We start from the raw sequence: 52,572 nt of genomic DNA on the forward strand, positions 1-52,572 counted from the left end.
TTTCATATGTGTCTGCATGGTATATTAGGATGATATTGATGTGATGACAGAGCAGAAATGTAACAGGTTTGATAAGCGAGAGTGTCAGAACAGGGTCACATTAGGGCTTTGTCAGTCAGCGCCTTCCAGTTTATTGGCCTCATTCTTTCAAAACAATTATTTCAATATATCCGAAGAACAAGCTTTTCTTCCTCCATTCACTCGCAGCCTTGTTAAGTCCATCCTGACCCCTCTCTCTCTCCACTTCTCTTTCAGATTAAGGTCACTTGGACAGTAACATAGAATTAATGATTTAAACATTCATAAAGCCTCGGTTAAATTTAATTGAAATACACCTTTTCTCAAACTATTTTGAGTAAGTAGTACAAATCTGATTTACAGGACAGAATGAATTTAGCTTTGCATAAATGAATTGCTGGAATGATTACTGAATTACATTAAATTGCAAGGAGGAGATGCTTTACATTACAATGTGTTGTTTGCAGTTCTGGGAGGTGATCAGTGATGAACATGGGATCGACCCAACAGGAACCTACCATGGAGATAGTGACCTGCAGCTGGACAGAATCAGCGTCTACTATAATGAAGCTACAGGTACTTTGAGACACACATATAAGAAAAGATTGGAAAGATGTCCCTTTAAGAACAGTGAGCATATACTGCTAAATTGGAACACTAGAGATGCTTTTAGCACATACAGGATGATGATACATCAACTATTATTAAAGTCAACAAGAAATCAAAAGTTTGTATTATTTAATGGGATGCTGCAATGTTTATCATAAATTATTTATATATGAACATCATAAAAATAAAATTGCACTGTAATCTTTATTCAGAAACACTGCTTCCCCCTCCCCCACGACATCTCTTTATTTTTGTAAAATATGTTATCCTTTTAAAGTAATGGTTTTGAAAAAGTTGTCATTAATATATTATGTCAATAATACATAATAGACATTGAATGTTCCATGAAAATGTATGCATGTTGACTATTTAGTTATAGAACAGAATATAGTTATATTTAATAATTAATTAAATTATTAAATATTAACTCTGTGGATATTTTGGAACACCAGCAGCAACATTCCACTGAGGATGTTTTAGTTCAATAATAAAAAAAAAAACAATAGATTTGGCTCTACATATCTAAATACTGTATGGCTGTTATTAAGTCAACACTAAAGCATAACTATTAAAAAAATGTGTTGAGATGAGACTTGGTGACTAGAGGTCAAGAGAAAAGTGAAACATGCAGAGGACATCTTACCCATATTACTGTACTTTTTTTTTTCAAAGCCTTAAACCTGCATGCAGGTATTAAAATACCTTCTTTATATATTTAATTTCTTACATGTACTGAGTTGGTCTGCTTCTTTCCCTTGTCCCTGTCTCTCTCTCTCGTGGAGGAGGTAAATATGTGCCAAGAGCTATTCTAGTTGATCTGGAGCCTGGCACCATGGACTCTGTGCGTTCAGGACCCTTCGGACAGATCTTCAGACCTGACAACTTTGTATTTGGTGAGTGACCTAGAACATTCCTGCATCTCACTCAATCCTATTCCATTATCATTTATAGCACAATTGTTTATACACTTATTTATTTGCCAATTTGTAAAAAATTTTTTTTTTTGTCTGTGTGTTGTTGCCTCTGTGTACTGGAAGCTTATGTCACTAAAACAAATTCCTTGTATGCGTAAGCATACTTGGCAATAAAGCTCTTTCTGATTCTGATTCTTCTGACTTGCAAAAAAGGAATATGTAAAAAATACACAAAATATGTTAAACGTATCACATTATAGCTATAAATGCCTCATCTTGCACAGTCTGAAGTGTGTGCTTCCTCCTTGTGACCTTACAGGACAGAGCGGCGCTGGTAACAACTGGGCCAAGGGCCACTACACAGAAGGGGCGGAGCTTGTAGATTCTGTTCTGGATGTGGTCCGTAAGGAGTCTGAGAGCTGCGACTGCCTGCAGGGCTTCCAGCTCACTCACTCCCTGGGCGGTGGTACCGGGTCTGGAATGGGTACCCTGCTGATCAGCAAAATCCGTGAAGAGTACCCAGACCGCATCATGAACACCTTCAGCGTGGTGCCTTCCCCAAAAGTCTCTGACACCGTAGTGGAGCCTTACAATGCTACACTGTCTGTCCATCAGCTGGTGGAGAACACAGACGAAACCTACTGCATAGACAATGAAGCCTTATACGATATCTGCTTCCGCACCCTCAAGCTCACCACTCCCACATACGGCGACCTCAACCATCTGGTCTCGGCCACCATGAGTGGCGTCACCACCTGCCTGCGCTTCCCCGGCCAGCTAAATGCTGACCTCCGCAAATTAGCGGTTAACATGGTGCCCTTCCCCCGCCTGCACTTTTTCATGCCCGGTTTCGCCCCTCTAACCAGCCGAGGCAGCCAGCAATACCGCGCCCTCACCGTGCCTGAGCTCACACAGCAAGTGTTCGACGCCAAGAACATGATGGCGGCTTGCGATCCAAGACACGGACGCTACCTGACCGTCGCCGCCGTGTTCCGTGGCCGCATGTCTATGAAGGAAGTCGACGAGCAGATGCTGAACGTCCAGAACAAGAATAGCAGCTACTTCGTGGAGTGGATCCCTAACAACGTCAAAACTGCCGTCTGTGACATTCCGCCTAGAGGTCTCAAAATGGCAGTAACCTTCATCGGCAACAGCACTGCTATCCAAGAACTGTTCAAGCGTATCTCCGAGCAGTTCACAGCCATGTTTAGGCGCAAGGCTTTCCTCCACTGGTACACAGGAGAAGGGATGGACGAGATGGAGTTTACCGAGGCAGAGAGCAACATGAATGATCTGGTGTCTGAGTACCAACAGTACCAGGACGCCACCGCCGAGGAGGAGGGCGAGTTTGACGAAGAGGCTGAGGATGATGCTTAAGGAGGAAAGGTGTTTGGGGAGGTGGTAGTGTGTCCAAGTTTGAGTAACATGTAGCAAAACGTATATGGAACAATTTTAGTGTCTCAAACAAAATAGAAATTAGCAACTATGACAAACGGGGCCAAAATAACCAGAGGAAGGCAGAAAGAATGTTCTTAAAACACGGAATGGGTGGATACAGCGTTACGATTATAATCAATCACTTTTTGTGTATTTCTTACCGTTCTGATGGTCAGTTCCTCTCTGTAGAGAACAGGGAAGAATAAAGAGCAAATATCCAATGGAATAAAAGTTACAAATGGAAAATGTCCCACAAAAAACTCAAACAAAATGATTATTATAGTTTTAATGTTTGCCTTTTGTTATTATTGCACTAGAACGAGGAACTCTGTGAGATAATGGCACTTCACAATGTGACCTCAGCAGGTCTAATTGCAGTATTTATAGAAGGTTTAGAAAAGTTGTTGTGTGAAAGATGAAGGAAAAGAAAAGTACTGTAAGAAAGACAAGATTCAGAATAACAAGGGTAACTGAATCTTAACCTCGCTTGGGGCGCCAACCAACGTCTACAGGAGGATGAAGTATGATTAACGACATGGACAAAATGGGAAAGTATTTTAGATTTTGCAGATGGAAAGATGAAAGTTGAATGGATTTGAATGGATTGTTGGTGCGCAAAGTTTTAATTCATGGACTCTCATATATGTGTATATGTTCTCAGCCCCGTACTTTTAAGTGTTACTGCATACTCTTACACATACATACTTTAAATGTTTTTATGTTCCTTGATTGTCCTATGGAAAAAAAAACTGAGCCTCTGGGAAGAAAACCAAAATAAAAAATGAAAACAATGTTTCATTTTGAGTGTTTTGTTGCTTCATTACAGCATATACATAACTAAAGAAGCTCAGGGTCATACCCACAAAAAAGTCCACTTTAGGTTTGCCACTTTCAAAACTATGCCTTAATGAAAAGCATTTAACGCATAATATGGTAAAGAATATAATATAGTCATAAAGTGGAAGTACAATATACATGGGGGGGGGGGGGGTGTAATGGAAAACAAAGATTTAATTGTATTATAATCACCATTAACGTTAACTGTTTATATTATGTTACTGTCTACTTCTCACACATCAGGAAGCAGGTAAGTGAAGATAGGTTTATGGTTATAGTTATGGGATTTGGGCAGACGCTTTGTGACATACAAATAAAACGTTTTATTAATCCTGTCGGCATTAGTTGAGAATAGGTCTTCCCACGCTGCTTGATCCACGCCCGGCATTTCTCCCCTTGGGTTTTAGGTTTCGGGACCCCATCCACACACTTAGGGTACCAGGTATCAGATTTGCACAACGCTTCGGCATGTTTCCCCTCGCTCGAAAGTTTGCCAGACCTCCTGCACCTAGTTACGGTTGCTTAGCCACACGATTAGCTTGTGGGGGTTTTCGGGCGTGGCTTAGCGAAGGATCAATTCCTAAAGGTTAAAAAACACTTTCAAACACGCCTCCTCTGCAGAAAGAGCGGAAAATTTGGGGCAAAGCCCTACGCCCATCATATTTGATGTCTGTGCCTACGCCTGCTGTTTCTCAGATGACCAATCAATCCGCAGTGGACGCATTATCAGCCAATCAGTGCAGATTCAGTTTCTGATTGACAGCTTGACCAGCGAACCAGTAGTGTTGGTTTTAAGGGCGGGTTTTAGTGTTTAAGAAATGGTTTCCACGTTTTCTGCACGATAAGGTAGGCGCACATCTTGTATTTCCTTAATAAAATGAAGTAGATTGCGTACGATATATCAGTACAAACGTAAAAAAAATTTCCTTTGCATTTTGGTGGGAAGCATTATTTCTGATTAAGCTGTCAGTGTGGCAATGATTCGATTACGAGATGATTAGAAAGTCTTAGCAATGCCCTTATATCAGACAAAATGTGTTAAAGTAAACTTTGTCACACATGCATCACCATTCATCAGAGAATGTTGATGATACTATTGTATAATATGTTTCTTATGTGCATAGAGCTAAAAACTTATCTTATTTATCTTGTATTCACGATAACCTTATTTGTGTTGTAACAACACTTTTGATTCTTCAGCTAGAGAGGAGGATGGATGCCACTCAGCAGATTGACGATCCCTTCTCTGAAGAAGAAGAAGAACAGGAAGAGGAGGAGAAGGAAGGACCAGAAAGAGAACAGCTAGCAACATTAAAGGTGTTCAAAAACAACCACATACCAGAGGCAGGTGAGTGTTCCTTGTATATGAACTAATATTTAAAACTAATATTACTTGTGTGTTATTGAAATCATGACATTTTTTCTCTTTTTCTCTCTACAGAATTCCCTCTCTACATCGGAGAGAATGTCATCGGTCGTAATCCTGCTCTCTGTTCTGTTCTGCTTCCGGCCCAATCTGTATCCAGTCGGCATGCTGTCCTCTCCATCTCAGTGTTCTGCTCTAGGAAAGACCGTTTTGGTAACGGTGATGACATAGAAGCACTTTTATGGGACATGGGCAGTTTGAATGGAACCAGAAAAGGCAGATTCAAACTAACGCCTCAGGTACGATATGCTTTGACCGATGGAGAAAGTGTGGTGTTCGCTGATGTGCCATGTCAGTACATTGGCTTAAACATCTCAAAGAAAGATACATGCATAACTCCAGAAAATGGAGGAGTGTCCAAAAAGGAGAAAAATTCAAGTTCGGCACTATCAAGCAGTGACTCGGAGTCAGAGTTGAGTAAAGGCGTGCGGAAAAGGTTAAATGTGAAAGAGAGGAGCGTTCTGCCTCCTGTGCCTTTATGGAGCCCTGAGGATGAACAACCCAAAACGAGTTCACCACAGCCAGCTCACAAACATCCTGAGATCACCCTGGTGCCTGAATCTGAATCAGATGGAGAGAATGCCACGGATGAGAGGAAAGATTTTGGTAGGTAAATTGACAAAGAATATTACTGAATAGGTTTTAATAACAATATTTTCATGCTTGCTTTCTTTTTTCTTTATTACTATAGTTTCAGACTCGGCGTCGTCTTCTCATCTGTGTAGTTCCACTAATTCATCATTTCTGACCCCTGCAAAAAAGTCATTCCAGAGAGGTAAGTTAAATGCTTCATGAATGTTTTTTTAATGTTCCCTTCTAATTTTCCATGAGCTAGTCAAAATTGTATGTGTTATATAATGTTGAAGATTTACTACATAATACAACTGATATAACTCCATTGAAATTAGATTTTGTTTGAATATATGTCAAGGGATAGAACACCAAATGTGAAATTCTGTCATTGTTTACTCACCCTCAAACTTCTATGACTTAATTTTTTCTGTGAAACACAAAAGAAGATGTTTGTTTGTCAGTTGTTTTTGTCTATATTATAAAGGTCAATAATAAAAAAATGCCCATAAAATGTGATACTGATTGCCAAATTAATAGACAATCAGTTTTGTAATATTTTTATGCGGATCACTCCTAGTCCCCTAGGCCTATTTAAAATGTATAGCCATTATTAAAGGAAACGCTCAATGTGATAAAGCATAAATGGCTTAATGTTAGTATGAAAGTTCAAGGCATGCTTGCTGTTGCATGGCTAAAGGTGCAGTCACATTTACTATTGTTCAGTGAAATTACACTGGCAAAATCCAGTCATTTCAGTAGAAATGCATGCAATTGGAAATTTTGTGTTGGGGTGAAAGTTTTCACACAGATTTTGCATTTTGTTAAGTCGGTCACAGGAATTCACCATATAGACCCACAGAAAGCTGTGTGGTTTAAAGGTGACTTCTGTGTAAACTGTGTTTCATATATTGTTAAAACTATTAACTGTACACCTTTTTGCCCATGTGTGATCCCACCTTAATGCTATAAACTGTGCAATACATTTATGGATCTCAATATATTGTCTCCCAATAAATCAGCTTCACCATTTTTTTTTTTCTTATCAGTGAGGATGAAAGTTCTATCACTCCATCTTCAGCCTCCATAGACCGGTTCAGACTGCAAAACCCAGATGAGCCCAGTTCAAATTCATTTAAGCCTGGCCCTCTTGTCCTAAATCTGGACTGTGACGTTAATTTGGAAGAAAACGACATGGAGAAAATCAAGCCTGAACCAGAGGCTCACCCTGACTTAGCTCCTAAGGTGGAACCAGTATCTTCAGCTGAATTTCATATGGACAGTGATATTGATGTTGAGGAAGAGGAACTTGAGGGAAGTAAGACTGAACCAGAGGCTCAAGAAGCAGTAACTCTAGAGAAATCTGTATCTTCAGTTGGGCTTCATATGGACAGTGATACTGATGTTGAGGAAGATGAGGAAAAGAAAAGCAAGATTGAACCACAGGTTAACACTGAAGAAGCTCCAAATGTAAAGTCAGATCTTCATATGGACAGCAATACTGATGTTGAGGAGAATAAGGCTTATGTAACGGAAAACGTCTCCAAAAAGGAAGCAGTTACTGAAAGTCCTCCATCAGCACCACAATATACAGACTTCCACTTGGACAGTGACACTGATGTTGAAGACGATAATCCCATGAAGGTTTCCATTGCAACAGAGGTTTTACATCCTGTTGGAGAGGGAAGTGATGTCAGACCTACATCAACTCCAGCGACAGAGTTGCACATGGACCGTGACACAGATGTAGATGAAGAGAATGAGGACAAAGAAAAGGTGAAGGCAAAAGACCTTCTGTCTAACAGTGAAACTGATGATGAGGATCCTTTTAAACCTTTACCAGACAAAGCTGTGAAGCCTGCATGGAGTCCGAAATTTTCTGTAGAGCAATCAGAAAAGAGAACCCATACAATACAAGACCATTATTCTCATGCAAAGACTAATCTTGAGGAACCGACCCAAGCTTTTGGCCATTTAGACGAAGACTGGGACTTGCTTCCCACACAAGCATATGGTAACCATCCCACTCACTTTCTTCTGAATCTCATTATTTTTTAATTATAAAATTCATTCATGTAGTCAATACAGTACATTAAATTCCTAAAACTTTTTATTTTCCCTATGACAGGGGTTTTCAGGCCTGGTTGCCAGAGGATGTTAGAGGGGCATAATACGTAGAAAAAAAAAAAAAAAAAAAAAGGTTACAGTGTAAACAACATATGTTGATTTAAGTATGAAAATTTTTTTTTTTTTTTTGTCCAGTAGTACTTCATATGTCCAATTTTACATATTTGTTCCTAAGACTTAAAACAATTATAAAAATGATCTTGCAATTATAGACTTCAAATATCTGCTTTTACATCCTCCATATAGTTGCCTTGTTGACTTACATAGTAGCTGTTTCACTGTAGATTCATATTCATTTTCTGGCAATCAATATTATGCCACAAATGCTGTGCGCTGAGTTTCATGTATACTGAACCCATAAAACTCCTTTAAACTAAAATTGTAGGTATTGTGGTGTATGTCACATTTAGGAACTGCTGGAGCCAGTGCTAGGCTCAAGCCAAAACAGCTTGATCTTGAGGCTACACAAGCATATGGAACAGAGACAGACATGGAGGAAGAGCAGGAGCCTCTCGACCATACCCAACCATACTCCAACCTCTCAACTGCTGAAACTCAACTCATACATGTAGCAAAGCCTGATGACGAGGAGGAGGAAGATATAGACACCGAAAATGACTCTCACCTTTCCACATCTGACACTTTGATCATAGCCAGCACCCCAAAAAGAGAGGAGCAGACGCAGCAATTTTCTCTCTTCACAGCCCAAACACAACTTATCTGGGAGGCAGAAGACAGAGAGGTTTATCAGAGTGAGCCCACCCAGCTCATGACCGACACCATCGATGAAACGCAGGAGAGTGAGGAGATCATGAAGCAAGGTAAGAGAACCCGTGGTGGAGGAACGGCACACAAAGGTAAAAACACCAGCTCTTCTCTTATAATTGCTGAAACTCAGCCCATGTGTGAGGAAGAAGAGGCAACAAATGCAGATCTGAATGGGGATGGCTTTCAGAAACCGAGTACAAGACAGCATTCTGAGAAATATGATTCTGCATATCTTGCTGAAACCAACTTCAGCTCCCGTCTCACTATTGCTGAAACGCAACCAATGTGTGATGATGGAGAAGCACCAGATCAGGACAATATGGTGAGCAGTACTCGTATGGAAATCGCTGAAACACAGCCAATGTTTGAGGTAGATGAAGCACCAGAGGATGATCAGAACAATGAGGTCAACAGAAGACAAAGCGAAGGTGAGTCCATACCTCATATTGAAAAAGCCTCTGCCTCCAGTCGTGACATCCCTGAAACACAGTCTGTTGGTGAAGATGATGAGGGGCAAGAGAAAGAGCTCAGCAGCAAGACGTCTAGCAGAAGATCACGCAGGTGTAGACCAAAGAAAAAGAAGGAAGTCTCACAACCTGCTGAGGATGTTCCCGATCACACTATAACAGAAACGCAACCAATGTATGAGGAAAAACTAATTGAGGATCTGAAAAGTGAGCTCCGTTCACTGAGTAAAAGACAACAACCACATGAATTGAAATCACCAGAACTTTCTGAAACTGACTTCAAAGCATGTGTCACTGTTGCTGAAACACAACCTATGTGTGAAGAAGAGGCAGCTAGTGAAGATCGGAATCATGCACTTGGCACCAGGCAGATAGATGAAGACCGATCCACAGAACTCCCAATACCCTCGAGCTCCCATGTCAGTATATCTGAAATACAGCCTATGCATGAGGAAGATGATGGACAGGAAAAAGACCTCAGCAAGAAGATGACAAGCATAAGTTCACGCAGGGGAAGACCAAAGAAAGACAAAAAGGTAACACAAACTGCTGAGGGTGCTATTCATCAGAATATCACAGAAACCCAACCACTTCCTGAAGAAGTAATTGAAAAGGATGAAACTCTGAACAGCGGAGTGAAATCCAGGAGATCCTGCAGAGGAAGGCCGATAAAAAAGGACAGCATTCCACAACCTGCTGAAGCTGCTGTTAGCTCCCTTTCCATTAACACAGAAACTCAGCCTGTTCATGAGGACAGAACTGAAAGGGATGAAGATCTGAGTGGTATCAGATCCAAAAGACCCCGCAGAGGAAGACAAAAAGATGAAGATGAACCTGCACAGTCTGCTGAACCTAACTCTGATCTCAGTGTTGTTGGAACACAGCCCATGGTTGAGGAGAATGCTCAAGAAGAACCTAGTGGCAGAAGACAGAGGAAAGACAAGGCAGAGGTGCAGAACGATCACACACAAGAAAAACTTATTGGCAGAAGTAGCAGAAGACAGAGGAAAGACAAGACAGAGGTGGAGGTGGAGAGTGAGACAACTGCATCTAGTAAAGCCCAAGGTAAAACTATAAAAGGGCTGGAAGGAAAAAGAAAGAGGGGGAAAGCATTGTCTGAGGATGAGGAAGAAAGTGAAGTGGACAAAAACACAAGGAGAGGAACCAGACGGACAGGCATAAAACTGAAGTGTAATGAAAAGGAAGAAGAGGAAAGATTGGTGGAGAGGGATGCCCAAGAAGTGAGAGAGAAGATGGATAAAGAGCTCCAAGAACGACAAAAGACAGAAAGGGAAGAAAATGAAAGACTGGAGTGTGAGAGAAAGAAACGAGAAGAATGTGAACAAAGGGAGCGGGCTGAAACTGAAATGAGACAAAAACTAGAACGAGAGCAGAAGGAATTAGAGGAAAAAGAAACACTGAAAAGGGAAGAAGAGGAAAAAGTGAAAAAAGAAATTGAGAGAATTCAGAGGGAAAAATATATTTTAGAAAAAGAAGATAAAGAGAGGTTGGGGAGGGAGAAGAGAGAACTAGAAGAGCAAAGACGAAAAGAAGAAGAGGAAAGAATTCAAAAGGAGAAGGAACAAATAGAGAGGGAAAGATTAGAGGCAGAAAGAGAAAGACGTGAAAATGAGGGACTTCAGATGAGAGCAAGAGAACAAAAAAAGACAAAGGATAGATACCATCAGAAAGAACAGAAGAATGATCGACTGGATGCGGCAGAACCAGAAGCTCCTCTAGTTCCTCCGGCCAGACAAACACGCCGCTGCTCAAGCTCTTCTATGAACTCTGATCAGTCTGCATCCTCACAATGGGAGGCGTCCAGTCAGAGGGGACGAGGGCGGGGCAGGGGGCGAGGCCGAGGGAAGCAGACAACTGATGAGCAACCCGTTAGTGTTAGACAGTCTGGCAGGAGAGGACCAGCTAGTGCAGTTGAAGACACAGAGCAGAACTCCAGTTTAACAACCCGTTCCCGTTCCCGCTCCAGTTCTAGAAGTTCTGAAAGATCTGCTCATAGTATCGGACCTTCGAATCAAGGGACCAGAGGAAGAGGCAGAGGCAGGAAGAGTACGAAACTACCGGAACCAGAAGTTGTTCCCCAACCTAAAACTTCTGGAAAAGGCAGGGGAAGAGGAGGAAGGCATTCTGGTGCGCAGAATGTAAATGTTGGAATGGACAATGAGCATGAACAAGATGTTCAGGTGGTGGAAGACAGCACTGCTGTGTCCCAAACCAACAGCAGAGGTCGTAAGAGAGCAGCAAACAATAGCGTATCCCCAGAAGAGGCTCCTTCACCCACACCCAAGACTTCAAGGCGCTCTGTATCTATTCGGGCACACAAGGTCACACACACCCTCAAATACAGACATTTACTCACAGGTTATATCACTGTGTGGATAACACCGATCTGTCATCTTCTATTTTAGGTGTTATTCACTGGGGTGACAGATCAGGACGGAGAAAGAGTCGTCTCCCGATTAGGTGGAAGTCTGGCTAGTGGAGTGAACGACATGACTCACCTGGTGACTGATAAAGCGAGGCGTACTGTTAAGTTTTTGTGTGCTGTTGCCAGAGGGGTGCCAATTGTGACTCCTGATTGGCTAAAAAAGGTGAGGGAGTGCATAGGAATGTTCCTGGTTCAAGCCAAACCTAAATTCCAGAATCCATATCTGACTTTATTCCTATAATATACTTGTTTGTCCAATAATGAATGTCAAGTGTGTTCTTTATTAAACTAATTTTTTTTAAGTGAAATGAATTTTATTATAATATAAATATTATAGCTCTGGGAATGGTTTCTAGCAATATTGCTAATTTGTTTATATATGTATATGTTGGAGAAACTGTTTAAGGGTTTCTATCTGTGGAAATAGTGCAAAATAGAGATTTATTTTTAAATAAATTAAGCATGAAAACATCCTCTCATTGCAACATTTCTCTCTCAGTGTGGAAAAGCTGGCCATTTCCTTTCTACTGATGAATATATATTGAAAGATGTCGAGCAGGAGAAAAAGTTTAGTTTCTGCCTACTGAAGTCAATGCACACTGCTCAAACTCAACCTCTTTTAAAGGTATTAGTCCCTCACAAGTTCATTATTGCATCAAGCCCAAATGTACTATCCACATCATGCATTTTCTCCCCTAATTTTGCTTTTGTAGGGTTATGAGATTCACGTAACCCCTTCTGTAATGCCAGAACCATCTCAAATGAAAGAAATTATCACCTGCTGTGGAGCACGCTTCCTCCCCAAAATGCCGTCTGCTCACAAGGTACCCAGAACCAATGCATATATTCTCCTATTTTAATGCACATATTACATATTCTCATATTTTATTGTGATTTCTCCCTCTGTCTATTAAGGAGCACACTGTGGTGGTCTCATGTGAGCAGGACAGGGTGCTTTGTGATAAGGCAGTGAGTATGTCATTGCCCGTGGTCAGCACAGAGTTCCTATTGACTGGCATTCTGCAGCAGAGAGTTGACCTGCAGGCCTATTCTCTCACTTCCTCTCTCAACACCTCCAATCAGCCTACAGCCCCCAAGACTGCTGCCAGGGGACCTAGGAAGTAATGACAATGACATAGGAAAGGACTTATGTGTAATACATTTCCGCCAGTCTATGACAGAATCTAATACATGTATGTTTAAGATCAGATTGCTTAAGATGAATATGTGACGCTTATTTCAGTTTTATGAAAACAGTAAAGAGTTAGATGAGATGCTGCTGCACTTGTAACCACACATCCACTGATTCCTGTGAATATGAGGGCTGGAGAGAGTGTGAGGTGGATGTCAATGAATGATGAGTGTTAGTGAAAGGAGAATGAGCTCCTCTCATTTTTTACGCATTACTTCAATAAACTCTATCAGAGCCTAAAATTAAGCAATATTTTGTGTTTTTGCCCTTTGATGTTCAAAAAACGGCATAAATAGAAAACAAAAATGCATATAAAAACGACAAAAAAGTCTAGTGCACGTTTGTATTCAGGACGTTGGTCTCAGTGCTGAATCGATCTGAAGAACACCTTAAAGACCTTCACGTCGGTTCTGCAAAGGTTGGCTGAGTGAGTTCGGATCCACTGACACGCCCATAAGGGCTTGAGGCGCCGGGCTTTACCGACCGCACTTGAGACGCTGCAAGATACCGGACGGATTCCTAAGGTGCATCTTAGTCCTTAAGTGATTTTTGAGGTAGAAAGGAACGAAAAACGTACATTTCAGTCTATTATAGATAATCAGCTGAGGAGGATTTTGCAGGTGAGCGGAGAACACGGTAAGGTTGAATGTCAATTTTGCGGCAGAGATATTATAAATGGCAGGGGCGATTCTAGGATTTTTTCAACTGGGGGGCACAAGAGGGGCCACAATTAATACAGAGGGGCCAATCTTGTGTTGTTTGAACTGTATATCCAAATCATTTCAAGAGTTCAGTAACCTTTAAAATCAGTAATAAACAGTGATACCCTATTATATTTTAATAGCAGGTATTCACTGCTCTAAATTAAAAAAAAAATCAAATACAATTTGTATTAACTTTTCACTTTACAAAAGTGAAAGAAAAACTGTAATAAATAAAATAATCCAATGTAGGAATAGTGTACAACTCACAAATAATAATAATATAATTTATTTATAATAGCCTTATATAATATATATATAATAGCCTTATTTATATAAATGCAGAATAACATTAATAATTCATAGAAATAAATACACAATTAATTAATTAATATAACTAATATAAATTTAATATAATTTCATTATATGTTTTTGTTTATTATCCACATCCCATTCAATTTGCATAGCAGCAGTTGCAGTAAATTTGCATTGATGAATAAACAAAATCAACTTATGTCAAGGCTAATTAATCTTGAGCATATTGATTTAAAAATATCATATATCCATACTTTGTTGGAAAGCTACTTGTTCAAAAAGGTAGCTTTAATTTAACATGTAAAATATGTGGATCCTATAAAACAGTTTAGAATAGCTTAATTAGTCCAGTGTTATTTTAGTATTAGTTATTTATTTTGCTATTTAATCATGCATTAAATAATTATGTATGATTTTTTTGAGAATGTTTCTGGGTGTCATCAAATGACGTTTTGTCAATAACTTCTGTGAAGGGAGGGAGAGAGAGCTAGAGAGAGAGCTTTCCATGGTGCAGGCAGCAATCGCGGAGCACCATGGTGATTTAGAACGGCAACTGAATTTATTAGGAATCTACAGACGCAAATAGACTAAAGGTGTAGAAAAATAAAGACCTATATGTGTATTTTGGACTTTTTTTCACCACAAGTCTGAAAGAAGACATTTTACTGAAGACAAACAGCCCCAAATCTCAAAATTGACCAGTAAAAAAAACGATGTTTTTGCATGTGTCTCACCCATTATAGACCCATATAGAAAAAAAGTCTCAAGTGTGGAGCGTTAGATAAAAATTACACGATTTGTTTTGTCACCTCACTTGAATGAAAAAAGTCGCTAATCGACTGCATGATTCAATAATGACTTTATTAGAATTGCTATTATAGTTTTTTTTTTAAAAACCATTGCTTTAAATTGCGTTGTTGCCTATATCGGAGCGTTCGGCCGAAAAAAAAAGTAAATCGTAACGCAGTAAACCCCTTTTACATTCAGCATCAGAGGAGCATAGTAAATATAATGATTAGCATCTTGGTCTGCTCTAGGAGATAACATCGTCATCGAACCTGGTCTGTCTAACACCGAAAGACGTTAACGTTAGTACCAAACACTTCTTGCACTGCAACAACTCGCTAATTGAAAAACATAAGCTATTTAAAATAGGTGCTTTTTTTTTCGTTGGAAAAGAGCAGCTCGCTATTCTTGGTCCTCGTTGAGAAGCATCGCGACGCAATCATGAGTTATTTACTAAACTGAAAGATTATAATTTGAATTTGTGAGTGACAGACAAGTAGAAGGGTGGGGGCACACTGGGGGGCCAATCAGTTTTCAGGAGGGGCCAGTGCCCCCATGGCCCCTCCCCTGGCTACGCCACTGATAAATGGGCAACTATGGCTTTGGCTCGCAGGAATTGAAGGGTTAAATTCTGCAGTTTCTGCTTCGTCTGGTACTTTTCCGATTGGATAAAGTTGCTGTTTGAACGCGACTAAAATAAGGTGTAATATGCTTATTTAGTGATGTAGACGAGCATTTAGGCTGGATGAAGAATAGATTTGCGCTCTTTTCTGCATAAGAAATGTTACCGAGATTAAATGACAAGAAAATTAAGGCGTGAAGAGCAAATATAATCAATGTTTATAGCTATAAGCTATAAATGTAATAATAACATTAATAATTTATATTTTTATTATTATTCTCAGGGAATTTATAGCTAATTTTGCCGGTGCTGCGGCTCAATTGGCGTATGAATTTGTCGTCCGTGCACCATAATAACCCATACATCTGTAGGCGATCTTTCTCAGCTTGTGACCGAGAGAAAATTTGTTTGACTGGCAAATAGTTTTATGATTGGGAGGAGAACAGATCATAACAGAAGCTTTGCGTCAGAAATCGAGGGGAGATGTGAGCGCGCGTAAGTCAAAGCTGCCGCCGCCCCGGCCGCTCATAACACATACGGACTGTGTCTCAAATCCCATCCAGATGCTTATCTACGCCATTTTCTCAACCGCAATGAAGCCCAGATAAGGTGCCTAGGTAGTCAGCTCACCAGGTTGTGAGGCATAGCCATGATCTCATCGCCTTTCATACATCAGACCCTTTTAACTACAGTAGCCTGTCGCCTTGAATTGATCTAATTCAAGGCTTTTAAATAGATTATGATCCAGGAGATAGAAATAAATCTGCATGATCTGGAAGTAATTTCTCTTTGGAGAAGACCTACTTCTAACATCAATTGCCACATATGAGTTTGCTACAGCACCTTTGCAAATATTGTGGTTGATTTCCCAGAGCTCCTATTCATCTTATTTTATTTCCCTGGTTTACACAGCCTGCTTATAGCATCATTTACCAATTTGTAATATTGCAGTTCATATATTTGCAGCAGGTTGTGTGGAGCTCCTATTCATCATTTGTATTGCATTTAGGAGAAGAGCATGTTATAGACTACAGTATGTTGCCCATGTTTAATGTATGCTGTGTCTTATAGGAGAGGAACTGTGGTTGCTGTAGGAGGTGTCATTCTAAGGGAAAGAGGAGTGAAAGCATGGACCAGATGGCACTTTGGCCATATGAAACTAATACTGACGCATTTACACATCAGCACATGTGTCTTATTGTCTAGAGAGATATAGGCACTATACTGTATACGTTCATTTGCTGTGTTTGTTTATTTATTTATTTTTTGGCAATAAAATGCTCATATGCAATAGCTAATTGTCCTGGAAGAAATCTGTTATGAAATCACTGAATGACCTAAATGCACGTCTGCTGTTCTGGATGCTTTTCTTGCTGTCTAATATGTGTGGCCTGGCAAAGGTTTTCTTAGGATTCTCATTGCAAGTGCCGGCTTCTTTCAGACTTTGAATTAATGTGTTTATCCTGATATTTCCACAATACAGATTACCATATATCATACCTATATTATCCTATCTATAATAAGATGTAAAATAATTATGATTTATGTATTATGATAAGTGTACGTTTAGCATTTATTATATTTGTGCTTCAAAAAACATTTTTTATATTGTCACAGAAAATCTTGAAATAGCTGGGTATTTCTCATCTCCATGTCAGTAAAAGTAATGGGAATCAATAAAATCTTTGACATGTCTGTAGTGAATATATTTTATGTTTTACTCAAATGTATAATAAGCATTATTAGTAGTATTTAGAATAGGAATCTGTTCATTCTAAAATACCTGACATACATACATATATATATATATATATATATATATATATATATATATATATATATATATATATTCCTTTTTTTCTTTTTTGTTATGAATTGTTATGAGAAGGCCCATATGAAATCTGCTCTAAAAAAGGAAAGTTCTGCATAATTGAAATGTCATCCAGTTTTAAACATCAGAGAGAGTTTTTGAAGAACAAACCGTGTTAATGGATAGATTCAGTCAGATTTCATTTTCTCTCACATTTTTAATAATCTTCAGTCATTAAATATTCTTCTGATAATTAAGATATTGATCCACGATGTAATATGCTTCCCATTCCATTTATACCAGTGGCCTCAAACTTACAGTATTGTTCAAAATAATAGCAGTACAATGTGACTAACCAGAATAATCAAGGTTTTTAGTATATTTTTTATTGCTACGTGGCAAACAAGTTACCAGTAGGTTCAGTAGATTGCCAGAAAACAAACAAGACCCAGCATTCATGATATGCACGCTCTTAAGGCTGTGCAATTGGGCAATTAGTTGAAAGGGGTGTGTTCAAAAAAATAGCAGTGTCTACCTTTGACTGTACAAACTCAAAACTATTTTGTACAAACATTTTTTTTTTCTGGGATTTAGCAATCCTGTGAATCACTAAAATAATATTTAGTTGTATGACCACAGTTTTTTAAAACTGCTTGACATCTGTGTGGCATGGAGTCAACCAACTTGTGGCACCTCTCAGCTGTTATTCCACTCCATGATTCTTTAACAACATTCCACAATTCATTCACATTTCTTGGTTTTGCTTCAGAAACAGCATTTTTGATATCACCCCACAAGTTCTCAATTGGATTAAGGTCTGGAGATTGGGCTGGCCACTCCATAACATTAATTTTGTTGGTTTGGAACCAAGACTTTGCCCGTTTACTAGTGTGTTTTGGGTCATTGTCTTGTTGAAACAACCATTTCAAGGGCATGTCCTCTTCAGCATAGGGCAACATGACCTCTTCAAGTATTTTAACATATGCAAACTGATCCATGATCCCTGGTATGCGATAAATAGGCCCAACACCATAGTAGGAGAAACATGCCCATATCATGATGCTTGCACCTCCATGCTTCACTGTCTTCACTGTGTACTGTGACTTGAATTCAGAGTTTGGGGGTCGTCTCACAAACTGCCTGTGGCCCTTGGACCCAAAAAGAACAATTTTACTCTCATCAGTCCACAAAATGTTCCTCCATTTCTCTTTAGGCCAGTTGATGTGTTCTTTGGCAAATTGTAACCTCTTCTGCACATGCCTTTTTTTTAACAGAGGGACTTTGCGGGGGATTCTTGAAAATAGATTAGCTTCACACAGACGTCTTCTAACTGTCACAGTACTTACAGGTAACTCCAGACTGTCTTTGATCATCCTGGAGGTGATCATTGGCTGAGCCTTTGCCATTCTGGTTATTCTTCTATCCATTTTGATGGTTGTCTTCCGTTTTCTTCCACGTCTCTCTGGTTTTGCTCTCCATTTTAAGGCATTGGAGATCATTTTAGCTGAACAGCCTATCATTTTTTGCACTTCTTTATAGGTTTTCCCCTCTCTAATCAACTTTTTAATCAAAGTACGCTGTTCTTCTGAACAATGTCTTGAACGACCCATTTTCCTCAGCTTTCAAATGCATGTTCAACAAGTGTTGGCTTCATCCTTAAATAGGGGCCACCTGATTCACACCTGTTTCTTCACAAAATTGATGACCTCAGTGATTGAATGCCACACTGCTATTTTTTTGAACACACCCCTTTCAACTAATTCAACTAATTGCCCAATTGCACAGCCTTAAGAGCGTGCATATCATGAATGCTGGGTCTCATTTGTTTTCTGAGAATCTACTGAACCTACTGGTAACTTGTTTGCCACGTAGCAATAAAAAATATACTAAAAACCTTGATTATTCTGGTTAGTCACATTGTACTGCTATTATTTTGAACAATACTGTAATTCCTGGAGGGCAGTGGTGGACAGTAACGGAGTAGCTTTACTCCGGAGTCCGTAATGTAACGTAGAAGGTAATGGAGCCCTTTATACATTGTCGTGTATCTTTAGAAATAAATAATGGACAAACGGAGTCTTTAAACGCCTCAGATGTAAAGTTATTCGCTGTCAAAGTGACGACAAATTGAATGGGAGTCAATGGGAATGCTAACGCAAGTGAAGTTCTGCTAAAAGATGGCAGCCCCCACCCGACTTCAAGTTCCGGTCGAGTTCCTTGCTCCCCTGTCGAAATTTTGGACTAATTGGATTAAACATTAAAATAGCACAGATTAAATACAATAAATCATGCACGTTCAAATTCCCTGCTGCCATAATGTTAACAGTTTTATTAAAATGCTACCATCCATGTCCTATGGGACGTCTGTTTTTATATTGTTTATCAACAGTAACGTCATATATATGTATATTGTTTGGATTAACTAGACGAGCAGACAGACATGAATGTTTATTCATAACCATACTGAAAATAAGTAAATATTGTTAGCTAATGCTAACTCGCTAGCTAACAAGCTTGCTGGTGCTAAGTTGAGGTATTTTTTCAACCACATATATATATATATATAGAGAGAGAGAGAGAGAGAGAGAGAGAGAGAGAGATTACATCTGGGGAGAAAAGAAAGGATGTGATGTTCAGAACATAGTTACTACAGTAATTATCAAAGTAGGAAGAGATGCACCCCATTTGGCCAGGGGTGTTTTTAAACCACAGACAAGGTTTGAGAGACGGAAAAAATCATTATGAAAATATAATGATATTTTCCTTAAAATGTTATTCCTAACTTCAGGCCTTATTTTCATGTCATATATAACTGTGATGTTCTGTAAAACAACAAACTTTAAAATACTTCTTACTAGTGAAAATCAGATGATCAACATAGTCCATCAACAACACAAATATATCTTGACTCCATATAGTGGTTATTTTGGAAAAAATCCCAGGTATTTTGAGCAAAAGGATTATAAAAGATATGTGCTAATATAAAATTAAATTAAGTAGCCTATATAAAATTGCAAACATCTATCTTTCAGTACTTTTTTACTTAAGTACATAAAAATTGAGTACTTTTGTACTTTCACTTGAAAATGGAGTACTTTTACTCTTACTGGAGACATATTTTATCATATGTATCTGTACTTTTACTCAAGTAGCCTACTTGATTTGTGTACTTCGTCCACCACTGCTGGAGGGCCACAGCTCTGCAGAGTTTAGCTCCAACCAGCTCCAAATCACACCTGCTTGGAAGTTTCTAGTAATCCTGAAGACCTTGATTAGCTGAATCAGATGTGTTTGATTAGGGTTGGAGCAAAACTGTGCAGAGCTGTGGCCCTCCAGGAATTGAGTTTGAGACCAATGATTTATACAGACAGCACTGTACCTAAAAGTTTAATTATTTATAATGAAATTTATTTCTGAGATCTCTTAACTGGGAATCTCAACAATAAAATAACCGAAAGCAGATTGCTGCTTGTTATTTATTACAAACCCCTCTGAGATACTAGATCAATGTTGAATATAAGCTATGCATAAGACAAACCAATAAACCCGCAATTACTGACACATTCGAGTAGCTCTTTAAAGAAGCTCATTTGACAACAGAGCCCATGGCTGACACATCACAGAGCCCAGAGCTGACACATCACACATAAAAGCTGGAAAATAGTTGTAGACGTCTGTCTAACATTGACATAAAGTAGATTATTTGACAGTCACAGCTCCACATCCAGGGACTCAATAGATCTGTGTCCATTTGCCAATATACCTCTCATTTTTTATCAATTGTTTTCATTATTTTTATTCCTAGCTGGAATGTGAGAAAACTTCAGCAACACACCAATGAAACTTACAATGTTAGTGCTTATCACTGAAATCTTCTCTCCATGTGTAAATGTATTCAGAGCCGATATGCAGAATCTAAGACTGCTCGTCTTAACTGTGCTGTTTTACTCAGGTAAGAAAGAATTCTTGCTAATCCGTTCAATGGTTGATCTGTCTGTATTATTATTAACACGACACAAGTGTTGTTTTTTGTGCTGAAATGTTAATGTCAGTGACATGCTAATAACTATTGTAGATCTTTAATTACAGCCCTGATGCACTATGCATCATCTCTAAGTGTTGTAATGTTCTCACAAATGGCAAGGCAGTATTGAATGTACCCGCTTACAGGGACTGCTAGTTGTATAATGAATATTTGACTCAAAAAGACTAGGGTTATTAAAAGCGCCATCTCTAATGGGTGTATATTAGCCATACTGCATTTTCTGAAACAAAGTGGGTATTTTTTTTATAATTTGTATATTGGAATATCAATCAAAAAATTAGAGTTGAAACTTGTAGTAATATTTCCAAATACATAAAAACAGTAAATTACTTAATTTGCTTTGAAAAGTTCAGAATATGTGCACTTTAACTCATGCCAAATGACATTTGTTCTCTAAATATGTTCTTTAAATCTTTGAAATATTCTAATAAACTTTTAAAATGTCTTTCCCTATGAATTATCATAAATTAAACATGTCAGACATTATGAAATGGTGTGTTATGAACAGTGGACAATTTTCACTAATTGATTCATAAATTCCTTTGTATGATAACTAATTGTCCAATCCAAAAAAAAATGTATATAAATGTAATAATAATGAATATTAAACATTTGCATAAAAGTTGAGTACATTGTCACTTCCTGGATGATTTGACTAGTCGATGTCACATTATGGTGCTAATGAATGTGTTTGTTAATATAAACATTGGTGCTTTTCTTTTTGACTTTTTAGCATTCTCTGCAACTCTCAAAGGTAAAACAAACACAATTCCCTATAAATATTTGTTTGTTTATTAATAAAAAAATAAACAGCTGCAACAATGTAAACAAGTAAAATCTAGCCCCTATAGCCTATTCATCTTTGTGTTTCTTGTAGCCCAAGAAAAGTCTCAGACTCTGTTTTTTGGGGAAGACTTCCACATCCTCGTGCCGGCAGATGGAGCTGATGTGACGTTCAGGTCTTCGGTTGTCCAAAGTCCTGAGAAGACTCTGATGAGTTCTGGGAAAGTGGTGGAGCTTCGTGCCAAACTCAACTCTGCTTCGAGGCACCTGATCTTGGAGAATGTTGGAGAAAATGATGAAGGAGTCTATACCATCACATCTCCCCAAAATCCAGAGAATGTTACACGCATCACACTCTATGTTAGAGGTACTGCATAATTAAGCATTTGTACACTAAATTGGATATCCACACATACACACTAGAATAGCTCTGAGTGACTTTCATTATCATAGGAAGTCATGTTGTGAACAGTAAGGGAGGTTTAATGGCCTGCTGCAGTAATTGTAGCTCTGTCAAGCCACACTGGTTGCCTTCCATTCTTCTCTACCTAAAGATCCTTCTTTCTCTTCTTTACCCAGCTATCTATTTCTCCTATTATCATCTGTAGTGGCTGGCACCTTTTATTAATGGTATTATTTAATGTGGCCTTTTTTCTTTCAACAATTTGACAAGGAAAGGAAGTACTTAGGAAGGTGAAACTGACATGATAATGTACAGTATTTATAGCTGTTGTATTTTCTGTTTACTTTCTATGGGGTTTGGAGTCATGCAACATGTATTTTCTTCTAATAAACATTCAAATTAAACAGATAAAATTGATGAAATAAAAAATAGTATAGCAAATAAAATGTTGGTTTGTAGTTATTGCTAAATTTATATGATGTATAATTCTTTGTCTAATAGTTTATAGAATACACGTTTGTTTTGGATGCAGGATCTTATTTATCTCATGTGTTTCTCTTCTTTGTTTCTCTCACTTCTCCAGATTGCTCTAGTGAGGACTTCATTAACTACGGCTTAGATTTTCAAGTATCACTGTATAATATCTTAGGCTCAGTGCGTGTGGGCTATCGCCACAGCCCTGTGGAGGCCAATCAGACATTGTTGCCGGCTAAGGAACTGCTAAATGCTGATGGAACGCCCAAGGAGAATTACCAGGACCGCATTGAGATCACTTCTCAAATGTTCACTTTGCGTGCTGTTACAGGGGCTGATGAAGGCAGTTACACCTTTAGTGATTCCATTGGGAAAGTCCAAAAGAAGATCTGCCTAAATGTGCAAGGTGAGCGTGGAAGAAGACACACTGATATTATTTTCAAATAACATATTAATGTCCTAATCTTGACCTTCTGACTGAAGCAAGTACAGCAATCATTTGTAATTGTGTAAAGGAGAGAAAAATGTGTGAGGGATAATAAAATAATCTAAAAATATACCTAAAGGCGGCAAATAGAAGCACAATGTGTTGCAGAAAGGATGGTATTTGTTTTGCACTAATAACCAAATAGCTGTAAATTTCCTGCACATTACATGGCTATAAATAAATGAAAGTATTGATTTTGTGAGGAGAAAGAAGCTGCAGAGTGTGTTTTGTAAGGTTTTCTGCTTCAGTATTTGTAGATTATTGTTCCATGTTTCCATGATACACTGAAAACAATGATGGATATTACATATTAGCTTCTGGGCCAAATCCTGACTGATGGCGAACCATTCTTGCCTTATTAGCTCAGAGTTCATCACAATTTGTGGGCTTCTGCTTGTCCTCTCACCTTTTGAGAGAGTTGCCGGACCATGAATTCAAAATTGCAATGTAATAATCTTTAAGTCACTTCTTTATCACTCTTGCTTTGTGACATGATGCTCCATCATGCTGGAAAATGCACAGAGCATCACCAAATTGCTCATGGATGGTTGGAAAAAGTCGCTCTTGCAGGATGTTTTGATACCATTTTTTATTCCTGGCAGTGTTTTTGGGCAGAATTATGAGAGAGCCCACTCCCTCAGTTGAAAAACCAGCCCACACATGGATGGTCTCAGGATGCTTCGCTGTTGGCACAACACAGGACTCATGGTTGCGTTCCCCTTTTCTTCCCTGAACAATCGATGTTCCAGATGTCCCAAACAGTCAAGAAGGGAGCTTCAGAGCAAATAACTTTGCACCAGTCTTCTACAGTCCAATCCCTGTACTTCCTGTAGAATTTCAGTCTGTCCTTGACGTTTTTCTTGGAGATAAGTGGCTTCTTTGCTGCCCTTTTGAGACCAGGGCATTGTCCAAATGTCTTGGCCTCACTGTGCGTACAGATGCTTTCACACCAACCTGCTTTCATTCCAGAGCGCGCTTTGCACTGCTGGAGACACGATTCTGTAGCTGACTACTCAGGAGGAGATGGTCCTGGAGCTTGCTGGACACTCTGGGACGTCCTGAAGACTTCTTCACTGCAGTCAAACCTCTTTCCTTGAAGTTCTTGATGATCCCGTAAATTGTTCTTTCAGGTGCAATCTTCTTTGTTGCACAATACTTGCATGTGAGGCCATTTTGATGTAAAGCGTTGATGGCTGCACCTGTTTCTTTAGAGGTAACCACTGCTAACAAGAACATAATGATTGGAAGAGCTTCTTCCCTCCTTTTATAACAATCAGTCTGCTCTTACAATCTAATTAGTATGATAGTGATTAAAGGCAGGGTAGGTAAAACATGTATAAAAAACTTTTTTTCCAAATGTGTTTAAACTTTATTTATATATCAATACATAATTAAAATGTAAGTACTCTGAAAAAGAAAGTATAAAAATCGAGTGTCTGTAGACCTCTAACGACTGTTTTAAAGACAGCTCATTATTTCCATTCACACCACCCCCTCCCTTCTGGGCGCCTTCTAAAGCCACGCCCCCAAAACACATGAACGCGCGACTCCGACCACTGAGCTGGGGACACGGAACATGGCGGAAACCTCAGCAGGTGGACGGAAAGGATCGGCGGCAAGGCACAACTGCTCCGCGAATGGAACAGAGAGGTTTGAGTGGGGGGATAGTGAAGGAAGTATGGATGTAGGAAGCGAAGAGGAAAATGATGGATATTTAGGGAACCGGTGGAGTGAAGTTAGAAATAGTAGAGGAGAAAAACGGAAGAAAAGGAGTGATGTTGAAGAATCTGACGAAAGGAGTAGGGATAGCATTAAGTGCATTGTGAGATTTGGGGAACAGTTAGGGGTAAGCAAAATTAATCCGCTAAAACTGACAAAGATCATAAATAGGGACATCGGAAATGTTGAGTTTGCTAAAGTACTTTCTGATGGAAATTTGCTAGTTGGATGTAATAATGAAGAACAGGCAAACAAAGCTCTCAAAGTAAAAGAAGTAGGAGGGATTAAAGTTGTCAGCACAAACAAAGTTGGAACTATAAGTAAAGCTAGTGGTCAAAAAGGGATTATTTTCGGTGTTCCTCTTAACATAAGTATGGAAGAATTTAAAGGTAATGTAAAAGGAGGAAAAGTAGTGAATGCGCATAGGCTAAAGTCAGTTGTTGAAGGGGTTAGGAAAGACACTGAAACAGTAGTGATAGAATTCCAAGGGGAGGGAATTCCAAAAAGAGTTATGTTGGGGGTAATGAGTTATATAGTAAGAGAGTTTATACCGGGGCCAGTGAGATGTTTTAATTGCCAAAGATTTGGACATGTTGCTACAAGATGTAGAGAAAAGTGTAGATGTGCACGATGTGGAGGAAATCATGAATATGGCAAGTGTGAGGAGGGAGTAAAACCAAAGTGTTGTAATTGTGGTGAGGGTCACAGTGCTGCCTTTAGAGGATGTGAAGTGTTAAAGAGGGAGATGGTGATTCAGAAAAGGAGAGTGGAGGAGAAGATAACTTATGCTGAGGCAGCAAAACTGGTTAGAGACCAAAATACAAAGCAAATTGATCAGCCAGGGGATGCAGTTAGAAGAAATAAAGATGTTTCAGAAGATTATATGATTATTGAAAAGAAAAAATTGGTGACATTTATTGCTGGAGTTATTAATGGTACAGCAGGGATTGAATCAAAAACTCAAAAAATACAGGTAGTTGTAATAGCTGCAATACGTCATCTTGGATTGGTGGGCTTGACCTGGGAAGAAGTTAGGGATGAACTTCAGATAAGGTCAAGTCAGGATACAAATGGGTAATACATATCTATGAGGGTTTGTCAGTGGAATGCTAGATCCTTGATAGCAAATGGTCAGGAGTTCAAGCAGTTTATTGAGGAATTGTATATAAAACCGGATGTAATTTGTGTTCAGGAAACTTGGTTGAAATGCCGTTTGGAATATGTTTTACAGGGATATAATGTAGTACGTCAAGATAGGGAAGAAGGGAATGGTGGAGGGTGTGCAACATTTATTAAACAAGGAATACAACATAGGGTGCTGGGAAAAGGGAGAGACCAAGAATATATTTCTGTGGGGGTATGGGGGAGAGGACAGGAAATAGTTATTATAAACTATTATAATCCATGTAAAAATCTGGTTTTAGATAAACTGAAGGAAGTGCATGGACAAGATAGTGGTAGAGTAATATGGTGTGGGGATTTAAATGCACACAATACATTATGGGGAGGGAAACTTATAAACGCTAATGGACAAGTGGTGGAGGAATTAATAGAGGAAAGAGAGCTGGTTTGTTTAAATGATGGCAGGGGTACAAGGATAGATCCTCGTACGGGGATGGAGGCTGTGTTGGATTTGACATTGGTTTCTAATAATTTAGCTAGTAAGTGTAATTGGGAGGTTTGGGAGGAATCTAGCATTGGGAGTGATCATTATCCAATATTTACAACTTTGGATATAGAGATGGAGAGAACATCAGCGCAAGGAAGAGGAAGATGGGTATTTGAAAAAGCAAACTGGGCTAAATTTGAAGAAATTTGTGAGGAAAGATTAGAAGTAATTGAATCAAAGCAAGAAATTAACAACTTAAATAATAACATTTGTACCATACTGCTTGAAGCAGCGTCGGAAACAATCCCAAAAAGTAAAGGAAAAATGACAAGGAAAGCGGTTCCATGGTGGACAGATGAGTGTGGTAAAGCCGTTAGAGCTAGAAATAAGGCTTTTAAACTTCTTAAGAGAATGCATAATTATAATCATTTAATATTATACAAGAAAGCTCAAGCAGTGGTAAGAAGAACTATAAGGCAAGCTAAAAGAAATAGCTGGCAAAGCTTTTGTAGTGAGATTGGGAGAACTACGCCAGTGGGTGACGTGTGGAGTATGATAAAAAGAATGGGAGGCAATAAAAGAGAGTGTGGATATCCAGTATTAGAAGCAGAAAGGGAAATTGCAGTAACAGACAAAGACAAAGCAGAAATGTTGGTAAAAACATTTGTACAGATCCATGGGTCAGGGAATCTGAGTGAGGAAGGAAGGAGGAGGAGGGAAATAAAAAAGAGACAACATCTAGAAGAACTAGAAAGAAATGGGGCAACAGAAGTTCAGTCAGTTAACCTCCTGTTTACCCTAGATGAACTGAAAAGAGCCATTAGTAATTTAAATAATACACGGTCGTCTCCAGGAAAAGATCAGATCACAAATATAATGTTGAAACATCTTAAAGATGGAGCAATGAAAAAAATTTTAGACTTGTATAATAGAGTATGGGAGGAAGGAAGGTTACCAAATGCTTGGAAAGAAGCTATAATAATTCCAATAAGAAAGCATGGCAAAGATCCTTCTAAACCAGCTAATTATAGGCCAATAGCTCTTACTTCGAATATATGTAAATTAATGGAAAGGATGGTTACAGACCGTTTGACATATTTATTGGAAAAGAGAGGAATATTAACTAGGTATCAAAGTGGTTTTAGAAAAGGAAGAGGAACAATGGACCCTGTTGTATGTTTGGAAAATGAAATTAGAAAAGCTCAGGTAAATAAGGAATCAATAATTGCAGTATTTTTCGATGTTGAGAAAGCATATGATATGATGTGGAGGGAGGGACTTTTGATAAAATTGAAAATGATGAATATAGGTGGAAGAATTTACAGTTGGATTAAAGATTTTATGGCGCACAGAAGTATACAGGTAAGAATTGGCAATGAATTTTCAAACAGATGTGAGATAGAAAATGGAACTCCACAAGGGAGTGTTATAAGTCCATTAATTTTTTCCATAATGATTAATGATGTTTTTAATCAAGTACAGCTAGATGTAGGTCGATCTCTTTTTGCTGATGATGGAGCTCTATGGAAAAGGGGAAGAAATATTTTGTATATTAATGGAAGGATGCAAGAAGTAATTAGAAAGGTAGAAGAATGGGCATTTGATTGGGGATTTAAATTTTCAGTAGAAAAGACTAAGACTATAATTTTCTCTAGGAAAAGAAATATACCAGAGATAAATTTGAAGATGTACGGGAGGTCCTTAGAGAGAGTTAATGTTTTTTAAATTTTTAGGTATTTATTTTGATACAAAACTTACATGGGTGGAGCATATAAACAAAGTTATTGAAAAATGTCAGAAGGTATTAAACATCATGAGATGTGTAAGTGGAGTGGCATGGGGGGCAAGTTTTTCATCAATAAAAACTATTTATGTGGCAATGATCAGATCTGTGTTTGATTATGGCAGTGTGGTATATTGTTCAGCTTCAAAAACCCTGTTGGAAAAATTGGATAAAATACAAGCACAAGCTATGAGACAGTGTTGTGGAGCGGTAAAAACAACACCCATTCCTTCTTTACAAGTCCTGGTAGGAGAGATTCCTCTGGAAATGAGAAGGAAACAATTAATGATCAATTACTGGGCTAACCTCAAAGGTCATAAAGAAGATCATCCTACAAAAATGGTTTTAATGAATTGTTGGGAACAAAATAAATTGTGTAGAAAAAGTTTTGGATGGAGTAGTAAAGTGTATGTAGAAGAAATGGAGGTAAATCGGTTTAAGATGAGCCCAACAGTGGTGATTCCTGAAAATGAACCATGGAGTTATACAACTCCCCATATAGATTTACATCTGTTGGAAATTAAAAAAGCAGAAAGAGAAGTAGACATGTCTTCAGCATTCTCTGTACACTTTAGAACACAATATCCTCAATACCTGCAAATATTTACAGATGGCTCAAAAGATCCAGAGCGTGAGACAACTGGAGCTGCCTTTTTAGTTCCAGAATGGACAATGAGTTGTATAAAGCGAACATCCAATCATTTGGCAGTATATACTGTTGAAATGATAGCAATACTTTTGTCCTTGCAGTGGGTAGAAGATTATAAACCTGAAAAGGTTTTAATTTGTTCTGATTCACTCTCAGTTTTAAAGAGTCTAAGGTCTTTTAAATCCAGTCATCAAGATATTCTTTTTAGTATTTTACAGATATATTCTAGATTGGTTCAGAATGATATTTTAATTAGTTTTATTTGGGTTCCATCACACATAGGTATAAAGGGAAATGAGGACGTAGATAAGTTAGCAAAACAAGCCTTGCAGAGAGAAGAAATAGAATTACAAGTTCCTCTAAGCAAGTCTGAAATTAAGGTTTTAATCTGGAAAAAGGTTATTGCAGAATGGCAAATAAAGTGGGACAACAACGAAAAGGGTAGATTTCTCTACAATTTAATTAACAAAGTAAGTAAAAAAATAAGACATATTGGTAAAACAAGGAAAGAAGAGGTTGTATATAATAGAATATTGCTGGGACATTCCAATCTCAATAGTACACTCAGAATATTAGGGAAGCATCCAAATGGACTATGTGATGAATGCAAAGTAGAAGAAACAGTAACTCATGCAATTCTTGAATGTAAGAAATATGAGGAAGAAAGAAGTAGTATGATAGTTGAAATCAAGAAGAATGGAATTCAGGTGGTACATTTTAAATCTTTAATAAAATGGGCAAGTAAAATAAATAGCAAAGCTTTCTTTGAATTTCTTAAAAGGACAGGATTAATGAGTAGAATGTAACGCTCTGTTCCACACTCCGGAGCAGAAGGTGGCGGTAATGCACCTAATTACGCTGGTTGCCAGCCGCCGTTAAAAACCAAGAAGAAGAAGAAGAGAAGAAGACCACTGAGCTGGAAGACGCATTATTTACCTGAGACGAGCGGAGAGGAAGGAGCAGAGTGCATGTAGTGAAATCATGTCAGAATTACATGTAATAAAAATAACTTTATAATTATGAAGATAAACAAACAAGATGTATTTTAGTACTCACTATCAAGCTAGCATATTGATATTGGTAAAGTTTAAAATATATATTTTTTGATTCGCTAACGAGCTAGTTATCTATAAGGCAAAGCTAAAAACAGGTTGCATGATACACGTTTTTCCATTACCATCATTTACACTGTGATGAAGATGAATTTCGTGTAAGATTCATAACATATACGTTGTTCTGCATGTAAGAGTTTCCATGATGAAAGCATTGTTGACTCTGATGAGGACTAACGTTACACTCCAGAGACAAGTACCGCATCGTCAGCTCGAGGACAGGTCCGGGGTCGAGGGCGAAGCAGAGGAGGTCGTGCAAGAGGCCAAGCAAACAAGGGTCCGAGGAAGTAGAGGCCGAGGACGGGGTGGTCGAAGTGCAGGGCAGGGCAAGGAGCACTTGAGTTCCCTCAGTTCCAGCCATCGCTGGAAAGGCACGCCGATATTAACTCGCGTTTTATTTCTTTGTTTATCCAAAGACTTTTTGTTCATTGCCTTTTCTTGTACTGTTACTGTCTTCCTTTTTTTGCCTGGTTTGCCTTCACTAACTGCATAGGCCGGTACAGTGAATTTTGCTTGCTGTTTCTCTGCCATTGTTTTGGTATTCCTAGGATCCGTGCCTCTTGAATTCCTCAAATCAAACGTGCGTACGCAAGTGGGCAGGTCATGTGTGGCAAAAGGGTGGTTGCCATGGTTGCGAGAGAGTGACAGTCGCCTAAGCCAATCCTATGTTTCGTGCCGAAAGGAAATAATGAGCTGTGTTTAATACAGATTAAACGGTCTAGAGTCACTCGATTTTTATACTCTTTTTATCAGAGTACTTACATTTTAATTATGCATTGATATAAATAGAAAGTTTAAACAAATTTGGAAGAAAGTTGTTTATAAATTTCTTACCTACCCTGCCTTTAACCTGACTAGTACTCATTCACACTTTCACATGTGCTGTCAATTAATGTTAGCTGGTCGTTTTGTGTCAGGATAAAAAAACAGTGATTTTTTAATTTATTTTTTATTTTTTATTTTTTTGGAAAAGGTCATTTTTGGGCCAATTAAGCTTTTAGCAATTATTTAAAATGCATCTGATCACTCTACACAATAATCTAGAAACAATGTGAATAAACACCACAACAGCTTAAGCAGCAAACTTTGTGAAACACAAAATATATGTCATTGCCAAAACTTTTGGCCATGACTGAGGTATCAGAAATGTTTGCCAGGGACAATGGTCAAATGAACAGTTTAGCGTTCATCATACAAAAATCTTTGGTGGCAGAATGCTGCAATTGACCAGTCAGAATTAAGTATTCTGAGAGCTAAAAATAAAAAAACTGAGGTGTGAAATTTACAAGGTTGTTTGTATGTAATATACACTCTAAAAGGGGGGTTTTGCAGTGATGTCATACAAAAACCATTTTGGGTTCACCAAAAACTCTTTCAGTGACCAGTGTTTATTAGTGTAAAGAAAATGTTATTAATCTAAAGAATTATTTTCTACACCTTTTGTGCAATGGAAAGTTTTCATAGATGTTCCTCATGGAACCACTGATGCCAGTAAAGAACCTTTATTTTTTAAAGTGAACAGTGAGTTGGGAACTCGAGGTACTGCAGCATTTATTCCCTAAAATATTAATGCCTTCACCTCCCTGACGATTTCTTCTTTCTTCACTCTTGTGACATCATCATAGAAGAACGTTGAACATCTCAGCTTCAGTAACAGCTTTTCTTCTTTTTGTCCTTCCTTCTTTCTTTCTACCAGCACATCTGATATTTGTGACCCTTTCATATGGTGGCACTCTGAAAATAAACCTGCACATGAATAGCTCCCTAGCTCGCCTACTGTATATGCCTCAGTCTGATAAATATAAGTATTTGATTATGGAGAACGGACAGTTCAACCTGCCTCCTAACCTGGATCTTGAGGGTCGTCTCTCTTTGGAGGACTCTTTTTGTCTTCTTACGGACATGAGGGCCAGCGATGCCGGAGTTTTCAGTGTGACTGACCTTCAGGGATTCCTGGTGTCTGATGTCCACCTGGAGATGGAATGTGAGGACAAACAATATGACAAAGGGAAATTACAGTTCATTGAATTGTCATGTTTTGGACTTTATGTTGTATCTTTCTTTCTCTTTCAGCATACAGGCTTCCTAAACTCTACATTGCTATCATTGCTCTGGTAGCATTACTGGTGTTGCTGCGCTTGGTGTGCTTGGTGTCATGCTTGGTAGAGATACGCAAACGTGCAGCAAAGGCCAGGGCCATTGAGGAGAAAGTCCAAAATGCAGGCAAAGTGGAGGGAGATGCCTTCAGACAGGTACTGTGGTGTCTTTTGCCGGCTCTCAGAAGAATCAAACTCAGTCAGGGATTTTTCTCTCAGAAGAAAAGACTTTATTTCAAGCAAAACAAAGTCGAGCCCCCTTGCAAGGGATCTCCCGAATGCTAGGTTGCATCTCATTATATACCCCATACAGGGCGTTTCCAAATAGTCAAACTTTTCCTTAGGCTTGCAATTTTGATCCCTCCCTAGGGAGACGCTATGGTAAAGAGAAGAGACCCATTGTATGTTTTTCCAGATGTTTCCTGTGACTTGCTATGGTAAAGAAAAGTGGTGGTCCGGATGTTTTTTGCAGACTTAGGCACATTCCTTTCACACAAAGGCTATATGATTCTAATGGAATAAAACACGTATGTATATATATGACTAGATTCATCTTGATTATACTTGATTGAGCAAAATCCCACCAATAAAAATCTTCCACATATTCTCCCCTTTGAGACTTAATAAGTCTCACATTTGATTATTCTTATCCAGAGTGCTATTCCATAATCCAGTCATATTAGTTACACTACCTAGTGACTAAATAAGTCACATTGTATTATCACCAGTGACTAGATTATGAGATTCCACTCTGAGGGATTACTGGACCAAACATCTCTCTCCTTTTTTGACTAGGAGCGAGTAAAAGATCCAGTCTCCCTAATTCCTTCTTTAATAGTACACAATGTTAAAAGCGTGAGCGTGTAATTGGTTCAGCACTTGCCTGTGGTTATCACAGTTATGTATAAAAGACATAAAATACATACATTACATCAATAATTGAATATCACAAGATTATAAAAGTTGATCTTCAGCTCAGATACCTTATGTATCGTAAAGAGCCTCCCTGGGCCAAAGTTCAACTGGCACTTATATCCAGGGTATGGTTCACCCTTAGACATCTTCAACATCCTCAGAGTCAATAGAACTATCATCAAAAGTTTGCTCATTTAAGTTCCGTTTGTTTAGCCATCCTTCATAGTATTCCTCCAGACTCTTTTCAATGATCCTTTGTTGATTATTTGGGACTTTTATCACTCCCATTTGCTTAACAGTAGCATTGATGATTAATGATCTTAATAAAGGTAATACACAGCAAAATAATAATCCTCCTATTAATATGGCAACTCCTAAAAACATTCCTAGTTTAACAAACCATGCTCCCCATGCTCCAAATCTCACATCAATCCAATCCCAAATGTGTTGGTCTCTTCCGGCATTTGTTGTAATTTCATTTCTTAATTTTTTAATTTTTGTCATAACTTCACTGAAAGCTCCTCCAGGGGCGGTGTTATTTGGGATGAATGTACAACATTGATCTCCAAACATAACACAAACTCCTCCCTTGTCTGCCAAGAGCCAATTAAGAGCCTGTCTGTTTTGCCATGTCATTCTGCTTGTTGCATGCACTTGGTCGCCTAATAAGGTTAAGGCCTCATCAGTATAATTAATGAATCTTTGTTGATTATAATAGATATAATTAATCCACTCTGTATTTTTGTTTGGTGTGATCCAAACCAGGATTGACTCAAAACCTCCTTTTATTTCACTTCTTGCCTTGAATTTATTAGGAATTCCTCTTGGTTGTCCAATTGAGTCTAAATATACATTGGGGTCTGGCTCGTATCCTCTTTTAGTTCTATTGTCTTCCTTGTTTGTGCTCTGTTCTGTTCCCCATTGTGCCATGCTAACTTCTTGAAGTAACCGTACTCTTACACATATACCTTTCCATCCAACTGGTAAAGAAGGCAATAGTATTTCCCCTCCACAGATCCAAAAGAAATCTGCTATTATTAATGATTGATCTTCATAAATTTCTATTGGAGGTAAGGCTATAGTTTGATTTTCACATTTTTCAGGTGCTATCTTACTTCCTTTAGTTGTTCCGAATGCTAAAAGTTCTGGAGCTCTAGAAGGAACTCCTGATTTCCAAGAATTTTTCTTATCTATATACCAAATAATAGCACATCTTCCTTTGAATTTACCCACATCTTGGGTTCCTTTTGGTTTATGGAAACACTCATATTCTTGTTTATAATCTATGCTATATCATTTTGGAATCTCTACTTTTTGTTTTTCAATTTTTATATTTTGACCTATATCTGAATACTGACACCAGGATCCCCAGAGTGGTCTAAAGAAATAATCTGTTAATTTAGGATTTCCTAAAAATCCAAGGCATTCAGAAATACAATATGGCCTGGTAAAATCTGTTAAATGACAAAAGTTTCTCCCAAATTGGGCACATTTTCGGTAGTCATATGGATTTGGTATGGCTATTACTTTGTTTAACGGAGATTTGGAGCACAGCAAGCAATTTTCTTTTCCTGTTTCTTTAGCTGTAAAGGCTGCCCATTTATACCATTCATTGTTTTGGGCTGTATCCCATAATGCATCAATTTGACTAACGTCTTCATCACCTTGAACATCATAATCAATGTCTCTACGATTTTTGATTACCATTGGTTCTGTTGAGTTGATCACATTGTCACTTTTGTTCAAAGGTTGTAAAGTCAATTGAAGGGAAGTCAGGTTGCTTTCTATCGGTTGAGTTTGAGTCTGCATTATGAGATGCATTAGGCATAGGATGGTCTTCAGACATGTTGTCAGACTGATTCTCTGTCCTCTCCAGTTTGTCTGACAGGAGGAAAGAGCTCTCGTCAGTTTGCACTTCATCATGTGTCTCTGATTCTTCCTCATTGCTCTCTCCTGCATTGTCTGGTTGTCTGCTTTCCTTTCTTTCTGCCTTTCCTGTGGGAACTCTAGTACAGTGGTTTAGATGATACCAGGTTGTGCTTCCCTCCACTTGGACTGCTGTAGGAGTAGCTCTCACCACTGTGTAGGGTCCTTCTCTCCTGGGCTCATTCCATTTTCGCCGGAATACCCTCAGATAAACTTGATCCCCTGGTACAACTGGACAGGCCGTCTCCGATTCCTCACTGGGCTCTTTTCTTTTTTCCTGTAAATAGATAGCTTTATGTATGGCAGTTAGTTTCTTCATATAAGAGCGAAGTTCCATTTGTAATTGTTCTAGAGGCGGTCCTTTATAGGGACCTCTACAATATGGCACAGGCATGGGTCGACCCGTAAGCATTTCATGCGGTGTTAAGTGCGTGTTTCTGTTAGTTTGCATGCGATAGCTCATTAGTGCGAGCGGTAATGCATCAATCCAATTAAGTTTAGTACTTTCACATATTTTGTTTATTTTGGCCTTGATCACTCCATTAACTCTCTCCACTATCCCTTGTGACTGAGGCCTATAAACGCATCCTAGTCTCTGTTTTATTCTTAATTGTTGCAACACTTGTTTCACAGTTTTTTGTATGAATGCCGACCCATTATCTGAACTTATTTCTGATGGAATTCCAAATCTAGGAATTACCTCTCTTGTTAGGAATTTAATTACAGTTCCTGCTCCTAAATCCGCGGATGGTACTGCTTCCACCCACCTGCTAAACCTGTCTATGATAACCAGCATGTATCTTTTGCCTTGTACACGCTTTATCATATCCACATAATCACATACAAGATGTTTAAAGGGGCCTTCAGGTGTTGGAATATGGCCTATTGGTGTCACCATGCCTTTTCTTACATTGTATTTAGCACATACTTCACATGTGGACAAAAATTCATCCACCATTGCATATAAATAAGGAGACCAATATCCTTGCTGTTTAATTTTTCTTACTACTTCTCCCCTTGCACAATGGTCAAAACCATGTGCATCTGTAATAAGAATATTCAACAGTGAAGTAGGTGCAACAATGTGTCCTTCATGTGTACGCCAGATCTCCTGTGAGTCTTTTTTAGCTCCCCTTTGTTGCCACATTGATTGTTCATAGGGGCCTGCTTGTTGTTGTATTCGAATAATGTCATCCAATTGAGGATGAGGCTCGATAAGTACAACAGGTGCTAATACTGCTACCTGACACCCTGAAGCTTTTTTAGCTTCTAGATCTGCTGCATTATTTCCTTTGATGACATAGTCTTTTCCCTTCTTGTGTGCTTGACATTTGATTATTGCTAGTCGTTTTGGTAGCATCATAGCAGAAATCAATTGCCCTATTTGTTCACTATGTTGGATGGGAGTCCCATCACTCTTTTTGAAACCTCTTTGTTTCCACACTGCTCCGAATAGATGACATACACCATGAGCATACGCTGAATCTGTAAAAATGTTAGCAGTTTGTCCTTTTGCTAACTGACATGCAGTTGTGAGAGCTTTTAATTCTGCTAATTGAGCAGAGCAGGGCTGTACACAATGTTGTGATATCACAGATTCAAATTCTTTTTTGTTTTTCTTCACTACTGAATATCCTGTATGATTTCCTTCGTGATCCCTAAAGCTAGAACCATCTACAAAGTAAGTTACTTCTGCTTCAGTAATGGGTGTTGATTCTAGATCTGGTCGTAATCTAGTAAATGCCAAGGACTCATTCACACACTCATGAGGTTCTCCTTCGAAAGCCAAAGGAATTAATTCAGCCGGATTGACTGTATGGCATCTTTTAATGGTAACATCTGGATATGTGAGTAATGAGGAATAGGCTAGAATTCGAGCTTGTGTTAGAACAAATTTCCCTTGTTCTATTAATTCCACAACTTTGTGATGGGTATATATTGTTACTGGATACCCCATAGTTATTGTGGATGCTTTTTCATAAGCATAATACACTGCAGCTAAACCCTGTTGGTAACATGGTGGGTATCCCTGGGCTACATTGTCTAACTTTGTGCTGTAGTATGCTATAGGCTGTTTTTTCCTCCCACTACAGGTCTCTTGCATTAATACAGCTGATGCATAACCATCAACTCTATTTGCCACATAAAGATGAAACATTTTATCATATTCTGCCATTCCCAGGGCAGGGGCCTGTTGTAATTCTTTTTTTATTGCGTCAAATGCTAGTAAGGCATCTGTGTTTCATTTTAATGGATTTCTTAAATGTTGTAATCCTGCTTGTTTCATCATTTCTCTCAAAGGCCCTGTCTTTACTGCATAGTCCTCTATCCAATCGGCACTAAAGCCTGTCATTCCTAGAAATGTCATCATTTGTCCTACTGTCTGAGGTAACGGTGTTTTACTTATACCTTCTAACTGAGCTGGAGCTATAGCTCGTGTACCAAATGCAATTAATCTTCCCAAGTATTCCACTTGAGGCTGGCAATACTGCAATTTGTTTTTAGACACCTTGTGTCCTCCTTCTGCTAATTTTGTCAACACCTTAATTGAGTCTTTGTGACATTGTTCTAGTGAGGTAGAACAGATAATCAAATCATCCATGTATTGTAATAGTGTACCGTCTATTACAAGGTCTTCTAAATCATCCTTCAAAATCTTGTTGAATATATGTGGTGAATGTTTATATCCCTGAGGTAGTCTAGAATATGTATATTGCTTATTTGCATGTGTGAATGCAAACAAATATTTACTCTCTTCTGCAAGCGGTACACTGAAGTAGGCAGAGCAAAGATCAATTACAGTAAAGTATTTGGCATCAGGAGGGACATTTGTCAGTAAAGTGTGCGGGTTTGGTACCTCAGCTGGCATATCTTCCGTTATTTCATTTATTGTTCGTAAATCATGAACAAGTCGCCATCTATTTTTGTCTGATTTGATTACAGGCATAATTGGAGTGTTACAGTAACTAGTAGTTTCTATCAATACCCCTGCCTTCACTAAGCCTTCAATTGTGTCCTTTATTCCTGCTTCTGCATCTGCTCGTAAAGGATATTGTGCTTTTCTAGGCAGACGTGCATTTGGCTTAAGTTGAACTCTTACTGGATTTGCTGATTTTATTAATCCAATATCTGTGTCATGTTGAGACCATAGTTCAGATGGTACCTGACACTCCATTTCCTTAAATAATTCAGTCTCATTTGTGTTAATTAAATCAGATGCTGTAGTCATCTGTGTTACTTTCTTTTGGCTGATAACTACTTCCTGTGGAATTCCCAGCAAACTGGTTGCACACAGAATTTTGATGTAATTTTTGTCAGCTGAATGAAAAATCAATGGGTTTTCTGTTGATTCCCATTTGCTTTGTTCTGCCCTTTTCATCATTGGTCCTAAATCTTTCGCTTCCCAATTTCTTCCTACATATACTGCAATATGCGGGACAGAGTTATTTACATTGAACCATTTTTTGACAAATTCACTTTCTGGTATGTTTAAAGCTGCTCCCTCCTTACCTATGATGATGTACTGGGAGACTATCTCAATCTGCTGTCCTTTTGTTTCTTTTTGCCATTTATGTTCTATATTTTCATCTCTTTCTTGATCATACATCATTGTGCAATGAAATTCTGACTTTGATAGCTGTGCTTCAGGTATCTGTGCTTCAATAAACTTTCCCCATTTATTGACCGTCTGTCTCACATCTTGTTCTATCTGTCCTATCCAAAAAACATTTGCTTTTGGCTCTGCAACCATCATTTGTTTTTCTGTTCCTATTGAATCAATATATATACCTTCTGGAGAACACCAAATTTGTAGTCCTAATTTACATAATGCATCTCTTCCTAACAAATTAATAGGAGTTTGATTTGATACCAGAATGGGCATTGTTATACTTTGATCTTTTGTTTGTAGACACACTGGAGCTGTTATGGGAATCAATTGCATTTTTCCCGAGAATCCTATTGTCTTTGCAAATTTTCCAGACAAGGGGAGATGTGAAGCATATTTCAAATTAATGCACGTTAAATTTGCCCCCGTATCAACCAAAAATGGAAATGTATCTCCCTCTATTTTAATCTGCATAATAGGCTCTTGATCAGCTTTTGTTGATAAAATTGGAAGCTGACTCTCCCCTTTAGGATTCTCTGGGCACCCCTAATAGCCTGGATTGGGACCTCCCCAAGGGTTTACTGGGCCCTGCACTGGACCCTGAGTAGGCTGTTGCCAGCTCATCTCCCTTCTACCCTGAGGTTGCTGTGGCCATTGTTGAGTTGGACAGTCAGCTTTGATGTGTCCGGGCTGCGCACAACCCCAGCACAATGGTGGAGGCCTGTCTCTGCCTCTGCCTCTGCCTCTGCCTCTTTGCTGTATGGGGTTTTTTCTCCATCCCATTTGTCCTGGCTGTTGAGTATAAACGTTTATTATGGGCACAGAGTTCAAGTGTTCATTTGGAGGAACTGCTGTAAGTGGACTTGACGGAATAGTAGGTTGTGGAGCAATTACTGGAGGTACTAGAGTCATTTGTTCTGCTGTTGCATTTGTTACTGAAGCTTGAATATTTTTCTTATTCTTTTTTGTGAGTTCTTCAAGCTGTAATTGAGTTAGTTTACGTTGTAACTCTTTCTCTTGACTTTTAAGTTTTAGTTCATTTTTTCTTTGCTGTTCCACTGCATGAGACACATGGTCACAAAACTCTTTGTGTGTTTTAGAAGTTAAACCGACCACATCCTCCAGCTTGCTTTTTACCGCTGGCGGCATAGCATCAATCACAGCTTGTCTAAACAATGTTGACATTAATGGGTCTCCCTCGGGATCCCCCTCAGTTTCTTGTTTCCACCTTTTCAGCTGTTTTTGGACATAAGTGGTTGGATTCTCTAAATCTCCAATTCCTTCTCCCTTCAGTGATTTAGGATTCAGTCTGATCGGATACTCCGCACACAATGCCTGCCATACTGCTGGGCGGAATGCATCAAAAACAATCCCATCCATATTGTGAGAGTTCACTGCTCTGTTTAGAGTCGTTGTAAGAAGAATTTCATCCATCTTTGTCCCTCCAATAATTTTAGCCAGCAGAGCTTTAACATCTCCCACTGCCAATAGCTTTCCCATTGTTTCCTCTTCAAACACTTTAATGAATTTCCCTGCACCCTCATGAATATCAGGAAGACGAGTGACAAGCCCCTCGAGGTCCTGTGAAGCCCAGGGGACATACTGTCCCTGCTCACCCTTGATTAAAATTGGGAGCTGTGCGGCCAGTGGTCTAAGTGTCCCTTTATCTCTGCCCTGTTCCCATTTACTGTTATCAAATAACTCCTCTGCCTGATTCTCATCCTCACTACCGTAGAACAACTTACTCTTTCCTCTCTCCAACTTATTTACCTCTCTGATCTTCTTCCCTGATTCTCTAATTTTCTCTTCCATTTCTTCTTCCAAAGCTTGTACTTGTGCTACAATATCTCTATCTTCCCTCCGTTTTCTTTCTAATCCTTCCTCAAACCAGGTTTTATCTTCCTGACTTGCTTTCATTTTTTCTAACGCTGTACGTGCTTGTCTGTAACAGTCAAGTTGCAAACCTTCTGCACTTTCCTGTCTGGTTTGCCTCTGTGTTTTTACAGCTGGTTCCTCTCTATCATCCATCTCTAACTGCCCTTCTAACTCTAGTTCTCCTGTTACCTCCATGGTTCCCTTGAGTATTGGGAATTCTCTTGCTAAAGGCAGATAAGGAGGGGGGTCTGCATATTTCTTTTCTTTTCTAATGTTATCCTTCTCTGCCTCCTTCAGGACTTTCCTAGCCTGTTTTATACTCTTCAACATATCTTCACCTTCTTTTTTAAACAGCGCAAGTATTTCTTTCTCTTTTTCCCTTTTTGTTTCTCTTTTTTCTTTTTTCATATTGATGCTTTTAGTTTTATAATTTTTTATTAGAGTTTCCATTTCCTCACACAATGCCACATCAAATGTCCCTTCCTTTGGCCATTTTGTCGTCATATTTTTTGTTCTCTTCTGCCATTTTTTTGAGATTTTGTCTATTTGCGCTTTACACAGTGGATTTTTTAATCCAATGATTTCCACTGGTGTGGCTGCCATATCTTTATTTATATTATTACCACCAAAAATCAACTTTTTAGTTTTATATAATAACTTGGTTACAATTTCTTCTTTTCCTTTTACTGAATTTAACTATTTTTTACCCATTTCACCCTACTTTCTATTCTTTTTATGTGTTATACCCTTTTGAACTTAGTTTTTTATTGTCTCATGCGTTTACACTTCTTAAATTTATATTATTATTTAACTGTCTATTTTATTTACTCTATTTTATTATCACTTTGTAGATAACTATTTCTAACAATAATTCTTTATTTTTATTTTTACTTTTCTTTCCTTTTTTGTCCACCCATGTATTAAAACTTTAATGTGGGAACTTCCTCCCTTGCTCTCACTCCCACTGGACTGGGCTCAGAAAATGTTCTCCCCTTTCACACAGACATCCAAAATGCAAAACTCTATTATAGATCTCGGTTCAAACTTTATTGATACTATTTCCCTAAGCCCATTCACACTTGCTACACTCTTTATTGAGCCAGAGTGCTTATGCTTGCATACTTTTTCCCTTTATCTAAGGGATAATCAGTCATTAATTGTCCTTTTATTATCAAGGCTCATCATACATTCATCCCTCTCAAGTGGATATTGGTTGAGTCCAATTCTGCCAGTTCACACTTAAGTGAAGGTCCAGGAACGGTGCTCAACCCTTACCCACTCAACACGGAATTTATTTGTTCATACATTCATCACCAATCACAAATTCATTCATCCGGACACAGATACATCCACACAACAAAACACAGCTCTTCCTAGAGCTCCTTAAGGGCCCACCTATTTCTGTCCTTTGAGAATTTCACCTATACTTTCTCAAAGCGGTATCCGTGGGACTTTTTCTCGCGATTCCTTAATCTGCTTATCCGTTTATCACTGTCCTACTTGGTACAGCTATCCAATAAACACAGATTTTACAATGTCCTTTTTGCCTACACTATTTCTGTTTTAAATCTAGGTTACCTTACAAGGCTTTCCTATTAATAAACAAAATATGTGCATGCAGTTATTTCTTCTGGAGTAAAACCCCTTTTTCAATTTGGATATCCTATTTTTTCTAAATTTGGAAGAGTAGATTTTAAGTGTCCTTACCACTCAGAACTGACCTCAACCAACACAAACGAATTCTATAAGCAAAAATGCTTACCTTGTTTTATGGTGGCCACCCGGTTGTGTTGATCATTGGTCAGCTCAAAAGCGGTTGTCCACTCTGTCACTCTTGTCCAGTCCCATCTGGGGTGCCAAATCTGTGGTGTCTTTTGCCGGCTCTCAGAAGAATCAAACTCAGTCAGGGATTTTTCTCTCAGAAGAAAAGACTTTATTTCAAGCAAAACAAAGTCGAGCCCCCTTGCAAGGGATCTCCCGAATGCTAGGTTGCATCTCATTATATACCCCATACAGGGCGTTTCCAAATAGTCAAACTTTTCCTTAGGCTTGCAATTTTGATCCCTCCCTAGGGAGACGCTATGGTAAAGAGAAGAGACCCATTGTATGTTTTTCCAGATGTTTCCTGTGACTTGCTATGGTAAAGAAAAGTGGTGGTCCGGATGTTTTTTGCAGACTTAGGCACATTCCTTTCACACAAAGGCTATATGATTCTAATGGAATAAAACACGTATGTATATATATGACTAGATTCATCTTGATTATACTTGATTGAGCAAAATCCCACCAATAAAAATCTTCCACAGTACATACCACATATTTAAGCACCAATATATGACAGAAATAACAAAAATTGAATGCACAGTGACCCTAAACATTATTTGGACATCAACTGAAGCTCTGTGGCACTATAAAAAACATCGCTCTAATTGTTTAAGAATCCTGACCAGCCAACACAGGCATCAGATAAACATTTGGCTTATGTTCCACATTCTTATTTCTTGTCTTCTCCAACATTAAAGGAGAAAGAGACAAGTTTTGCTTGTGAAAAAGTTTATAAGTAAAATTTTTTGCAGGTTGTTCAAGATGTCTGTACCCGTCAGAATGAGGAAGCCCCGGCCCTGTCACAGAAAGAAGACATCACTGAGAAATCACAGAGCACAGAGATCAGCATTAAGGTGAGCATCGGGAAGCTGAAAGGCATTTGAATCAATAGCACTATCTGTATATCTAAACCCCAAGTATTTGCTTAATATAAAATGATAAATTATGTTGAATGTTCTGAAAATGCTTTAGGAATGCTAAGTTCTGAGTATGTTCCTCAGGGTTTGGAAGTGTCAACTAAAGACCCAAGCCTTCAAGAGAGGAACATGGAGACGAGTGACTCTGGAGTGGGCTTTAATACCACTGGACTCCCGCTTGACAGTGACACTGATGCCCCAACAGCAACCATAGCAGATTCTGATGTATTGAGTTCCTTTGCTGCCCCTGATGTCAAAGCCATTCCCGACCAAATTCCACAGTCAAAGAAAGCTCCCTCACCTCCAAAACCAGCACCAGCTGCTGATCTGAAACCAGCACCTGTGGCCAAGTCGACAGCTCCTCCACCGCCATCTCCAGAACCCAAACCACCAGTAACACCTGAACCTGAACCCAAGCCAGCGGTCACACTAACACCTGAACCAAAACCTGCTGCTACACCTGCACCCAAAATGACCATCTCACCACCACCTGAAACAAAACCGACCTTAAGCCCATCACCAGATCCCAAGCAACCTGTGACCCCTGATCCAAAACCAACTCCAGAACCTGAGGCAACAACAACTGATGTTAAACCAATTCCAAGTCCAACCCCTGAAACTCTAAAAGCAGTACCACCAACTCCTGATGCAAAACCAGCAGTTTCACCTACTCCTGAACCCTCACCAGCTACAGTTGGCACTCCTGAACAGAAACCCGCTGTGAGCCCTCTAGTTTCTGAGCCTAAACCAGCTTCACCCACTCCACAGTCTAAACCACCAGTCTCAGAGATCCTCGACTCAAAACCAACTACAAATGGTACTCCAGAATCTAAGGCTGACATTGAGTCAGAGCCACATGCACCCATATCTCCTGGGCTGGATGTGAAGGGCACAACCCCTCCCAAAACCCCTGATACTGGGAAAAGCTCAGGCAAAACTCCTGAGCTCATCTCCAGTGGAGGTCTAGACTCGGCTTCCCCCAATGACAGTGCACCACCCTCAAGCACTGATGGAGCTGCCACCGACTGAGATTAAAACGTAGCCTCTTTCCTGCCTCCTCCTAGTGTATTAACCACCACAGACAATCGAGACACTAGACTTAACAACAACGAAGAGCTAAGCGACTTCGACTTTTAAATCTCACTTTTAATACAATTAACATGCATCAAAAGAAAGAATGCACTGTAAATCCACTGAGTTTACTTATATTTAATCACCCTGTAACAGAGTTCAAATACAGAAAAGAAGCATTTCAGACCTTACACCACTGGCTAATTTAATACAGAATGAGGATGGCTGTCTGGGCTGTTCCAAGAAAGTGTAGAGACAAATCTTCCTTCACAAAATAATACATCAATGCATGTAGATGTTGGCAAAATAAATTATATTATCGCTTTCGTAATCCAAGTTACTGTGGTTGAATTTGGGGAAAGGCACACAGGAACATTGGACAATAATCATTTTCATTCTATAAGAGATAATTTCTGCTACATTTCGACCAGTTGGGGAATCCAAATAGCAGGACTGATACTGAGAAAGCAATCAACCTTCTGCTGACAGAGGACTGGAAAAGTGGAAAAATCACGTGTCACTTTGATGCATGCGAGTCAACATGTCATTTTGACAAAGGAGATGAACAAGAAAACTACAGGAGTGCAAAGCAGAAGGAATAATAACCATTTGACCAAAAAAATAAACAAAAAATAAATCATAATCCTTCATAGACTAATCCGTGACTCTGGGACTGGAGGATATTTTTGCAAATCTTCTTCTATCAATCCAACCTGTGACGCTAATCTCACGGATGTTCTTGTCCAGTGATGTGACAGTGAACATTTTCTGTTCATTCAGTAACAAAAAAAATTGTTGTTGAAAGTTCTTTACATGATCAAAAATCTGTAATCTGTAAAAAAGAAGAAAAAAAATCCTAAAAATATATATATGTTGATGGCAATAGTATATGTTAACAGGTTTGCTTCTTTGAGTGAGCTGTTTTCAGACTGATTTATATAAATAGTAAGGCTGTTTCCATCATTAGCAAATTTTCTGGTGCTTTGGGATTGAAATTACTTGATCCTACTAATATTTGCCAAATGCATTTTGGTTCAAAAAAGGAATTATGCAAATCAGGAGATGAGAAAAACGCGATAAAAAAAATAAATAAATAAGTGAATGATTGGTGTTCAAGCATGCAGCAGACTATTGCAATATGCTGTACTTTTACAGAATCTCTCCACCACTGCGATGCAAACAACTGAATTGTTTTTTTTTTTAAATGTTTTCTCAATAGCACACCACTTTTGCAATTGTTTCATTATCATTTCATGAATTACTCCCACAATCAAAAATATACTCAAACACATTACAGAAAAAGGAAGCATGTTTGGGTTGAAAATAATGGTAGTGATTGCAGGTGGTTATTGAATAAGACTATTTCAGTAAAGTTTTTTACTGATATACAGTGCGCTAAAGTGGGTCAAGCAGAAAATTAGCCTGAATGTCTTGCATAGTTAAATTTGCTGATTCTTGTTGATTTAGGAGCAAGTGGACATGGTTTGTAAGAAGATCTAAATTGTTTGTGTTGCTACAGTGTTACACAAATTATTTTGTATTTATAATCATAGTTGAAAGACAATACAGTCTAACATATCAGTTTACATTATTCCTGGTGCCTCCGGTAGAACCTAAACACCACTGCCTGTTAATGTTGTATGCTCCTAAAACACAATCTGTGGGAGCTGATGTTACATCACAGTGAGTAGTGGGGTGATAGCTAACTCGATATTTGTATCACCATTTTGTAGGCAGAACTGACAGACTGGAGGTTTGTGGTTAGATTTTGTAACCGAAGATGATCACTACCTCACATTTATGATTGAATAAAAAAAGTAATAAAACAGCAATTAAACAACATTGCAAGGTATGTTGACATTAAATAAAAAAGTAGATTTTTGGCAAGGCACAAGGTTTGAAGCACAGTCAAAGGTTTACAAAACTCAATCAGATATTTGGAAATGCCTATCCCGGAAACCCCTGAAAACTATTTTGTTTCTTCTGAGCCTTTAACAGACGTTTTGATATCAGTGCATGGAAATGTCACTTGAAAGCAAAACAGTCTATGTGTCACATCTCATAATGTAAATATTACAAACCCTAGAGGTCATAACCCTAGGAGCACTGTAGCATTAAAATATAAAATGATTATGTATCCCTGACAAAACTGATTTTGTGACCAAAATGGATCCATAGTAAATAAATCTGATTAAAATGGCTAATGAGCAAACAATTTTTTTGTTTGTTGCACTGGTCGATTGGACACTGATCTTGGACTTGGACTACACAGGCTGTTAGACATGAGCTTGCTTTCACATGTTCTTACTTTCATCTCTAGCAAATGATGTCACACTTAAGTGCATTCCGGTAATGCACATTACACAAGTTTCCAGGCAAAATCAATTTTCTGCTGGTCACTCACTGAATCCGGAAGCCGGAACTGAAGCAGAAGATCATGCTTAAGATATTCATCACCCTTCAGTACACTGCTTCTGATATTAGTCTTGTATTATGATATGTTTACTGTCTGCTTTCATATTTTGTGTGTTGATGCTTGTGTTGTATGTATGTGGATGCAAAATGGTATTTTGATGAGAGATTATAGATGTAATTCATCATTGGCAACATCAGGGGGCCTGTATGTGTTTGTACAAGTGCATGTGAGTATGTTTGTGTGTGCCCATGTGGTAGCAACAACCTCCATTGGATAGCTGTCATATCAATGCAATTAGCAATGTCCCTTTTCTCCCTTTTCTGGCTGGTAATTGCTGTTCCTTTTTCAGTGGTATTCAATTCAGATGCAATTTAAGGGAGTGCACAGTGCAAGATTTATATCAAATGGACTCCATGCTGTCTAGTGGTTGCTCTCAGTTTTGATGCCAAGATAGCCGTGTTACAGGTCGTTTTTATTTAATCTACGCTGAAGACTACACCAATTGGAATAGTAATTTAGTTAATATAGCATTTCCCCTTGCTCAAAGCACTTTGAATAATGCATACACTAAAGTAATGATGCATCGTTATTGCATGCTAAAGAGTTACGCTCCCATAGTGTCTATCTGTGCTAGTGTGGTCATGCATATGTAGCAGGTAGTGTGTAGACGTCTAAAAGAAGTACTCTGTTTTTCATCTATCGCACGGCTCTGCAGGTCTCTGATTGGACAATTCCATTGTGTAAAACATCCCTTCCATGGATGTCACAAAAAACATTTGCATTCTACATGTCACCCTATATCTTTCCATTCCATTGGTCAGACCTGATTTGTTGAAAACATTCTAAAGGGCATTAAAAGGATAGTTCATCCAAAAATGAATATTCTGTCACCCTCATGTTGTTCTAAAGCTTTTAAGTTTTAGAACAGCTTAAAGGGATAGTTCACCCAAAAAAATTACAATTTGATGTTCATCTGCTTACCCCCAGAGCATCCAAGATTTAGGTGACTTTGTTTCTTAAGTAGAACACAAACAGAGATTTTAACTCAAACTGTTGCAGTCTGTCAGTTGTCTCTCATATGGACCACTGACACTCTATCTACAATCTCATTTAAGAGTGTTAATGGTCAGTTTGAGAGATAGGTGGTGGCAATGCACTTATAAGTCTGTGATCCGCCGTAAAGCAAAAAGAAGAAGATGCGAACATGCTCAGGACAGTTCAGACATTGTGGTGAAAATCAGAGGTAAAAAACAATATAAATACTATTTAGTTCCTTGCACAGATTGATGGTTTTGTGTCTTTACACATCAGTGTTTCATCACGAGCCACAGGGTTTAATTTGGTTTTGTTTGTGTATGTTTTATGACTCTCAAAGCCGTGATTCCCATCCACTTACATTGCACGACTGACAGACTGCAACGTTTTCACTTAAAAATCTCTGTTTGTGCTCTATTGTAGAAACAAAGTTATCTTGTGTACCCTGGGGGTAAGCAGATAAAAATCTAATTTTCATTTTTGGGTGAACTATCCCTTAAAGTCTAAAGCAAAACTTGAGACTCTAAGACTTTCTTTTTTGTCCATACAATGACAGTCAGTAGAATTGAGAGTTGTTTTAAACCCCACTGACTATAATATAGACAAAAACAACCGAACAGTTATTAAAATGATCTTATTTTGTGTTTAACAGAAGAAATTCATATTTGGATGAACTATCTCTTTTAAGTCAAATTCAGAATTCAGTGGGTATGAAATGATCTCTCACGAGTGAGGAAAATGAGCCTTGAGAATGTATAGAGTTTGAGAAGCCCAAGTATCCTGTGGTGTTTTGCGTGTTCCAGGTAAACTCAAGGTGCAGTTGTGTCCCACAGGTGCACGAGAGGTTTCTGCATCTCTTTTCCTCGTCTTATTCCACTTGAGTGATGCTCTACAGTTTATCAGTCCCTGATCTTCCTTTTTGCACAAACACAACACATAAACATTTTGTAAAGAAGTAATACTTCTTTTATTTCATGCCTAAAAATGATAATAAATGATTTTAAAATGTGTCTTGGTGTGTGGTTTAAAGCAGTTTATAAAGGCCTGCGCACATCTCTCTGACATGCCTCTCCTGTGTCTGTGGCTGCGAATGTGAAAAAAGAGCTTTCTGCCCTTGTAGTCAATCACATTCAAAGTCATCTGTCTCTGTTGCTTTTTCATTCCTTCTCCCCGGTCTGTTGCTGGCAGGGTGCAGAAGGACTCTCTGGTATTCTTCTCCGTCACTCCAGCAGCACATAGTTTCCAGAGTAGGTCCTAGGCATGGCTGAATGCAACAGACATGTATTATTTATAGACAGGTAAGCAGTTGCTATTAATAGTATGTCAGCAGGCACAGAAATTGAATTATATTTTTTTTCTTGGATATTTTATTGTGCCAGAACACTTATTATTATTATGATACAACACATGCACAAACACGTTGCAAGATACATTACATGTATTTATTTGCATACAAATATATACAAATAAAAATAAATAATTATTCACTCTCACAATTTAAAATCTGTTATTTACTCACCCTAATGTCATTCCAAGCTCCATCCATCCCTCCATCCATTCTCCAAACTGTTTGTCCTATGGAGGGTAAAGGGGACATTGGAGCCTACCCAGCATCTTGGGTTAAAAGCACCCTGGACAGATGGTCAGTCCATCATAGAGCTCCACACAGAAAGGCTCCCGACTTAAACCAGTGGCCTCCATGCTGTGAAGATTAATACTGAGCCAACATGGCAACCCGAGAATAAAGCACCTGGTATTCCCAGGCAAACCAAACCCTGCGTAGCTTCTGAGATTAGATGAGATCCAGCATTCCAAAATCAGATTATTTATTTTTTAAAATACATTTTGTTTGTTTCTTAGTAGGATCACTTAATTGTTTTCTTGTTATCTTTTTTTGTGTGTGTGTTGGGGGGGGGATGGTGTTACACACCAATAGTTCATTGTTCCACAGCCTGTCAAGCTCCAAAAAAAGGACAAAAACAAAAACACTATAAATGTTGTCCATATAAATCAAGCACTATTTTACTGATAATCTACACCTCCACTGCAACTTTCTAATCAAATATGGTGCAGGCTGGACATCAATAAAATCAAACTCAGCTTGCTGGTTTTCGAGAGTCTCATATGCCACATCATGACATCAAAACGTAATGGTATACAAGTTTTGAAAACAAATTAATAATGACAGAATTTTCATTTCTGAGAGAAATATTTCGGATACAGCTGCCTATTTAGTGTAATTATAAACGGTTTGATCCAAACACAACTAAACATCAAAAACTTCTCTCTAGCTTGTACAGGCATACAAGCTTCAAGGTGATCAGAATTCCGCATTTCAAACTGTGTCAGCTATTAGGTGGAAAAACCAAACATCCATTTGTCAATCCCTCAGTAGTGATGGATGAGAATATGGAGAAGAGGAAGCACAGTTTTTTGCCTTTAGGTCATTGGGTCACATGGGTTGTTAGAATGGATAGTAGCGGCACTATAACCAGTCCCCATGTAGGAAAGAAAAGAGTGGCGTCGATGGTGACAGCATCAGTAGAAAGACGACCTCTTCCTTCTCAACAGTCCATGGAAGATGTCCGATGGCGGATGGGGGAGGTGTATTGAGAGCACCCTTTAGTGCGGCTTTGGCGTGGGTGCAGGCGTGTGATCAGAGCCATTTCTGAGGCGAGCAGTGCCACCAGTCCGTTTAATGTGGAGGAAGGAGGTCCATCTCTCCCCGGGGTATGTCCGCTCGTGAGCCACACCCACTCGCCAGGCAGTCTTCCTTTCACTTCCACCTCCCCAGTAATGACGGCCATAAGTGAAGGCCTCTGACCCCATCACACAATAATAGAAGTGGAAGCGCTTCGGGTTCCTTTCGGCTGGGTTCTCGTTAGGCTGGCACCTTGTCTTCCTCGAACGTCGCTGAAGTTCTCTCAGCAGACAAGGTCAGGTAGGGATGTGCCGTTTCAGGGTCAAAGTCAACGTGGATATGTCTGTGTATGCAATAAAATATTCAGAAATGAATTAATATTATGTAGTACAATAATTTTAATGTAACAAACAATACACATTAACTTGCCAGTTAGTAGACTATAGTAGTGGTGTTCCGTTGGTAAAAAAATAAAAAAAATAATATATATATATATATATATATATATATATATATATATATATATATATATATATTTTTTTTTTTTTTTTTTTTATGAATTATTCTCATCCTCTTTCTCAAACTAACTTACATTTTTCTTCTTTTAGAGTCTCCTGTTGAATAACATGGACTGATTTTCTTCTTCCAGTGACTGACTAATAGCACGTATAGCATGCAAGCATTTTCAAGTAGCAAATCATACATTCATTCTAGTGAATGTACTATATACCTCCTTCACTGAATTAGTTAGGGATTTGAGTCTGAACGGCTTGAATGGACACCGTTACTGCATCCAAAATCACAATAGGCTTCTCTACTATACAGTATTTGAAAAACAGTATGCCAAAAGTGTGGTCATATTCATCAGTATTCAAATTCCATAGTATTTGAAAAAAGTTGTACTTGGGTAGAGGGATGTTTCATGTGTTTCCAGATCCGGTACTGAATGGGGCCCACAAACTGACTGGAGAGAATTTCGCTGTCTACTGGGGGGAGACGATTGAAATTCACCTCACATCTAATAAAGATAAACAATGAAATCTGAACAAGAACAGAGGCAGATGGTGAACAGAATGAGAAAAGTAACAACAATGATTATTATTATGAGAATTAGAGACCAAGTGAGAAACAATACATAGAAAAGACACTTGCCTTTTAAGAAGCTCCTTGATTTCCTAAATGGATGTAAAAATATAGTGTTTAGAGCAAGAATGGGCAGCAGTCAGCTCTCCAGATTCCTCACTCTTTCAATCATGTGATTGTTTAGGCACTTGATCTGAACGGCATCAGATGGCATCTAGCATTTTCTGTGGGTGTCAACTGCATGAACTATGAAACTAACTCTGTTAGTAGCTTACAGTAAATATGTGATGTGGTCAGAGTAGATTATTTCATAGTAGTTAAATGCACACTAATAAAATATTTTTATTTTAAATTAGACAGTCCATAGAGGATAAGGAATTGCTCCTCTCCCAGTGCAGTTCTCTACTTAATTAAAGCTCAAAAATAAAGATTTAACTCTTTAGTCTGTCAGACAACTTAAAATGGAAATCCACCTTCAAAAGTTTGAGGCTGTCATCTTCCCGGAGTTTGCAGTTCAGAGTCTCAATGGCTTTCTCTAGATCTCTACTCTGCATGGCAATCTTTTTCTCTCTTTCTTTTAAGATCTTCACTCGTTTGTCCCTTTCCTTCCTCAGCCGTTCTAGGTCTGTCTCTTCCTCCTCATCCAGGAAACGATGGAGGTTTGGAACTCTGCTCGAATTTCACGTTCTATTGATTCAAATCTGTTCTGTGAGAGAGCAGAAAAAGAGAACATTAATAATGACTTAATGAGAAACACGGAGGAAGAGAGACTAAAAACTCTGGAGAAAAGAGCGGGTTGAGGTTAGCTTGATAATTCAGTTATTACTCAAATTTAATACCAGAAATTGTTTATTAAGTGTTTATTATACAACTTATGCCAAATGCCAAATCAGATGATGACATGCATCAAGAGTTATTTAAATATGAATCTTAACTGTTTCTGAACAGGCCATATTGAAAGCTCTAAAAGGTTGCACCTTCATTCATGAAAATATATAACTTCTTTATATTTTTGGAAGGGGTGATCACATTGCCAGAGTTTATTTTTTTTATATAT

General features: G+C 38.6%; 2 protein-coding genes and 1 pseudogene across 6 annotated transcripts; all 3 read left to right on the plus strand.

Moving 5' to 3' along the window:
- Window positions 1-455: 455 nt before the first annotated feature.
- Window positions 456-3,017, plus strand: LOC113077855 (tubulin beta chain-like). Of its 2 annotated transcripts, none has more exons than XM_026250120.1 (3): window positions 456-594; window positions 1,410-1,520; window positions 1,861-3,017. In XM_026250120.1, the coding sequence occupies exons 1-3, from the start codon at window positions 456-458 to the stop codon at window positions 2,916-2,918; spliced, it is 1,308 nt and encodes a 435-aa protein (XP_026105905.1). In that variant the 3' UTR covers window positions 2,919-3,017. The 2 variants fall into 2 exon arrangements, with proteins under 2 accessions (XP_026105905.1, XP_026105907.1); XM_026250122.1 differs by having other exon boundaries at window positions 1,413-1,520.
- Window positions 3,018-4,524: 1,507 nt separating this feature from the next.
- On the plus strand, window positions 4,525-13,213 carry LOC113077854 (mediator of DNA damage checkpoint protein 1-like; annotated as a pseudogene).
- Window positions 13,214-13,299: 86 nt separating this feature from the next.
- LOC113077856 (uncharacterized) lies at window positions 13,300-47,118 on the plus strand. 4 transcript variants are annotated; one of them, XM_026250126.1, is made up of 9 exons: window positions 13,300-13,335; window positions 20,945-20,997; window positions 21,824-21,844; window positions 21,968-22,240; window positions 22,860-23,156; window positions 31,806-32,093; window positions 32,183-32,361; window positions 43,105-43,206; window positions 43,354-47,118. In XM_026250126.1, the coding sequence occupies exons 2-9, from the start codon at window positions 20,952-20,954 to the stop codon at window positions 44,296-44,298; spliced, it is 2,151 nt and encodes a 716-aa protein (XP_026105911.1). In that variant the 5' UTR covers window positions 13,300-13,335; window positions 20,945-20,951; the 3' UTR covers window positions 44,299-47,118. The 4 variants fall into 4 exon arrangements, with proteins under 4 accessions (XP_026105911.1, XP_026105909.1, XP_026105910.1 ...); XM_026250124.1 differs by having other exon boundaries at window positions 13,310-13,447; XM_026250125.1 differs by having other exon boundaries at window positions 13,310-13,431.
- The last annotated feature ends 5,454 nt before the right edge of the window (window positions 47,119-52,572 follow it).

This window comes from Carassius auratus, unplaced genomic scaffold, assembly GCF_003368295.1.
Source record: "Carassius auratus strain Wakin unplaced genomic scaffold, ASM336829v1 scaf_tig00023356, whole genome shotgun sequence".
Taxonomy (NCBI): Eukaryota; Metazoa; Chordata; class Actinopteri; order Cypriniformes; family Cyprinidae; genus Carassius; species Carassius auratus.

What these genes read in the sequence shown, in the direction of transcription:
- LOC113077856 (XM_026250123.1), top strand. Translation starts at nt 20,883, where the DNA reads ATGAAACTTACAATGTTAGTGCTTATCACTGAAATCTTCTCTCCATGT. An exon ending in ATTCTCTGCAACTCTCAAAG is followed by an intron (nt 21,845 to 21,967) that starts GTAAAACAAACA and finishes TGTTTCTTGTAG; the next exon opens with CCCAAGAAAAGTCTCAGACT. An exon ending in TGTCCACCTGGAGATGGAAT is followed by an intron (nt 32,094 to 32,182) that starts GTGAGGACAAAC and finishes TTTCTCTTTCAG; the next exon opens with CATACAGGCTTCCTAAACTC.
- LOC113077855 (XM_026250120.1), top strand. Translation starts at nt 456, where the DNA reads ATGCTTTACATTACAATGTGTTGTTTGCAGTTCTGGGAGGTGATCAGT. An exon ending in CTACTATAATGAAGCTACAG is followed by an intron (nt 595 to 1,409) that starts GTACTTTGAGAC and finishes TCTCTCGTGGAG; the next exon opens with GAGGTAAATATGTGCCAAGA. An exon ending in ACCTGACAACTTTGTATTTG is followed by an intron (nt 1,521 to 1,860) that starts GTGAGTGACCTA and finishes GTGACCTTACAG; the next exon opens with GACAGAGCGGCGCTGGTAAC.